Source organism: Dendrobium catenatum, unplaced genomic scaffold (genome assembly GCF_001605985.2).
Source record: "Dendrobium catenatum unplaced genomic scaffold, ASM160598v2 fragScaff_scaffold_243, whole genome shotgun sequence".
In the NCBI taxonomy this organism is placed as follows: Eukaryota; Viridiplantae; Streptophyta; class Magnoliopsida; order Asparagales; family Orchidaceae; genus Dendrobium; species Dendrobium catenatum.
In genome coordinates this window covers 1208985-1273171 of record NW_021318705.1, presented here as the reverse complement: position 1 = coordinate 1273171, position 64187 = coordinate 1208985, and the positions used below count along the sequence as shown (strand labels likewise).

The window sequence follows — 64187 nt, the reverse complement described above, 5'->3', positions numbered from 1 at the left end:
TATATATATATATATATATATATATATATAGTTTTATTTTCTCTGGTATTTATATTGATAAAAAAATTATATAACTCTTATTATTGTTTATTAAAATATAAAAGAATAATTATTTCAAAATTAGATTCTAGGGCATCATATTCTATCTAGAAAATATGCACGTCTAAATGTTCCCCTTAGAAGTGCTGAGGTGTTGTACTAGGAGCTTTACGATGCTCAACTATATATATTTTCTATTCTAAAAAAAAATGAGAATTATGGGGGTGACACTGTACACCATATTCTTTGTATTTTTAGTGACATTTAAGGGAGCGCAGCAGTACTGTGCGTCTAAGCGCTACGACACTATGAAATGAATTTTTATATAAATATCAAAATCTACTAAATATCCTTTTATCAAAATTATTTTCTCCCTGAGCTACAAGTTAAAGAGAGATGATGAGAGATTCCTAGAGGGAAAAAGTCTTTTTTTTTGGGCAACTTTAGGATAGTTTCAATTGTCAGGTTAGTTTGGGATATTAAATAGAATTGTAGTACAATAAAAATCTCAAAATATAGTTATGAATAATATGTGATAATTTGGTTATGAGCTATGATCAAAGCTATAAAAATGATCAAAGAAAAAACCCAATTATAAGAGCCCTATAAAGAATCTATAGTTTTAAATATTTTAAATGCAAGTTATAATTAATTTTTTATCTAAAAGCTTATAAGGTCAGCCATGAATTTGTTAGATAGGGATGAGGCATCAAAATAATGGGTAGTTGGAACTCCTCTTTAATGCTCACTAACCCCTCTTTACCTCACTTTTTTCCTTCATTTTTCTCTAAAAGTTAGTCTTATAATGCCTATATATGAGCTAATATGCATTATAATTTTTATTTTGTGGAATGAAATAATTTTGTGAAAAGGTTCTCTTCATTTACTTAGTATTTGGTGACTTCAAGTGTGGTCGTTTTTTGGAGAGATTAGACAATTATTTTTATTTCTTTTATGTTACTTATAAATCCTCTTAAACATATTCTCTAAATTATTAGCAACTCTTTCTCTACTTCATAAGCATCATCTAAGACCAATAAACCAGGAGCCAAAATCATAAAATCCTTCTAAACAATTTTATATATGCATCAACTTGAATAGGGAATACTTGGACCTAGTCTTACTTCATTCACTTCATCACCTTCTCAAACTCCACCAAACTCTACCATCAACTCCAAATCATAAGTTCACACCCTAAGTTCACACCCTGAACTATTACTAATATTATTATTTTATATAAGCATTATTCATTATGATGGGCTAAGTTATTATTGGTGATAGTAGATAATAAACTTGTTGGCATTCCATAACCATAAATATTGGTGTTGTGATGTGCATCAATAGAAGTTTACACTTTTTGTGATGATGGGTGATGACTTTATTAGCATTAAAATACACGTGCATTGGTGTCAATGAATTTTTTTGGCCTTGATAGTGATGAAAAGTATCAATATTATCGGTGAATGCAAATGAAAACCTTATTAATATTAATGGGCTTCAATGTAGATGGCCACTATGGGAATTAACATAGTAATCAACGTCGAGTGTTTGCGTTGGTGTCAACATCATACATTGGCGTTAGTGTCAATATTGAACATCTACATTGGTGATGACACCAGGTGTTGACATTGATGTTGATGTTGGGCATCAAGATTGGTGTGTTGATATCGAGACTCAATATTGGTGGAGAGTTATGTATGTGCAATGTTGTTGGTGTTAACATCAAGTGTTAGCCTTATTGGTAACATTGTGTAACAACTGAAAAATATAAAAAGAGAATTTATACATTAAAAGATTTAAATTCATGTTTTACATTCATTTGCATATATTTGAAAGTATTTTAAAGCTTGAAAATAGTTATGTTTATTATAGAATGAATCTCAAAGGCTGGATTAAATTTTGATAACATATGAAAATTTTTACTATTTGATCGCCTCGACGCTAATATAGTACCAATCGCCAAATATTAACATTGCAATGCTCCATTCTTTATATTTTGAAAAACATGAACTAGCGTCACAGGTCTAGGTGGCAGCACGACATCATTAGGCTATTATTTTCATTTTTATATATTTTAAAATTCACTATTTCAAGTCATTCAATCATAGAGCTAGTAGAAGTAGATATCATTTTTAGATAGAGAAAGTTCAATTTGAGTCACTTCAGGTCATTGTTAGCTGACGGGTTAGTTGGAAAAGTTATCCGTATTGAGCTAAATCAAATTATGCCTATTCTGTTTTAAAAATTTAAAGTTTGTGATATTTCTTCAATTAACTTTCTATTTCTGTTACCAAAAATATGGATAAATTTGTACCGGTAAAAACTTTCACTGCTTAACTTTTTATATTTATTAAGATTGAGATTATGAACATTTATAGTTTTTTTTAAAAAAAAAATCATCGAGTATGTTAAAATTTATGTAATTTCATTGAATAAAAAATAATTAGGGCTCTAAAAATAGTGGTTTAGTATGATTAAAGTCTTAAAATAATATTTTACACAATCATTAATAGTTTTATTATATTTTAAAATTATTTATTTTTACTCAGTAGGTATCTATTTAAGCATATTATTATACAAGGTTTGAGAATGAAAAATAAAAATGTGATTGGATAATAACTAGTCATTATTACTTTTATTGGAATGTGTGTGAAGGATAAGTAAAGACTAATTGATCTGTTGGTTGAAGATTGATTGACATGTATAGGATGGTGGGCCAACATATTTTTATTTAAATATTATAGTTTGGTGTTATCTGGTACAATGATTAATTTCAACGTAAAGATTAGGAGTTATTAATATGTCGACAGACAAAAGTAACAACTACATTTCCTAAGCTAATAGTTTATCGATACTGAAATGATACTAAAAAACATCATACTAGTAAGGACTTCTTGTTTGTTTAGTGTGAGTGTTGAAATGTATGATTCAGATTCATTATTATTGTATGTATTACTATTATATCATTGAGTTATTTTTACTGTCATTGGATTTATTGGTACCGATATAGACATTGATGTTGTTACTGAACTATTACTAATACTACTATTTATTCACTATTATTGTTATTGATTAACTATACTGATTACTGATACTAAGTATATGATATACTGGCTTAATACTAATATTAGCACATATGAGTTTTACTATTTATGTATATATTCATGATCATATGATTGCTACTTTTATGAATTGACTTACGACATGCATATTGCTTCTCTACCATGTTTTAAATTCAATGATAGTATTTTAGTGTGACTTGCTGAGTTGTTTAGCTCATTATATGTGATTTAAATGATTTCAAGTCATAATAAGGGAGCAACAATTAGAGATTAATCAGGTTCTTTTTTATTTTATTTTAGTTATTATTTTATACTAATAATTTGGATAGACATGATATGATTACATGATTCTTGAGTAGTGTATATAATTTTTAGAGTAATGAATATAGATGTATATTGATATTTTGAATAATAAAATTTATTTTCTTATTTATTACTATTATATAATATTAGATAGCTCTGATTGTTTTATAATAGAAAAATAAAAAAAGAAGTCTTCTAAATTAGTTTATAGGGCGTGATACATTGAGTGTCGATTTAAGTCTTAATATTTGGTGTTAAACTTATTAGAATCATTTAACATTGTCCTTTTTAGTGTTTGTGGTACTTTATTAGTGTTGATAAATATTGGGGTTGGTGTCAATTATATGTATTGACCATATTACAATAGATGACATTAACGATGTTGGCAATCACTTTATTAGTGTTAACCAGCATTGGTGTTTTTGTACCCAACATGCATTGATGTAGCATTGACAATATTTATTGTCTTTGGTAGTGATAATGATGTTGGAGATGGTAGGAATTAATAGCGTTGATGTTATTGGTGTTGGCAGGCATCAATGTTTCCAATGACATTTTGTAATGACTTTTATGTTGTCAGTATATGATGTACTTATTGGCATCGGGAGCATCAGAGTTGGTTTTTCCTAGATGTGCCAAAATTGGAGATAATGTTCATTAATAATATTGGTGTTGAAGGGCGATGCTATTATTGATGATGATGGGAGCTAACCTTGTTAGTGTTAACGAGCATTGAAATTTATGAGAAGATGTGTATTAGCTTTCTATTGTCAATGAGCATTGATGTTGTTGGTGATTATATATCTGTTATTGTTAGTGTTCATCTATATTATTTGTGATGCCCTGGGATCTAATGGGATGATTAGATCACTTAAACATATTATTAATTACCTCATCCCTCATTCAAAAATAATCAGAGCTACAAAAATCACAATTACAAAAGCAAATTTACATGATTTATTTCAAAACATAAACATATCAATCCAGTTGGTTTTTAATCATCTATACATCCAAAAAATTAAAATTAGATTACAAAATAATGCATTAGATACTTATACACAAAAGATCATGTTCCCACACTTTAGCTACTTTATTGGGCTTTTTACCATTGCTAAAAGGTTACAGAGAATATAATAAGAACGACTAGCCTAGTAGACTTTTTTTCGAGATCCCATATAGATATCAATATCCAAATTCAAATATTAAATAACAATTAATTAAAGAAAATACAAAGAATTGTAAAGAGTAATGAAAGTATAAACAAAATATGAATTATTAGGGTTTCATTACATACTTGATTTTAGGGTTATCAGTAATCACTACAGGAAAAATGGCGCCGGTAAAAAGCCGTCGGAATTGGTTTCCTACGCCGTTTTTACCGGCGGTTACCAAACCGCCGTTAGACCGCCGGTAACGTAAAAAACCGCCGGTAATTTTACACTAACTGCCGGAAAAAACAGCCGGTTTTCAGCGTTTTTCCTGTAGTGAATCACTTGTACTTATAAACTCGCTTTCATAGAAGCTTCCAGATACATTACAAAACATTTGTATTTCACTTGCCCTTAACTTGTTCATTTCATTGAAATTATACAGAGATTTAAAAATTTTTAATATTAAGTTCAAAACATTATTTATGCTTCATTCTTTAAAAATGCAACATCTGCAATGTAATGAAAATAATGCAAATATCCTGATGCTTGCTTATAACTCGCTTTAACTTATGCCTCCATTTAACCTCCCACACCTGCCTATAACTAAAATTAAAATAGGATCATGCCATATAACCTCCCACACCTCTCTTTTAGTAAGCGAGGGAAGAATCATACCCACATTCACAATAGGCAGATGGGGCAAGAATAGAAAATATATGGCCTTTATAACATATCAGAGAGCGCTCTTTTCACATATTAGAATATCTCCAATGCTATGTTATACAATCATGAATGCAATAGTAGCTAATTTATGATCTCAATGGAATAATTAAATAATATGTGAATATTTAAATAATATGTGAACTGCTAGAATTATCAGTAAAAGACACATTACAAGGACAATAATATATATTGAACTTTTTCTATTCAACTTCTAACTTCAGCTGAATATTCATATGAGCATTTCAATATTTTTATATAATTATTGCATTTACTAAAAAAAAGTTCAATTCAGTTATATACTAAAAAATATGCATAGGAAAAACTAGCAGTGAAACTTTGATTTTATATAGCCAAAATGCTCAGAATAAAGGATGCAACAACATATTAAAAATTACATGGTGAAAATTTCGTAAAAATAGAAAAATATAAATTTTCATTCATACATTTTTATAAACTCATTGGAAGTAAAATTAGAGATAGTGGTTTAAAAATCTATCTCGAGCTTTACAATATCTTGAATAGTCCCAATGGACGATTTCAGCTTCTTGGCCTTCAAATCTCTTCTATTTCCTTCTCTCTCCTCTTCCCCTCTTCCTTTTTCATCCATTCTTATCCGACAAGGCTGAGGGTTGAATGAGATTTATAAAAAATTTAGATATTTTAATATTTAAAAACCACTAATATGAACTAGCACCATGGCGCTCAACTTCCTAATGTTGTTGATGTCACACCACTCCACCAGGCCAAGAAGCATAGAGTGTGAGTTGAATAAATTTTATAAAATAATTCCAAATAAATGAAAATATAATATTTCAATAGTTTGTATCAACTAATAAATCATCAGTGCATCTAAACTCAAACAACATAAATGAAATTCTATTACACAATTAGATCAATTAAATAACTTAAACCTTAAGTACATTTCAAAGAATAAACCTGATGTAAGAACCTAGAAGTTCGTCCAAAAGCTATACAACTAGCAATATGAAACCACAAAGTAGTAGGTGTGAGGTTGCAAGAACAAACTCAGTAGGTAAAATCGTACTAAATAAAACATAAAGGGCAAGGCATGAGCTTAAATATGAGTAAAAAGAACATAAATATGAACAATATATATGATCTGAGATTTTTGAATATACATACTACATTTATGAAAGCTTCTTACATAGCATAACTCACACTGAATTATTTGCCAGCTAATAATCATTGCATTCAAATAAAAACTTATTCACTTACAAGCATGCAATATTTATACATTCCCTAATAACTCATTTGTTATTATCTCTCTCTCTCTCTCTCTCTCTCTCTCTCTCTCTATATATATATATATAGTCGATTTACTACAATCCCTGTCGGGAAAGGTAAGCACCAATCCCAAGGAAATCTAATAATTTCTTGTAGAATCTTTACTTTGAAGACTAGTCGCTCCTGCTAGCTAATATCCAATAGGATTAAATAATGACATTTTCAAGCATCATACACATAAACTTGTATTATATACATATTGTATCTCAATAATAGTGCTTAACAAATGTTATAACAAATTAAGCTCAATGATAAGTAATACAAAAATTATGATTTGTGTAGACAATAATTATTTAGAGCAATCAAGAAAAATTATGTGAACTATTCATAAAATTATGCAATAATCAACATGATAATGCTAACTATAAGATCATGCCAAAATGGTAACATGTAATGCTGTGAATGCATTATCACATTTTACCATACACATTATTCACATATAATGAGTAGCAAGGGTTAGACCTCTAATAGGGAAAGATATACTTATCCCTTACTTGGTAAAGAGTCACCTACCAGATTGAAGTCATAAGTAAACGAACATTTCGATCTTGACGCCAACCTTTCCCACTTCAACATGCAGTGCACCATAATCCTAGATTCAAAAGAATAAAAATCACTTATATATTTAATACATTACTCAATAATTTTTAGCAACCAAAATAATTAATTAGCTTATAATATTCAGTAAATTAATTATTTTCATAGAGTAGCTTTATCTAATTATCTTGAATGCTTTAGGGCTTTACCATTCTAGACATACCTCTAACCATAAGCCAATGCAAATCAAAGCTATAGGATATATATATATATATATATGAAATAATTAGCTCCTTAGAGAATTAATTATAGTGCTTAATGTTCATAAGTCCTTAATCTAAGTTTGAATTAATGTTTAAATAATAAAATGTACAATTTATCAAAATAATTCATCATATTGATACGCCTTGGGGTTAATTTCAGCAAATCACAGCAGTATTTAACAAGTTTGTTAATAGGGTTTACATAATAAAAATTGATGAAGAAGATGATGTACAAAGAGGAAGAAAATACTCTTGCTTCTTCCCCTTTTTCCTCTACTTGGCCTCCTCCCCTTATAGTGCTTGATGATGAGAGCAAACACAAGGGGTTGCAGCCACCGGAGGAGCTATCGATCTCGCCTCCTCCCCCTATTGCATATTAGGTAATCAAAATCATCTGATAAACCACATATCATCAAACTTTGAAGCCATCGAGCATCACCACTCGTCCCTCTTTCTAGCATGTGAAGTTGCATAGAAGGTTGTTATCGATCATCATCTTCTTGATTTTTCACTCATAAGTTGTGCCCAACTTCTCTCCAATCTAATTTTTTGCTACAACTCTCTCTCTCTCTCTCTCATGCAAAAAGTAAGCCCTAAATCCTGATTTTTTCTACTTAAAGGCATGTATTGCGAGATATGAGAACCAAGTTGGTTGGGCCGATTTGGTTCAACCTCCCATTTTGGGTTATTACAGCTGCTCTCCCAATTCTTTGAGAATTTCTCCACCTAAGACCTGGCACCTCAGTGGCAACACCTAGCGTCATAGTACATACTCTTTTTTCCCCCCAACCAGAGAGCAGGATGCATGCCTCGTCGCTACCAATCTTAACACCACAATGCTCTTAGTGAAGATTTTTTGAAACTTAAAAGTTCTTTTTCTAACTCACTTCTCGACTTTCTTAAGGTTCCATTATGCACTCTAGGACTCATAATAGCTACTAAAATTAAATTTGACAATCATTCACATTAATTACCTTAGTTTCCTGACAATAGATATTGAATTATTGGTAATATTTAACATCATTAGTGTTAATGATGTGTGGTGATCTTATCATAAATGATGGGTGCCTACCTTTATTGACAATAATAAGTATGACCTTATTGGTGTTGGTAAACACAACGTGGTGTCAAGGGCATGCATCATCAGGCTTGAAAAAAAGCATGATATATTCTTGCTTCTTTTCATTTTTTCCTCTAGTTAGCCTCCTCCTCTTACGGTGCTCGTTGTGAGAACAAACATAAGGGACGCAGCCACTAGAGGAGCTATCGATATCGTCGCCCCCACAATGCTCTTAGTGAAGATTTTTTGAAACTTAAAATTTCTTTTTCTAACTCACTTCTCGACTTCCTTAAGGTTCCATTGAGCACTCTAGGACTCATAATAGCTAATAAAATTAAATTTGATGATCATTCACATTAATTACCTTAGTTTCCTGATAATATATATTGAATTACTGTTGATATTTAACATCATTATTAGTGGCAATGATGTGTGGTGATCTTATCATAAATGATGGGTGCCTACTTTTATTGACAATAATAAGTATGACCTTATTGGTGTTGGTAAACACAACGTGGTGTCAAGGGCATGCATCATTAGTCTTAAAAAAAGGATGAGATACTCTTGCTTCTTTTCCCCTTTTTCCTCTAGTTAGCCTCCTCTCCTTACGGTGCTCGATGTGAGAACAAACATAAGGGACTGCAACCACTGGAGGAACTGTCGATATCGTCGCCCACATATGGCTTGTTAGGTAGCCAAAGTCATCTGATCAACCACATACCATCGAACTTCGAAGCCATTGATCATTGCCACTCTTCCCTCTTTTTATGATGTGGTGTTGCATAGGAGGTTGTCGTCGATTATCATCCCTCTCACACGCTACGCCTAACTTCTTTCTGATCTAATTTATTGCCATAACTCTCTCTCTCTCTCTCTCTCTATATATATATATATATATATATATCTCATGAACAAAGCATGCCCTAAATCCTGATTTATCTACTTAAAGGCTCGGTATTGCGAAAGATGAGAACAAGGTTGGTTGCACCGGTTCGGTTCAACCTCCCATTTTGGGTTATTATAGCTGCGCTCCCAAAGAATCTTCCAAAATTTTCAAGAATCTCTCTACCTGAAACCTATGCCTCGGTGGAATCACCTAACATCGTAACACATACTTATTTTTCCTCTCAACTAGAGAGCTGGATGTCTCGTCACTACCAATCCCAGCTCCATGACGCTCCTAGAGAAGAATATGGAAATTTAAAAATTCATTTTGTAACTCATTTCTCGACTTACTTAAGGTTCCATTGAGCACTCTATAACTCATAATAACTAATAAAATTAAATTTGACAATCATTAACAGTAATTACCTGAGTTTTCATGACGATGGATATTGCATCATTGGCACTGTTGACAACTTTTAGTTCAAATGTTTGCATCAAGACTCTAACATGGTTAGACAATTTTTTGGGTGATATATTAACAATTATAAATATTAGCATTTTTAAAATTTAATTTACTAATCTGGAAAAAAAATAAAAAAATTTTAGTATAATCATTCTTTCTCTTAATTTATCATTTTTGTTATTTAATCCTTGGATGCAAATTTTTAAACTTAAATTTCTCAAGCACAAGATAATATATCAAAGCCTTCTAAATAATCCAAAATAAATTAAATAACAAGAAATCATTCAAAATCTCATTTCCCAATAGAATGATTTACAAATAATGAAAATCAACTCAGCAGGCATAACCAAATCCCACCGCGAAATTGAATACACAAATTTTGAATTTTAAAATAAAAGTTCTAACTATCAAATTCAAATAAATAGAAAAATAATTGTATAGTTTTCCAAGAACATGTCAAGTTTACTTAAGAAGATTAGTAGTCGGCTTAGGGAGAAATTATTATGTGCGGAGGTTGAACGTAGCTCTACGTCCGAAGGTGAATCAGGTACAACAACGTCAGCGGTACCGAGTAGTACGGAGCCGTGGTACACAACGAAGGGATGACATGTCGCATACTGGTTGATCTCAGGACGACATTCGACGTCTTCATAGAATAATTTTCCTGTTCTTAGAGGTGTTTTACTCAGTATTTTCGATGCACAGTCATTAATTTTTTTATTTAAATTAAGATTAATGATCTTTATTTATTTTTTATATTTTAATTTTAAGAAAATGATAAAGTAAATTCCTTAGGGCAAATAGCTAAAGAAATATTCAGGTCAATTAGTTTGATTATAATTATTATGCTTTAATCAAATACATTTCTGAACACCTATCCAAATAATAATTGTTGCACTTAGAATGGTATTAATGTATTATAGTTAATTTTTTTTTGTTAATTTAATAATTAAAATACTTTTGGTGGATTGAATGGTATTTGAAGAAATATTTGAGCTCTATATAAGACGCTGGGAGAAATCTTTGCCGGTTTGACTGCGTGCAAGGTGCAAGGAGAAAGATCAAGATAAAGTACACTTGGTAAAAAAAAGGGTAAAAATATCTTCGAGCTCTGCTAGGGTTTGCGGGAACTTCTCCCGCCTCTTGCTTTCCCGCCGCCTCCCGGCCGGGGGTGCCTCCCCCCATGGCCGAGAACAACTTTCCCCCTCTCCCTTCCACCTCCACCTCCACTGCATCCCCTGCTTCCACTGTCCTCCCGCTTTGGAAAAACCTTTTAAACTCCACCCCCAAGTCTCTCCTGACTTCTCCCGCTCTCTAACTTTCGTCCCAACTCAAAACTTCACTGCTGAGTTCACCACCGACCAGTTCAACGCTGGAGCTCCGGAGTGGTCCCTTTCGCTGGTTGGCTACTCGATCGGGAAAAGACCCTACTACGAAACTCTTCTGTCCGTGATTAAGAAGGCATGGCCTCTTAAAGGGTCCATTTCTTTGCTTACTATGGATGAGGGATTTTTCTTGCTCAAATTTTCTGCGTAGAAGACTACGAGTATGCATGGATGGGTGGTCCGTGGTTTTTCTTCGGTAAGCCATTCATACTTCAAAAGTGGACTCCTGATTTTGTGCCTAAAAGGGAAGAATTTCCGGCTATCCCCTTATGGATCAAAATCCTGAACTTGCCGCTATCTTTGTGGACGCCGGAAGGTATCTCTAAACTAGCTAGCTGCATAGGGATTCCCATTGCTGTTGATGCTTTAACTGCTGCAAAAACTCGTTTGACATTTGCTAGAGTATGCGTACAAATAACTAGTTCCTCTCTTCTTCCTGAGGAAATTTTTATTATGTTGAAGGAAATTCGTATCCCCTTAGAGTCCAATATGACTGGAAACCTGAAAAATGTTCACAGTGTGGATCTATCATGCACCCACCGACCTTATGTCCAAAAGATCCAATCCTAAAAACCCAAAATGTTGAAAAACCTAGGGGAAGAAGTACCAGTAGAAGACCTAAACGCACGCCGCCACCAAAATTCTACATCCCTAAACCTCCACTGATCCAAAAGATCACTCAGTCGCAGGCCAATCATGACATACATCCTCAACTTCCTACTTCCAATGAAAACCAAAATCCTAATGCAGGAACCTTAATCCCGAACCTTAACTCTCCGTCTGGAGATGTCCAGGACATCACCGACTCTATAGTCCAGATAAAACAGCCTGTTACTATCACTACCAAAAACAAATTTGAAGCCTTAAATGACCATGACAACACTTAGGAGACTCTAGCTTCTTCTTTCCAACAAGCCAAAGCTGCTTTTCCCCCTAAAAATGACCCTACTAACACTACAAATCCCAACCTCAACAGTCCTTCCCAGACGTCACCTCGCTTACATCAACCTAACATCCCTTCCTCTACTATGGAACCTTCCACCTCTAGCTCTACTTCATCTAAAGCCCAACCACCCCCTAGCCAAAACCAAAAACATACTAGAGGCAAAGCCAAAAAGGCCTCTACCCCCAATCCAAAATCCCAATGACATTGCCCAATATTGCAGCGTGGAATTTGCGTGGGTTTAACAGCCTGACCAAAGTTTTTAGCTGCAAAAAACTTGCCCAAGCTAACCATATTGACCTCTTCTTTATTTTAGAAGCTAAAATTACTCAACCTAATTACAATGATCATTGGTTCCTCTCCAACCATAAAATCTTCATGTATGAAGCCACCTGTGACAATTTTGGGTATTCTAGTCCTGGACGAATTTGGGTTAAATGGAATGAGAAGACTGTTAATTTTGTGCCACTCAAAATGTCAAATCAATTTATTCATGGTCACATCTCTGTCAATGGCAACATCTCTTGTGCTATTACTGCGGTTTATGCAAGCAACTCTCAAACTGAAAGACAAGATCTTTGGAAAAGCATCCTTGATATTGGAAGCAATACTTCTCTCCCCTGGGCTATTGTAGGAGACTTCAATTGCTGTCGTAATCTGAATGAAAAAAAGTGGTGGCACCCCTCTCTCCTACAAGCTTGGAGAGTTCAATAGTATGGTTTTTAATGCTGGTTTGCACGACCTCTCTTATGTGGGCCATTTCTTTACCTGGCACAACCAACAAACCCACAACCCAATTCACATTAAGTTGGACCGTGTGCTTATTAATGATAACTGGCTGAACTCTTTTCCTAACTCTTACTACATTGTAGAAGACCCTGATTGCTCAGACCATTCCCCCTTGATCTTGGTGAACTCTCCTTCCGTCAACAAAGGGCATCGCTTCATGTTCAAAAATTACTGCTTGAAGAATCCTGATTTCTAGAACATTTTATTAGAGGTCTTTTCTCTTCCTAATGAGAGCAGCCCTTTAAGTTCCCTCAGCTACAAACTTAAGTCCCACAAGAATGCTCTGAAACAAAAATCCTGGTTCAATTCCAATAACATTCAATCCCAAATTGATGCTCTCAAAGATCAGCAACACACTATGATCACTTTGCTCCAGCATAATCCGTTAGATCCTGCACTTAACTGCTCGCTGAAGGATGTCAATGCTAAACTTGCTTATTACCAAGATACCCTCACTAGTTGGATGCTGCAAAGAGCTAAGGTTAAGTGGATTTCGAATGGAGAGGATGATCTTAAGTTCCTCTACTCTAAGATCAATATTACGCAAAATCACAATCGTATCAAAGTGATCTCCAATGACCTGGGTATTTTCACTAGCCACAAGGATATTGCCAATGTCTTTGTTGACCACTTCAGAAATCTCTTTAACACTCCGGGCCCTCCCCCTCACATCCTCAACTCTCATAAAATCCCTGTGGGCAATCGGATACCTACACACCTCCTCTCCAATCTTATAGCTCTGATTTCTATTGAGGAAATTAAACACATTGTTTTCTCGGCTAAGCCCAATGCTGCTCCAGGCCCAGATGGTTTCACCTTTAAATTCTATAAAGCTACATGGAATACCATCAAAACTCAACTTTGCAAAGCTGTGATTTCCTTCTTCAACACTGGTTACATGCCCAATCAAATTAAAGCCACTGCTTTAGCTCTTATTTGCAACCTCATGCTTGTAATGTCAAAGACTATAGACCTATTGCTCTTTGCAATGTCACTTACAAAATCATAGCTAAAATTATTGCTAATAGAATGAAGAATGTGATGCCTTTCATTATTCATCCTAGCCAAGGAGGTTTTATTCAAAAAAGGATCATCTCTAACAATATCCTTTTAGCTTCTGACATTCTGAGCAATTTCAACCTGAAAACAAAGCAGAAGTACTTTTGTGCCAAATTTGACATCACCAAAGCCTTTGACTTGGTGTCAAGAGACTTTCTCTATCAAAGACTTGAGGCAAAAGGATTCCCAGACATGTTCATATAGTGGATAAAAGCCTGCACTACTGATGTGCACTTTTCTGTTTGTATTAATGGCATGCTGGAAGGATATTTTAACTCCACATCTGATATCAGACAAGGCTGTCCGTTATCTCCTTATCTCTTCAGTATTATTATGGACGGCCTATCTTCCTCCTTTGACTTAGCCACTACTCATGATGATTTCAATGGTATTTCGATTGGCAACTGCACCATCTCACATTTACTGTTTGCTGATGACCTTATGGTATTTGGTTTGGCTTCCATTAAGAACGCTCAAGCCCTTAAAACTATTCTCAGCAACTTTGGTGATGTTTCTGGCCTCCATACAAATCCCATTAAAAGCACAATTCTCATCTCCAAGGACTCCAATACAGCAAACACTATTTGTGCTATCCTCAATATCCAGCAAACCTTTAACCCAATTTCTTATTTGGGCCTTCCGATTTTCTATAAAAAACTCAAGTCTGCTCATTTCCAGCCTCTGATTCAAAAAGTTGCTACTCTTTTAGACGGTTGGAAAGCAAAAACTCTGTCATTTGCTGGAAGGATACAATATATCAAATTTACTATATGTAACAATTTGGCTTACTGGATAAGAGGGTCTATTATACCAAAGAATTGCTGTAAGCAATTAAACAGGATGTGTGCTAGATTTACCTTTTTTGGAGATATCAATAAGAAAAAGCTTCACATAGTTTCTTGGAAACATACTTGTATTCCTAAGCAAAATGGTGGTTTGGGAATCCCTTCTCTGGATTCCCTATATCAAGACTATGGCTGTTCTGTTATTTGGCGATTCTTAAACAGCAACAATCTTCTTTTTGAATGGTGACGGGCTAAATATTATTCTCTTTGGAACAGCTTGGCAGTGAACTGCACCCATTTTTGGAAAAATCTTTGTAAGATAGCTGAAGGTATTAGAAACTGTATATCCTTTTCTATTACCCCTTCTAGCTGTCTTTCTCTTTTTTGGGACCCTTAGTGTGGGGTGTCTCAATTGCTGAATACTTGACCCACGGTAACTTGTTACCTGGGTTTAAGCCTTACATTGGCTGGAGGGTGAAGGACATTATCTGGGGGGGAAACTGGGCTGTTCCGAGCTTTTTTGATAACCAAATTTCTACTCTTATCAATACTGTTCCTATTGATGGCAATGATGATAGCCATCTTTGGCTTAGTAAACAAAATCCCAATTTTGCTGATTTCCGTAAGCACTATTTTAGTCACCTGGAGGTGGTGAATTGGAACAATTTTGTTTGGCACAAGAAAGCATCCCTTCGTTTTTCTGCATATGCCTGGCTTGCTTTTAAAGGGGGACTCAAAACATCGGATGCTTTAGCTAAAAGGGGAATTCAAAGACAATATACTTGCTGCTTCTGTCACTCGGCTCCGGAAACTCTATCCCATTTATTCTATGACTGCAGCTTCACCTTTAATGTTATTAAAGGTTTGCTGCCTTGGCTGGGATCTCTTTTGATGAGTCCAAATCTTTTTCAAGTCTACGATAGCATTTTTTAGCAAAATTTCAATAAACGTGAGAGAAATTTTTACCTGCTCACTGCTTCTGCGGCTATTTATCACCTTTGGAGAGCAAGAAACGATAGGTTGTTTGGAGGGATTATTGACAGCCAATTGACTGTCATTGCTAAAGTCAAAAAAGCTATCTTACTCAAAACCCATGGCTGGAATCACCAATAATTTTCTGGAAGCTTTTGCTGTTGATATTCAGGATCATTTCCCTCCGCTGGATCCTTTTTTCCTGATGCTTTATGTCCCTTGTGTGGAGCCTATTCAGTTTATCTCGCTTGCAGGTTGCTGGGTTTTGCAAAGGACTATGATGAATGCTGTTTCTACAGCTGCCCTTTGGACGGCCATTTCTTGGCAACCAGGGGTTTTTGCGCTCTGGCCGACCCTCTCGACAATCAATAGCCAGAACGATCTGAGTCCTTTAATCTTCTATTTAAGTTCTCTGTATTGTTTTTGCTTCCTTTAGAACTCCCAAATTTTGTTTTAGGGTTTTGGGAGTTATAGTTTTTGTCTTTTATTTTACTTGTAACCTCTTTTTAATATGAAGGGCTTTGCCCAAAAATTTCCCCCAAAAAAAAAAATCAAGATTAGCGCCTTTGACACCGGTTTCTAGGCAGAGGAACGAGTGATGGACTCTCAGACCGAGGCGACCGGCGGCGACGTAGATGACGTCGCCGTACTGAAGGAGATGCGCCTTCAACTGGTGGACGCCATTGACGCCCGCCGCGTCGTGCAGCAGGACCTGCTCTCTGCTATCCAAACACTCGTACCTGACATCGCATCTTCCCTCGACATTTCCCTTCGCGTCATCTCTGCCTTCACCGGCCGATCCTTCTCCCCTTTTCCTAAACCAAACCCTAACCCTAACCGCAGCGGCGCTTCCGTCTCGAATCCTAGCGCTAAAACCCCTTCCGAGTCCCGTCGCCGACTTCTCCCAGACTCTAAGCCCTTGCCCCGTACCCGCCGGAAGACCTCTCCCACCTCGGTACGTTCTTCCCGCGACCGTTTCTATGCTGAGCAGGACGAAGGAAGCAGCGGCGGAATCGCGGGAGATCGCCTTTCGGTCGTTCGCACTATGGTAGCTGTGTGCCTGCTTGAGTTAGTTCCCTTCACGGAAATTGATTCGGCCGCACTGCTTCGTCGGCTGGAGAGCGATCAGTCTTCGGCCACATCAGCTGAGAAGGCTGCCATGGTTGAGCTTGGCGGTGAATTTGGCGCGATATCTGCGGTTGAGACAGCTCTCCGTCGAATTGCTGAGGACAGCGGCGGTGTGCAGCTGGAGGACTTCACGGTTAATGGGAAGTCGATGTTAATGGTCTGGGGCATTGACAGGAGCAAGCTGCTTAAGGAACTACCGGAGAGTTCTCAACAGCAGCAGTTACAGCCACTTGATTTCGGTTCTGGTGATGTAAATAGTCAGATTCAGGCAGCAGTATTGCCTGCAGCTGAACGAGGTACCTCTATGATGCCTAGGCCACCCCATGATCTGTGGATGGGTCACCCTGATTCCCATTTATCTGGCATGTCACCAATGTATTCAGGGGCTGGTGCGCCTGGGTCAATCATTGGCCCAAGGGGAGGCCCTAGGATGATTGGTTTGATGGGAATTCCGAGAGTTATCGGTGTGCCACCTCTTCACCGTCCTCTAATTGGACCTGGTGCTGGAATGGGTGGACCAAATCCCCCACCGGCAAAGCCTAGAACAGAGGAGGATGACAGGAAGGACATTGAGGCATTGCTCAATAAGAAGACCTTCAGGGAGTTGCAAAAGTCCAAAACTGGAGAGGAGCTTTTAGATCTTATTCACCGGCCAACTGCTAAGGAAACTGCGGTTGCTGCAAAGGTTTGGAGACGCTACTTCTCATTGATTTAGTTATTAACGGGCTGTTTGGTTTGCTGTTATATTATATAGTTAATATTGTTATATAGTTAACTTTGTTATTTATATTATAATGTTATCTATTAAATGCAATGTATTTGATCTGATGATATCTCTCCTAAAGAACGCAATATTAATTTGCCCAATCAATGATGATTTTTACCTTGCTTGCCCTTTAAATTTTAGCATCAAGATAGAGGTAATCTAAATAACACCCAATTTTGCTGCCATTTTATTGCCTTTATCTTGGGTATTAACGTTATCTTGATTATCTCAAATTTGAACATATCAAACCATACAATCTCAATGTTTGGCATAATATATATATATTTTTTAATGTATTGCTATTTAAATTTTGATAAATGATGTTTGGTTTGATTATATCTCTTACATTGAGGTACTCTGAAGAATATTAGTAGTTAAGGTTAAAGGAATCTAAATAATGAAGAAATTGGATGCTATCCTGTTTACCTCAGTCTTAATGGTTTAAGAAAAAAGAAAAAAATCACCGAGTTATCCTAAATAATATTTCATTTTTTTAAGTGAAATGACATCAAACCAAACATACTACATTTGAAAGATCACATTGTTTTGTAGAAAATAATATTTTCTAAATAAGATTGAACCAAGCAGACCCCTCATTTTATCTAAATATATAGATAACATCAAACCAAATAACCTCTAACTGGTTTTATTTCTTTTCTTTCTAATTCATAGAAAGTCAACGAACTTGGGAGTGGAAAATAACATGATTATTATATTTTTGTTGGTTGTAGAAGTTGAGTTGCTGATTTCAGAGACTAGCTTAGGCACTTAGATAAAAGTTTCCAGGTTATATGACTAGTTTATGTAACGCTGAATCCGCGTTTCTTTTCGATTTCCTTAAAATGATTATTATGGCCCTTCTAGAACTTAATGCCCCTTCTGAAGTTGATATGTGTTGCTACACTAGAATTACCATCCAATTTTGTTTGCATTTGCTGTTGGGGTGGATGATGATAGTTGAGATGTTTGGGGAGTGCTTTTTATTCCATTGGTAACAAATTATCAAACGCTTAAGGCTTATATTTTTTGAATTGGAAAGTTGCCCTCTAGTTACAAATGTTTACTTTTTATGTACATGAAATTTATCCATGTTTGTAATAATTCCAGGACTGTTAATTCCATTAAAATATGATTTTAATAATTACATGTCAAAACCTTTAAAGTTATGTAAGAAAATATTGTTCATGAGTAAAAAAGATATGTATTGAGCATGTTGTATGGAGATATTGTTTACGGATTTATCAGTTGCTATAGGAATCATGTTAAAGAGAGGTATTTAAATGATTAAAGTTTTAGTTAAGTGCTTGTATACAAGAGGCCTCAAATTAAATTTATTTTGAACTGTTAAGAGCAATTGTTATTCTGTGTTCTGCATTAAATTTAGACTATGGCTATTGATTATGCAGCCTATCGAGGATGATTGAGGATTTCTGCAAATAGGCTATTGATTAGCTTTTATTGTTTGATCTGACTGGTATGATGATAGAGATGTTGACAACTTGTTGGCACATTGAGCATTCATAAAATTGAAATATTCTTGAACTTTTTTTTTAAAAATTTATGCCATTAGTTTATTTAGGGTATCTATTACTTTTTTTTGTTTAGTTCCTATCACATATTCTTTTCAGGGATGGTTGTATTCAGACACTTACACCTATGTTATCAAATTGCAAGAACAATAAGGAGTGAATAGAAAATAGTAGAATACATTACATCACTTTTTATTAAAAAAAACCCTAAAATAAGGGTTTCTCCACTCAAAATGAACCTGTTATTTTCAAAGTTTTGGATCTTCAATCAACACACTGTCAATCTTCTTCCTTTTGTCGGGTCGTCCAACTGTACAAGTGTTCAAGAACAAATCCTTTAGATGTAAAGTTTGAGAAATGAAATCTTCAATTTCCCTATTATTTTGGACATTGTTGTTGATCAAATTAACAACATAATACCTATGGATCTACAACAACAATTGTGGTTAGAGATGCTCGTAACAATCTTGAATACATGGAGATTTCTAGTGGTAGAAGTAGTATTGTGTTGTAAATGGGTCGAAGGACTGTTTGTATTTTATTCCTGAATTAATCACGAGCAAGAAAAGTGGAAGTCAATTAGAGAGAGAACTATTGGAATTGAATTCAGAATGCTGTCTCTACTAACATTCCATTCTATGTTATTTATAGAATCCATGCCCATGGCCACATAAAAGCTATACAATGTGAAACCAATAAACTAAATAACAAATTTTTAGCTGCCAAAAACTGAACTATGTTAGGTTAGTCACAAAAACAACAAGAAGCAAACACTGATAGTTAGATAAAAACTTGCTAACATTCTCCACCTTGATTAATACCAAACTTAATACATTTGACATCCCCAAATAATAGTGAATTTTCTTGTAGGAAATGCCTTTGTTTGCATGTTTGTAGGATTATGATCTTTTAAAATATTTAAGATTCACCAATTCTTTGATTTTTGCAACAATGATTAATTATAATTTTTACATCCTCATGCTTTATTAATTATTTTTGTTCTATGGGTGATAGGCATGAAATATTAAAGTTTTAGTGTTAGATATATAAATAACATGATATAAAGTGGTATGTATGTAAATCCCCCACTTAAAAAATACATCCGTTTTCTTGATTTCACATTAAATTTTAAAATCTTCCACAGTTCATTTATTTAAATTAAAAAATTTATATGCAATATAAAAATAAGCTCACCCTGCAGTTTGATGAACGAGCTCCTACTCTGAAAATGATTATTGTTTGGCTGCCTATTTGCCGTCCTCTTCTGCTATAAGCCTATTTGCTGATGACTCTTTTTCTTCTGTTGGAGCAAAGCGATATTTCAAACTTGGGGTAAAATCAGGATCGTTTCCCTATGATGACATTGACAACCTTAGGGAAAAAAGCATCCATTCACTTTTTTTATACATACATCAAGCTAGTTTAAACTTCTATGGTAGAGTCTTTGAGAAAACTTTACATTATTTGGGGACTTTTCTTCAGCATAATGGTTTCTTGTTTGATGCTGATGTATTTGCTTATATTCATGTGGAGTAATATTGTCATAGTTGGAACATTGATAAGTAGTTATCCTCATTGAATGCCTAGACATCACTTTTCGTTTGCTAAAATTTCTATTTTGTTTCATGGCATTTAACAATAGCATGATAAGTTCTTGGATTATTGATAAGAGCGGGAACTCTTTTTGTATATTTGAAGAATATAATATTGAATTCTTGGCATCACTCGGTATTAGAGCCCCCAAGAAAAGGATGAACCTTCTTAGAAGTTGTTTTTATCTTGTTTAGTTTCCGTAAAAGAAAAGTGGAAGAGTTTTCAACATATGGATAATTTCTGCCCTCACACTTTAAGTTAACTAATCAAGAGATTTACTTCAAGTGCCTTCAACATCTTGTATGTTCTCTAGGAGAGATTAATTTATCGTTTACCCTAAATTTTAAGATTTAATATTTTTAATATGAAAACTTACTTATTTTTTATTATTTACGGATGCAATTGAAATTCTTTTCCTGCTTTCTCAGTTTAAGACAAAGGGTGGTTCCCAATTGAAGGAATATTGTACTCACTTGACCAAAGAAGATTGCCGTCGTCAGTCCGGTTCCTTTATTGCCTGTGTGAAGGTATAATGTTGAATTGCTTATGTTGATTGGTCATCATGATACTAGAATGCTCGCTTATAAAATTCCTAGACATGCTGCAGCTTTTCTTTGTTTCATTTTTTTTTAATATTCTTCAAAACTAGGTGTTTTGTTGATGAGTTTACTTGCTTGTTAATTCCGCTGTCTTGTAAAATTCACAAACATTGGCTCCCATATTCCACTATTAAAGGACCAGCTCATAGGAAGAAAATTAATGATAAAATAGCATATTAATGCGATCAGTTACAGATTCATAATTTGTATGCACATTTTGTGAACTTGGAGAGTTAACAGCCAATATATTTTTTAAAATAAGATTTAGTACATTACATAACAAGGTTGTAACTTGGGTTGGTTAGTTTCTATGGAGTCTCCACCATCCAGTTTCCAACCTTGATGGTTCTAGCCTGAACTGATTTAACACACTGATAACACACTGATAAATTCATTGTAAGTCATATTTCTGGCATAGCGAAATATATCTGGAAAGTAAAATATCGAGGTTAATGGGGAGGAAGTGTGCTATTCAAGTCATGTTATGATTATGAGAGACTCCCTGAGTGAAGATATGTGGGAGGGATGGTATTAGGGAAATTGATTGGCTGAAGCCATGGAACAATGAAGCTAGCACTAGAATCAGAACATGATAGAAAGATCTGTATAGAATCAGTGAAGCATAACCATATCGAAGCTTTTTCTCTGCTCCGAACCATAATTCTACAGTGAATGATTGATCTTGTCTCTCTCCCTCTCTCTCTCTCAGTGATAGGGAAGAGGGTGGTTGGATTGAAACCATTGAGTCATCAAGATTTATTGAGGCATAGGAAGTAAGATTAAAGTTTTACAGAAAGTTCTCTAAGTGGTAGGGAAGAAGTTGTTGGATTTGGTCCAACCATGGAACGATCAAGATCTATTGTGGAGTATGAAGGAAGATTGAAGTTTTAAAAGAAAAGTCTTTGTTGGGAGAATTCTGAAATAATCAGTGTCAGACTTTTTTTTTGAGTTGAGAAGGAAAAAATTAACAATACCAAGCTTTTGGGGTTGATTGCAGTCAAAAATCATATTGGAAGCTGTTAAAATAACATCAAGGACGCCTGAAAAGTAAGGCAAGCAACCTCCACATAAATGAAATTCAACCAAGTATATTCCTGTGGGATATGAACACATGAGTATATTAAGAAGAAATTGTTAAGTGGTTGGAAGTAGTACTATTGCTTTTGCATGGGATTTTAACAAACAAATATCATAGATAGTAGCTTTTTTTTATTAGGAAAAGTTATTACCAATCGGTGTAAATATTATATGTAAAGTAAAGAAACAAGGTATATTTGAATATAATAATAGGGAAAGTGAGAAAGTGAGGAGTAGATTGCCAATCACATCAATCAAGCTTCTGTTAAATCTAGGATATCAAAATCATTAGGCAAATTATTGCTTCTACAAACTTGGGGGAGTGAAGATTATTATTATTATTATTATTATTTGCTTCCTCTTTGGAAAACACAGTTTGAAATATTCACAAGTCTTTTAAGGCTGATTAGAGCATGAATCACCACAACAACAACAACAAGCCTTTATCTCACTACGTGGGGTCGACAACATTAATCCTTTTTCTCCATTGTGTCATGTTAAAAATCAAATTCTCATTTCAATTTATTAAAGAAAGGTCATTTCTAATATTTTATAACCAAGTATTTTTAGGTCTACATCTACCTTTCTTAACATATGCCAAATCTAATATATCTACTCTCCTAACAGGGTCATTGGAAGACCATCGTTTTACCTGACCAAACCATCTTAGGCGACTCTCTCTAATCTTATATGTCATTGGAGCCACTCCAACCTTTTCATGGATATGCTCATTTCGTATCATGTCTCTAAGAGTAAATCCACTCATCCGCGTGAGCATCCTCATCTCAACAACACTTAACTTAATATTATGCCTCCCTTTTGATGGCCAACATTCTGTGCTATAAAGCATTGCAGGTCTCACCACTATCTTATAAAAATTTCTCTTAAGTTTGAGTGATACTTTTCTATCCCACAACAAACTCGAAGCATTCCTCCTAGGGATGCAAACGAACCGAACCGAGTTTAGTATGTGCGTGTTCATGTTTGAGTTCGTTTATTATCACCTTGTTCAAGTTTGGTTTGAGCTTGATTCAAGTTTTTTTTTTTTTTTTAATTTTTTTTTTGTTCAAGCTTGGTTCATTTAAATTAATGGGTGTTCATGTTTGGTTCATGTCGGTTCATGTTCGGTATGTTTCATGCATATCGAGCTTTGAACAAACGAGTCTTATCGAGCGCTACTTCTAGATGTTGATTAACTTAACAAACGAGCCTTATCGAGCCTTCTAACAAATGATTGCATCGAGTATGTTTGCGAACATATCTAGCAAAGTTTTTTAAACCATCAAACAAGCTCGTTCACAAACATATCTAACGGCTATTCTTAATTCTTAAGCTATCAAATGAGCCTGTTCATGAACATATCTAATTAGTATTTTCAAACTACCAAATGAACTTGTTCACGAACAAACGATCTATGATTCATCTTATATTTGTTCATGAACATTTCAAATAAACAATCTAGGAAAAATGAACAAATTTCTCTTGTTCATGAACAAATTCATTCTATTGAAGGTATAAATAAAATGAAAGCTTCTTATCAAGCTTAATATCGCTTGTTCATGAGCTTTAAATAATGTTGTTTGTGAACATAAATGAGTCGAACACATTATTGTTCAAGCTTGTTTATTTAAGGATCGAGTATTAAAAGTTTTCAAGTTTATTTGTTTAATTAATTAAATGATCGCGAACAAGCTTTAATCGAACTGAGCAATTAGTAGCTCATCAAACGGTTGCTTCGTTTGCAGCCCGAATTCCTCCACTTCAACCATCCAAGTTGAATTCTACTAATAATATACCCCTCTATTTCACTATCACTCTGAATAATAGATTCAAGATATCTAAAACGAGTACACTTATTAATTACTTGATCGCTCAAAGTCACAAACCTCCAACTAGATCTATTACTTCTAAAATTACACTCCATATATTCAGTTTTAGATATACTCAAACGAAAACCTTTAGACTCTAAGGTTGACCTCCATAATATGAGTTTACCTTGAACTCCCTCTCTAGCTTTATCAACAAGAAGAATACCATCAGCAAAAAACGTACACCAAGGTACATCCTCTTGCAAATGTCTAGTAAGAACATCCATGATTAAAGCAAAAAGGTAAGATTAAGCTTGATCCTTGATGTAATCCAACTGAAATAGGAAAATATTTGCTCAAACCATCTTGTGTTTGAACACAAGTAATAGCTCTTACATATATATCCCTAATGACTTGAATATAAGCATTATTAACCCCTTTCTCTTCTAGAATTTTCAATAGCACTTGTCTTGGAACTTTATCATATGCTTTCTCTAAATCAATAAATATCATATGTAGATCCTCCTTATTCTCTCTAAACTTCTCCATCAACCCTCTTAATAAATGAATAGCTTCCATATTAGATCTGCTCGACATGAATCCAAATTGATTTTGAGAAACATTAGTATCACGTTGTAACCTTTGGTCCAAAATTCTCTCCCAAAGTTTTAAAGTATGACACATCAACTTAATTCCTCTATAATTTGCAATCTTGTGCATCACCTTTATTCTTAAAAATAGGAATCAACGTACTCATTCCCCACTCATCTGGCATCTTTGTAGTCTTCAAGATAATATTAAAATGTTTAGTAAGCCAAGAAATTTCCTTTATCTCTTAAGCATTTTCACACCTCTATTAGAATATCATCAGTTTCACTAGTTTTTCAATACTTCATTTTTTTAAAGCCTATATAACTTCAGTTTTACTAATACGTCTATATAAATAAAAATCTCTATCTTCATTTATAGTGCTAATGTCATTAAATTCAATCATATTTTCACAATTTTCATTAAAAAGCTTAGCAAAATATCTCATTCACTTTTGTTGAATATTCTCTTCTAAAAAGCACTTTTTGATCTTTATCTTTAATACACTTCACTTAGAATAAAATCCTTACTACTACTATTTATTTATTTGGCTAACTTATACATATATCTTTCACCTTCTTTAGAATCTAATCTATTATATAAAACGTTAAAAGCTAAAATCTTTGCATTGCAGATTGCTTTCTTAGACATCTTACGAGTTTTTTTATATCTTTCCAAATTTTTAGAGTTTTTATATATAAACTAATTATTATAACAAAGCTTCTTATTTTTTATCTTTTCTTGCACGATTTGATTCCACAACCAACTATTTTTATTATTAGGAGATTTTTCTTTTGAAACTCCAAGCACATCATTTGCAAATTGCAACATTCTTAATATTACTAGTTAATCAAGTGTAGATCAGTACTTAGAGGAGAGGGACATTGTATTATCTGAGCTCAAGGGACATATGTTGAGAGCCCAACAGATCATGAAAAGGAAGGCTGATGAGCGCTGGAGAGAAGGACACTTCGAGCCAGGAGATATGATTTACTTAAAGCTGAGACTCTACAGGCAGAAGACACTAGCCAGGAGGAGGAATGAGTAATTATCCCTACTATGTTTTAGACTTTATGAGGTTTTGGAATGCATTGGAGTAGTGGCGTATCGATTGAGGTTACCATCTTCATTAGCATTCCACCCAGTCTTTCATATCTCATTGCTGGGGAAGGCAATATGAGATCACACACTATTTTCACTACCCTCGACTTTGACAGAAGACATGGAGGCCATTTTGGAACCCCTAGAAGTAGAAGTAGTGCGCCGGGGAGAGATAGGGGCACTAGAGGTGCTAATAAAGTGGAAGGATTTGCTGGAGCATGATGCTACATGGGAGCCATATGAGACAATTCCCATCCTTCTACTGGGGGGGGTGAGTATTTTTACGACCACGATCTCTATAGGCGGGAGCCATCTGCCTTGTTTAGAAGAACCAAACCCAACAGAGAAACTGAGCGGGAACATGGAGGGGGTTCCCCTTGTGGGGTCCAAGAAAATTGTAATTCAATATGTAAAGAGGAGAAATATAGGGAGAGATATTAAGGAAGGTTTTAATTAAAATTAGGAGATAATTAATTAGGGAAAGATATCCAAATTGAATTCAAATTGGAGAGGGAATTATTTAGGGAAAGTATGCTGATTTGGGAGGGAATTAGGTAAGCCTATTTAGGGCTAAATATGGGGTTATTTCAGATTTATGCACGCGTTGCTGCCGTAGTTTTCTTTGAGGTTTTCTTAGTGGCGTCTAAGGTTTTTGGGAGTGCTGATTTACCTCTCGAATAGTAGATCAATTGCATCTTGCATTGCTTTTGAAGAAGAATCCAAATTCAGCTCCTAAATCTGTTTTCCTGCACTTTATTCTTATCTCTTTTGTTGTTTTCTACCTCCAAAACACATCAGGGACATATTGGATGGGTTGGCGAGGCTAAGACTTTGTTACGTTCAAAGATTTAAAGCTGCTATTGTGTTTGCTTGGTAGAAATTGCAACTTATTGGGCATGGCAATGGAGAGGTGGTGGTGGTGGGAAGGGGCTTCTCTTGACCTTTTATGTGGTGGATGACAATGCTCTTTTGTACTTAAGGGATCTTGGCAATCTCATATAGATAAGCCTAACGGCATTCTAAGTGATGGTGGACCCTTTCTGCCATCAGGGGATGATATATAAAGAAAAGGCCACCAACTTTTGTTCCTAAAGTACTTCTTGGATGTCACTGATTGACTCTTAATAGGGAGGTAGCTGATGGCTTTGCTTTTGGACAAGAAGGCACTGTGAGAGAGAGCAATGGGTTTTGATCCAAGATTTACTAAATGCGAAACTTGAGTATTGCCAACCAACCCGGTCTTGAGGGGGAGCTAAAATGTGTCTTTTATTGCCCTAGGTTTGGTAGAAAAAGATGTTTGACATGGCCGACGATGGGCAGTGGTTTCCCCAAGGTATATTTCTTGGGCATAACGTGTATAGATAAATCTCTATTTGGCCCCTAAGTGCCTTGGTAAGGCTCTTATTAAGATATAAGTTCTTAAGCATTGACTTTAGGAAGGGATTTTAGGCAAGTTAAGCAGAAAGATATTGGCTAGATGTTGATATAAGATATGATACTAGGATAATAATGTCAGCGGCCAAGGTGGGGATGTCGCCGACAATTAGTGGTTAAATAGTTTTCCACTAGAATGGTATGACGCTAGACATGATGATGGGGTTACTGTTGGGGAGGAAGTCATTGATCCCACATAGTGATTGAAAGAGATGATGTCAGGAAGATGACAATGGGTAGCAAGGCGGGATGCTATTGGGTGTGAAGACATTGGCAAGTGCATATATTGTTCCATGAAGACATCATTGTACACCAAGGCGAGGATGCTAGGTAGGTGTAAAAGAGCTAAATAGGTTGTCTTGGGCAGCAGTCTTGAGGAATTGGTGCTAGGAAAACAATGCCAGGTTTCTTGAGAGGGGGTGCCGCCTAGGTAGAAAGGGCATTGAGTGACATTGAGTCATTGTCTACTAGGTCTAGAGGGTGTTGGGAACTACGGGTCGACACCGATTGAGCTTAGAAGGCACTAACATGCCAAGGATGTGGTGCCCAGAGGGGAGTAATGACCCTTACCTAATGTGTCTAGGCAGTGCAACTTGACGCCAAGAGACAGCTAGGAAGGGTACTGATTGACCAAGTAGGTGCCACCAACATGATATTTGTCGATTACTAATCGGTTGGAAATCGATCAACTAAGACGAGCCTAAAAAGCTCTTTAGATCCATATAACCCCCTAAGTGGGCTGAGCTATGTTTAGAAGGGGGAGCCAACTAAACTTAGGTGTTGGTGGACTAAGGGTATGCTCTAATGGTGATATTCTAAACTCTCCTAGAGGCTGACTAAGTGAAGATCCTAAAGACAAATATAGAGGATTATTTTGTTTAGCAAAAAGTCTGATTGATATATGTATCTGCTAGTTGTTATAAGATGGGAACCGAGTAATAATCTACTTTGATAGCATAGCTCGAATAAAGAGAATCAATCTCATTGTGTTTGGTTCTTTCATGGAATAGAAGATAATTGGTAATGTAGATAGCAACACAATTGTCACAGTTTAAGATCCTAGATTGTGCATTTGAAAACTCAAATTTCCGTTGGAGGGTCTTAAATTATGTCATTTTACATATAGAGTGTGTGGCGATTCTATATTATGTCTCAATTTTCTATTTGGCTACCATTGTTTGTTTCTTAATCTTTTATTAACATATTTACTTTCCACAAATATGCAATGCCAAACCGTGAATTCTCTATTATCAATTGATCCAACATGGCCGACTTCATAAAAAGCTTCCACATTAGGTTTAATCACTCTTAGTGTATGATAGTTTTTTCTTTATCGACTTCTTGACATACTTAAGGATATTTAGAATAGCTTCCCAATATTTCTATTTTTGGGGTTTGCACGTGTTGACTCACAACTAAAACAAAGCAGGAATCTGATCCTGTGATAGTAAGATCAATTTACCTACTAACTTGTGATAATGAAAAGCATTAAAAAAATCCTCTTATTAGCATCTATCTACATGTAAATGTTAATGTTGGCAGGTTTGCAACTTAAAATACTACTTATGCAAGAAAGTTGGTGACATTTTCTTTGAGACAATGAAACTGCTTTACCTTGTGAGGTGGAGGGTGAAGTGGTTAGCTTTAAGTTAAGTTGGCTCAATTACATATTGAGGGCTGAGGGCAAAGAGATTTTCTGTGTATTGTTAAGTAGGATGACTCCTGATTTATAATACGGAATTAAATACAATATCTTGATTGACAACAAAGTAAACAAAGTTTATTAACTAGAAAATTGAAAACATTTCTAAAATAATATGCTAATGCTAACAGGCTGTGTAATGAATTATTGTTTCTAGGATTCATTATTAAATTCTTCAGGTTTGATCAAAATTTTTGTGCTTCCGTGTTATCTACCTTGCTGATTTGGTGATGGTGGAACGGTGAAATATGGGGTCCATGACTTAAAAAATTGCATTCAACATTTAAACCAAAGTTTCTGTTGTGTTTGCTGTTGTTGTCATGGGATTTTGGTGCCATGTATTGTCTTTTGAAGGTGCTGTTGTTGGGTAATAGTATTTTAAGGTGCCTGTCGGTAATAGGATTTTTATGAGGTTGCCTTTTAATATATTTTGTTAACATGGTAGTCACTTTGCTTTGTCTTTTTGTATTTTCTTTAACAAATTCTGTTTAACTTCAAATGTTTGCATTGTTTTCTGGCTGTCATATTTGCTTGAGCATTTGGAGATCTAATTGGAGTATCTTTTCTTAAAATTGTCATAAAGAATTATGTTTTAATTTCTTTTTTTCCCTTCTGCAGGTTCACTTCCGGCGCATTATAGCTCCACATACTGATACAAATTTAGGGGATTGCTCTTTTCTTGACACATGCCGTCATACCAAGGTTTGCTTCATTGCATGTATGCAATGTATGTGCACGCTATTTTTTTTTGGTATAGCTCATGTTCAAGTTGTTCAACGCCATTTTACTTGGTTGAAGCTTGTATTATGCTTGTTTGGTGCAGACTTGTAAATATGTTCATTATGAACTTGACCAAACCCCGGATATGCCTCCAATGATGATGGGAAATTCTAATCTTCCTCCCCCAAGACCGATGAAGACTCAGCGAGCTGAATACTGTTCAGAAGTTGAGCTTGGTGAACCTCAATGGATTAATTGTGACATACGTAATTATAGAATGGACATTTTAGGGCAGTTTGGAGTCATCATGGCTGACCCACCATGGGATATTCACATGGAATTGCCATATGGAACCATGGCTGATGATGAAATGAGGAACTTAAATGTTCCTGCATTGCAGACGGATGGTCTTATTTTCCTTTGGGTCACAGGTCGTGCTATGGAGCTTGGGAGGGAGTGGTATAGACTCATCCTTACATGCTAAAACTTTGGAATATACTTTTTGACAAGCTAGATTTTTAATGCTGTTACAGTCAGTGAAAGTCATTCACTTTGTTTTCCGTATCATATGCTTGAGAGATTTTCACAAGGATTGATGAGCCTTTTGTGTGGTAGTCATATTGAATTGGAATTTCGAAATTTATGCCTTGTATCATTTGACTATCGGGGAACAATTGTCTGGAAATTGCCGGGTTAGGCAATGTTGTCACCGTATTGTTGTTCAACTTTTAGCTTATTCGAGTGACCAAGGTGCTTGGTCACTCGAAGTTAAATAAACATATTGTTAGAAAATTAAAAATGTAATGTAATGAAATATTGCATTTATGTAAACTCATTATAATTTGTCCTTTTGATGAAAAAGGACAATCCTTTAAAAACTTTGCAAACAAGGACAATATTTTACTCTGTTTTGTAAATAAGACTACTAAATATGACCTTTTGCCAGGATTTTTAGAAGTCCTAATAATAATACTAGACTTTTTATGACACCCTGTCATGCATTGTACTAGGTTTCTGGTATTCTCTAGTAATACTGCAGCGTTTTATAGCAAACTTTAGTAGTATTGTCGGGGTTCTTGAACCTTAAATAAAGCTATGATTAGTTCTTGTCTACAAATAAGGGAAGCTATTGTCTTTGCTTGTAAACTTTTTAAACTATTGTCCTTTATAAAGAGGGCAGATTTCGTGGAGTTCTATAGGAACAACCCAATAAAATGTTTAATTATAAGCACATGTTCGCCCATTTTTGTTTATTATGTATTTTGATTGCAAATTATAAGCACATGTTAACCTAATTTACTGCTTCTCTATGGATCTCATGTTAATCTTGCGTTGATAACAACATATGTGCTTTAATATTCAACATTTTTGTCAGATTACTTGAGTTTTGGCTATTTAGTATTGACTATTGTATGTTACATCCTTTGCCAGTTTGGAACTTTGGGGATACAAGCGTGTAGAAGAGATAATTTGGGTGAAAACCAATCAACTACAACGGATCATTAGGACAGGACGAACAGGACATTGGCTCAATCATAGTAAAGAGCATTGTCTTGTTGGAATAAAGGGGAACCCTGAGGTGAATCGCAACATTGATACAGATGTCATTGTTGCTGAAGTACGTGAAACAAGTAGAAAACCTGACGAGGTTGGTAGATGATCTGCTTTACTTTAAAACTTTTGCATCTGTAAAGAGTAATTTGATACTTGACTTTTTAATGTTATATTACAAGAGCTTCTCTACGGAGATTGTGAGTAGTTTGTCTGAATCTGCTTGTCTGGGAGGCAAATCCGTACTTTTGACTCATATATTCTCTATGTACAAATGTATATGTAACTGCCTAATTTAATGCTTCTGTTTGGATCTCATATTTATCTTTTTACAAATGAATTCTTTTATATCATGAAATAATCAACTAACTTTCTTTGGTTGGATATCTCTTTGTGAACAGATTGTCTAAATCTATGCCAATTGCTTGGCTCACAATTTTCAAACATAAGCTATATCTTACATTTACATGCAATTAATTTCTTCATTTTGTCATATTCAGTGATGCAGTTTTGATAGTCTTGTGGGTGCCGTTTTTCAACTTACCTTTGAACTTTTGACATGGAAGGAATCATTTCTAATACTGAAAAGGAGCATTAGATCAATACGCAACCTCTTTTAATCTTTTGGCATGTTTCAGGAAGATTAGTAAAGATAACAATGAATAGTTGGACAATTTCAATACTGGTGATAAAGAGTATCAGCACACAAATATTTATTATGAGAGTTAACCTAGTTAATTTTGCAATAACTCCTAAAAAACCACGGTAATACTCAATGTTTAGCAATAATTCTCCATAAAGTTTATTGTTTTCCCATATATGAAGTGCTTAATAGGAACACGATGAATGAATATCTATCTGATGATTCTAAGGTACTTCTTGTTTCTGATGTAAAGCTAGGATGTTCTCTCATGCTTTACTTTATGCCATAAATAAATCTAGTTATATTTGTTGGAGACTAGCTACTTCAATGCATGTAGTATGGATCTAAATCATTTGTTTCGTCTCTTATCTTAGATTTACTAGTCATCATATATCATGTTTCCCCATCATAAGTGATGCAGTGATTACCACCGATTCAAAATTACTGGCTCCTATATTCCTAGTCCTATTTTAGCCGTGCCTATCCTATTCAAAGAATGAATTATTCTATCTTGTGTTCGGAGATATGAGGCAGAAGTGGCTCTTTGCACGCTCTCTTTGCTGCAGCTCCTCGCTCTATGTATTTTTTACGACTGTTTTGGCTCTCTCGAAGCATAATATTAAGTTAAGTGTTGGAGAGATGAGGATGCTCAACTGGATGAGTGACTTATAGAGATATGATACGAAATGGGCATATACGTGAAAAGATTCGAGTAGCTCCTATGAAAGATAAGATTAGAGAGAGTTGCCTTAGATGGTTTGGTCACATAAAACGGCGGCCTTCTGATGTCCCGGTTAGGAAAGTAGATGTATTAGATTTGAATTATGTTAAGAAAAGTAGAGGCAGACCTATAAAGTCTTGGTTAGAAAATATTAGAAATGATGTTTCTTTATTAGATTTAGATGAGAATTTGACTCTTAATTGGACACAATGGAGAAAAAGGATTCAAGGTCTTGTTGTTGTTGTGACTCATGTATTTTCTTGCTCTATTTCGGTTCATGCAATTATTTATTCTTGTGGGCTTTTTTTTACTGTGGCTTTTTAATTTTATATTTCATTGGTTTCCTTCCTTTCAACTGTTTTCTTGGGACTAACATTCTTCATTTTTCCTCATGCGTTTGGCTTTCTTGTCCGTCATATTCTTTTACTATCATCCTGGTGGTCACTACTTTTCTTCTTAGCTTATTTGTCATTCCATGATGTTTATAAAGAGGTGTATTTGATGCATATAAAAATATTTGTGACTAATAAAAAATTTCTTTTGAAATGCAAATTCTTCTCATTATGAGACCCAATTTCTTGATCTAAGTGAAATACTTGAAATTTTAGGAGAAGCTATCTCCTCATACAGGCATGAATCTTGCTTTTTAACTCTCCCCATTTCTTCCTTTATCTACATCTTTCTTCTTAATCATTTTTCTTCGTCCTTGGTTGAGAACATGATGAATTTTGTTTAATTTGTTACAGTTGGATTTTCTATTATTTCTCCATCAGATTTCAATCGTGCATGGCTTCATAAACCTTAGTTTTCTTTATGTTAAAATGGAAGATCAAAACCCTTTGTGGATGGAACGGGTTTTATCATTTTTGGTTTTCATAGATAGTAAATAGTTTTTTTAATATTAATGACTTCTCATAAAAAGCGCGCTTTTGTTGAATTGATTGGCTTCCTCTATTGCATGTTAGAACTGCATTGGGAACACTAGACCTTAGACTAAGAGTTCTTGTTGACATTTGCAATTTACTTTTTATAATCTCATAAATAAAAATATTTAGTCTTGTGCTGCTCCATTATTTGTTTCTTCCTTTCATTTTTATACCTTTCCATCTTGATGTTTTTTAGTTCCCTTGTAGGATGAAATCCAAGCTAACTTTTTTCAGAACTCAACTTATTGTTCAAATTGTATATGCGTCATTATTTGTTTAGGAATTTATTTTCAATTTTGTTTCATTTTATATTATTGTTCTCTCAGCACCCTATTTTCTCATCAGCTTAAGTGATATATGAGTATGCTTGCGTTGTAGTATCATGAGCACATACAGATAAGTGCTCGCTTCACAGGGATTGTGGGCATTGAGGCACCATAAAGAGCAGTAAATGTGATACTTCCGTTCTGCTCTTCAACATGATTGCTTATATTAACCAAAATGTTCTAGGTTGATTATGCATTTCATAATTTGTTTCATAGACATGATAGCTCTCATCTGTCCATTGAATCTGTTTGTTTGTTTTGTCAGAGCAATATTTAATCACAGTAGAGTGCTCTGGACACTAACAAACATGGAACCTAAAGTCTCTTTAGTTAAAGAGTCAACAACAGCACAATGAATCACCAAGTGCTCTGCATTTGCATTTTGTTACTGTCTTTTTGAAGTTTTTATTTGTTCTGTAAACCAATTGGCATTCCATATGCATCAGTAAATGCAAAGTTTTCTTTATCCCCTGAATTGATAACAAGTTGACTGGATTTGCATGTGATCGTTCTTTTACATGCAGATGTATCCGATGCTGGAGAGAATCAGCCCAAGGACAAGAAAGCTGGAACTATTTGCTCGAATGCACAATACACATGCAGGGTACTCAAACGATCCTTTGTTTCCTTGTATATCTGCTTTCTGTGTTATATTATATTTTGCGTCAGACATGCAGCTGACTACTCTTTGTTGGATTGCCTTATTCCACTTCCAAGTCTGACTTGAATTTATTTACTAATGTAATCCGTACTTTAGGGGCGGGCTGCTTTGTTGCACTTCTAAGTCTGACCTGAATGAGCTGACTTATATGAAATCATCCTCTTTTTCTTAAATTGTGTTTATTTGTAAAATTGGTTCCGTTAACTTTTAGATAATATTGATGAACATTTAGATATTTTATACGAAGTTTATGAAAAGCCCTGTTAGCAACTTGCTCAAGAACTAGTTCATGGCGTTATGTTTAATAGTCAGTTGTTTATGCATCCTCGTTATGAAAGAAATATAGAAAAAAAAATGGACTTTGAAATTGCACATCTTTGTAACTATTGTTTAAACTTGAAATATTGTGGCTTAGGAATGCTTGTTTGAGCCAATCTAGCTGAATAAGACCTGTGGTTTAAACTAGGTGACTTGCGTGGGGATTTGGTCTTTGATTGTATGATTTGATTAATTGAACAAGTTCATCCATGAACATGGAATTATGATTATTAATAATATTTTAATTGAAATAATTAGTTTCTTAGAGAATTAATTATAACGTTTAATCTTTATATGACCTGAATCTAAGTTTGAATTGATGTTTAAATAATGAAATATACAATTTATCAAAATAATTCATCATGTTGAGACGCCTTGGGGTCAATTTCAGCAGATCGCAGCAGGAAATCCACGTAAAACAGTAAAAAACAGCAGAATTTGAAGGAAATAGTGGATGATTTCTATTAATAACTCAACAAGAAATAAAAAATACAAGTGATATGCAATAAGAGAGTTAATCATCTCTCCCAATCAACCTAGACACTGGTAGGAAGCCCTTACAAAATAAACTACAACAAAAAATCTACCTTGTCCTTAAAGTGGAAGGTTGGGAACTGTCTTCTAATTGTCTTATATGACTCACAAGTGGCATCATGCTCTGGTAGGTCCTTCCACTTGATTAGCACTTCCTGTGTCCCTATCTTCCCCTTTCGTACAAATACTTTTTTCATGGGTTCTAACATAACTTCCATATCCTCTGTCAAGGTTGGGGGTAGCGATGATGGTGTATGTTCTCCTATCACCTTCCTCAGCTGTGATACATAAAAGACTAGGTGCAAAGTTGAGGATGATGGTAGCTTTAGTCGATGGGCTACAACTTCGATGAGTTCCAAGATCTCATAAGGCTCAAAATATCGTGGGGATAGTTTTTCATTCCTTCTCTTGGCTAATGTTTTTTGCCTGCAGGGCCTCAACTTTAAGTAAACCATATTCTTTGGTTCATAATTTACCTCCCTCCTATGCTCCTCCGCCTTCCTCTTCATGATCTGTTGTGCTCTCAGTAAATGCCCTTTCAATTCATATGGTATCCTGTCTCTCTCTTCTAAGTACTGTTTTACACTAGACACTGGTGTAGTGTTGCCCTATAATGAATCAAGTGAGGTGGGTCTCTCCCATATAGAATCCGAAATGGAGTGGTCTTTGCTGCTGAATGGTACGAGGTGTTGTACCAATATTCCACACATGCAATCCACCTAGCCCAACTCTTCGGTTTGTCTGATACAAAGCATCTCAAGTAGGTGTCTACACTCTTGTTGACCACTTCTGTTTGACCATATGTCTGAGGGTGTTAGGCTGTACTTCGCTTCAACACCGTTCCTTATAAACAAAATAGCTCCTCTTAAAAATGGCTAAGGAACACATTATCTCTGTTTGACACAATGGCTTTTGGGAACCTATGCAAACATATCACTTCTTGAATGAAAATAATAGTTATTGTGAATGCGGTGTAAATGTGCTTTAGAGGAATGAAATGTGCATACTTGCTTAGATGGTCAACTAATACAAAGATCACTGGAAACTCTTTCGATAGTGGTAACACTTCAATGAAATCTATCGTCACTTCCTCCCATACCCTCTTCAGTAGTGCTATTGGTTGTAGTAATTCTGCTGGCGTCATGGCTAAGTAGTTATGCCTTTGGCTACCCATCTCTCAACATCGCGACGCATCCCTATCGAATATAACTCCGTTGATTGTTGATTATATGTCTTCTGAACTCTTGAGTGCCCTCCTATCACATTGCCATGGGACTCTTGCAGTAGTTTGGGAATATACCCTGAGGTCTGGGATAACACAAACTTCTCATGGTATAATAATTGTACTTTCAGAACATAGCTTAGGTGATTATCGAGATCCTTCAATAGCTCCTCCCTTATCTTCCTCAACTCTTCATCCTGCTTATTCTCATGTTTTAATGCCTCCCAATCTACCAGCAATGGTACTGACAAGACCGCCAACCGAGGTCCCTCGACTCTTCTGGATAAGGCGTTTGCTGCTTTATTTTATAGCCCTGACCGATATTAAATCTCAAAATCATTTCCCAGTAACTTGGATATCCATCTCTAATGCTCCTCCCTGACCATCCATTGTTCCAACAAAAATTTCAAGCTCCTCTGATCTGTCCTGACTATGAAGTGTCTCCCCATCTGATAGGACCGCCACTTATGAATAGCCAAGACGATCACCATCAACTCTTGCTCATACACAAACTTGAGCTTTTCCCTAATTGTAAGCACCTAGCTGAAGTATGCAACAGGTCTCTGATCTTGCATGAGTATTACTCCTAGTACATAACCAGATGCATTCGTCTCCAGCATAAATGGTCTCCTGAAATCTGGTAGCGCCAGCCCAAGTACACTGGTTATCGCGGTCTTTAACTCCTGGAAGGCTAGTGTTGCCTCCTCCCCCCACTTGAAATTATCCTTTTTTAATTGCTTTGTTAAAGGTCCTTGATATGGTACCATATCCATTCACAAACTTTCGATAGTAGCTGGTGAGCCCTAAGAATCCTTACAGCTCCCTCAAGTTCTTAGGAAGAGGTCAATCCACCATGGTCTGAATCTTGGACTGGTGTGCTAACACCCCCTTTATGGACACCACATACCCTAAATACTCCACTTGTGATTGCACAAATTTGCATTTCTTTCAGTTGGCAAACAACTGATGCTCCCTCAATGTTTTCATGACAGTCTTTAAGTGTTCCCGGTGTTCTTCCTCGGTCTTGCTGTATATGAAATTGTTATAAAAAACTACTAGGACAAACCTTCAGAGGTATAGTTGGAACACTCGATTTATAAGTGGTTGGAAGGTGGCAGGGGTGTTGGTGAGGCCGAAAGGCATCACCATGAACTCGTAGTACCTTTCATGTGTCTTAAAGGCCGTCTTGTGCACATTTGCTGTCTTCATCCTGATTTGTGGTATCCCGACTTCAAATCAATTTTGGAAAATATCACAGCTCCATATAACTCATCCAAAAGTTCATTTATCATGGGGATTGGAAACTTATCTAGCACTATTTTCTTGTTAGAGCCCTATAATCTACACAGAACCTCCAGCTGCCATCTTTTTTCTTCACCAACAGTAGCGGGCTAGAGAAAGAACTTACACTCGGTATGATGGTTCCTGAGTCCATCATCTACCTAAACAACCTCTCTATCTCATTCTTCTGGATCTGGGGGTAACGATATGGTCTAACACTGATGGGAGTAATCCCTTATTTCAAGTTGGTGGCATGCTCGGGCTGTCGAGATGGTGGTAACCCAACTGGTACCTGAAATACATTATGATATTGTTGCAGAACTTGCTGGTTCCTTACTGGAATATCCCTGGCCTCTTGTTCCTGGACCCTTTTATGCTTTGCAACTCTACCAAATATCCCAGGCCTGCATCTTGGATTGTCCCGAGCATGGTTTTTAAAGAGACCATGGTCTTGCATAGGCTGACATCCCCTTGAAGCACTACCTTTTTCCCCTCCACTTGTATCTCCATGGTCAGGGACTTCCAATTCACCTTCATATTACCCATAGTATGTAGCCAATTCATCCCTAGAATCACATTCGTACTTTTCAAGTCCAAGGGAAGGAAATATTCCACCACCTGAATACCTTGCAAGGCAATTACCACCCCTTTACATATCTCCCTTCTTCTCTTTATCTTGCATGTGCCCATCATCAACCCACATCCTTCCGTTCTTACTAACTTCAACCTCAATCGGTCCATCACCCAATTTGAGATGAAGTTATGTGTTGCTCCGCTATCCACCAGAATTGTCGCAGATTGCTCTTCAATTTGCCCCTTACTTTCATGGTGTGATTTGGAGTCAATCCCACCGCAGAGTTCAAGGACACCTCTGCCACATCCAATTGCAACTGCTCTGTCTCCTCTAATACCTCCAACTTTTCCCCATTCTCCTCTTCCCCCCTCACAGACCATTAAGACCTGAAGGGCTTGATTCTTGCAACTATGCCCGTGTGTAAATCTCTCATCACCCATGAAGCATAACCCTTTTGCCCGCCGATCCTACACTTTTGCTTATTTGAGGCATTTGAAATTGCCTTCAGGACGAACTCTAGTGCTCTTCTCCTTCGGTGCTTTCCTTTGAAGTGACATTGTCTGGGTTATCGGTACCAAGGTAGTAGAGGTGTTCCTGTAAGCCCCTCCCATGGGGTTGCTCCGGCTAGCCTTCTCCCTTTGATTTTTCTCCTCCACGCTTTGTGCTAGCTTCATTGTCTCTCTCAGTCTTTTAGGCCTCAGTACCTTGAGCTCTGCCCGTATATCCTTCCTAAACCCCTTTATGAAATTCCCCTCCAATCCTTCCTCGGTGATTCTCCTTAATCTCCCTGACAACAGCTCAAACTTTTCTCGGTACTTCATAACTGTCACCTCCTTAGTTAGGGCATAAAACTGCTCATGGAGGTTTCCTTCCCGAATGGCTCAAAAACGTTCCAACAAGCACTCCTTAAATTCTCCCAATGAGTAGATCGGATACCTCGCCTCCCCCCATTGGAACCAGGCTAGGACTTTCTCTTCCAAACATAGGCCTGCTACTATGAGTTTTTCCCCTTCCATCAGTGATAATAATAAAACCACTCGATATACCCAACCCTGAGCATCCTCTGCTTTGAAGACCGACATCTTTAGCTTCCTCGTTCTTGCATCCATACCCCAATGGTTTCTCCCACCATTGGTTCATCTCATGTTATGGTTATGTGATTCTCTCCCTTCTTCCTTTGGCAGATTTGGACCCCATGGTTCGGCCCAATCGTTGCCTTCTCCGGCCCACCATCCCTCCTTCCTGGGTGGTCTTCAAAAGATTTTGGACCTCTCTCTTTGCTGCCCCTTCTTCGAAATATCTTGATGCACCTCCCATCAGAGCCCTTGAGGCTGGTTCTTGAGGAAAAACAATCTCTACTTCATCATGTCTTCTTGAAGTCTCTTTCCTTTCAGATCAGCCTTAGGACTAGCTGGTGAAGCCTTCGACTGCATCTCGATTAATTTCCTTATCACGCCTTTCATGTTCTCGAATCGGTTTTCCATTCGCGTTTCCATGGACGACAACTTTCCTTCCATTTCGGAATGTTTTTCCTCCATCCCGGCCTTGAGTTGTACCATCTCTCATTCCAACGCCTCCATCTTCTTTGCTGCCATTCACGGATTTGGGTTCCAAATTGCAAAAAGCAGCGATGAATAGTCTTCAATCAGCAAAAGGCAGCAAAGGGAATGAATTCTGCAGCAGATTTCATCGAGAAGACAATGATTTTTGGTCCATGAGACAATGACACAACTCTGATACCAATTTGATATGCTTTGAGGTCAATTTCAGCAAATCGCTGCAGGAAATCCACATAAAACAGTAGAAAATAGCAGAATTTGGAGGAAATAGTGGATGATTTCTAGTAATAACTCAACAAGAAATAAAAGATACAAGCGATATGTAATTAGAGAGGCAGATTGTCTCTCCCAATCAACCTAGACGCCGCTAGGAAGCCCTCACAAATGAAACTACAACAAAAAAACTTAAACAAAACCTAATCCCAATACAAAATAACATCCCTATATATTCTCCCCTCTTCCCTCTAGATCAGCCCCTAAAATATCTCTCTTGCCTAATTAAATTCTCTTTCTAATTTGAATTCAAAATCGCTTCATTAATTCTTACCTTAATCCTCCTCCTCATATAAGGAATGATTGGCTTACTGAGACCTAAAGGGGGGCTGAATCCCATGCTGACCCGCCTCCTGCAGCCAGTCCGTTTTCTGGCTGCTGAGCTGGCTGGACCAACTATAACCCCTATTCACGAGGCAATTTGTGAACCTGAGTCTACACTCATCTTAATTGGCTAGGTCAATCTCACATTTTCAATTTTGCAATAGAGGGCCTGTGGTTATGTTAAATATTCTGCCTCCAGCATCAATTGTTGGCATTTGATATATGCTTTCGACGTTTGCCTATCATGCATTAGGCCTAATAGCAGATTATTCAATAAGCCCAATAGTGTATCATTTGCTAAATGCTGTGGTATATCATATATAATATACTTACTGCAACAACGCGTGTTACTCATTTGCATATATTATAAATACATTATACAAATAGCATATTATGGATGAGGAAAGATTGAATTTTTTTTATTCCTTCTCTACTTAGTTCCATCATTTCCTTTTTTTCTCTCTCATCACCTCTGTTTCTCCCCCTCTTATCTTCTTTCATTTCTCTTGCTCTATCTTCTTTTGTTCTCTCTCTCTCTCTCTATCCCTCTATTTTATATTCTTTCTTTCTTTTTCTCTATTTATCTCTTGTTCTTTTTTCTTTGGCGCTTTTTTGATGAGCATATATTTCATCTCAAAATAGAGGGCATTGGCATGGTTCAACACAAAATCAATGGTTTATGTTGAAAACTAAGGAATGGAGGCCAATTTTGGCTCTTCATAGAAATTGTGGCTCTAGATTTTAGATAAACTCTAAAAATATTTTTTTTAAAAAATTTCAAATCCTTCTGATCAAATTTATGTTACATTTTTTTTAAATGAACAGGTAACTTTATGTCCATTATTAGATGGTTAGAATTAGTGTGGGTAATTAAGTAAAGGAGTTTATAATGATTAGCATGGTTAGAATTGCAAAAGGATTTGTGCAAAATAGCTATGCTGCATTTAGCACTTGATGCAAATGAATAAACATGAAAGTTCAAAAAGTTGTTTCAATTAGTTGGGATCATGCTAATGATGATTGTGATGACGACGATGAAACATGATTGTAGTTTCATCTGATTCCTCGAAACTCATAAAGTTATGCAAAATAGCATATCAGACATTGTTTCTCTTTATTTGAATTATTCTCATGGGTATCTAATTTTCATATGAAACTAGTCATGGATCAGCTTTAAGCCTATATCTTTTCGCTTTAGTCATGGATGTTCTTATTAGATATTTTATAACACCCCACAATACCCCTTATCAGTATTATAAAATGTCACAACAATGAACATAACATTCAGTCATTCTCTTTTATCCTGCACTATACAATTACATACTTGAATAAAAACATCCAAACGAAAGCATCTAGTTAATTCAAATTTCGTAACATAAAGATTTACAGAGCCACTAAGAAACTCAAAAGAGTACAACACTGAACTGTCTACATACCTCAATTGTAGACTCACAAATAAAAATAAACACTAGCATTTAAAATGGAAGAACTTTCAACTTATTCTGCATCGACTTTTTCTTATAACTATAGCTAGTAAGAAGAGCACTGGTGAGTTATGAGGCTTAACAAGTTATGCAATTTAAACATCAGTTAACTTGCATGATTACAAGATTCGTAACATTGAAACATAAATGAAACAAGCTTGACATTATTTATGAAATATCATAACATCACAATTGACATTAACCTTTATTTCCTCTGAAATTTATGCTGGATATTAATTTTATTCTTTAAAAGATTTGACTACACTTTCATAAAAATATTCAATGTAGCCTAGATAAACTCGGCATTATCGTCATTGAATTATATAGAGTTACCTTTTGTCTTTTTATGGGTCCTTTTTATCCCATATGTTATGCAAGTATCATATTCTCAGGGGTCCCTTTTACCCCACTTAGGTACTTATAATGCATTTTCATACATGAGAACCCTTTTGCCCCACCTTTAACTGTAAGTTACACATTATTTTATAACCAAACTTTACTTTAATTGATATTCATTAAACTTCCCATACTCATAAGTCATACTTGTATTTAGTTGCATGCATTTATTATGATTTCTATTGTAATTTGTATACAAAGAATATGCATACAATATGTAAGGAATTTGAACTCTTACCAAAACATCATCAATTAGGAAAATATTTAGATGTACATACTAATTCTTATTTTGAACTCACATACTGAAATTATGTAGCAGTTATTCATACTTAAAACTTAGATAAGAACATCATTAAACAAAACAAATAACTTGTAATACATATTTTCCTTTAATTCAATCAATTAACAGTATACAAGTATAAATTAATAAGAATTACCTTTAAAAATCCTTTAAAAATTTAATTTACATTACTTTCTTTGAAGATTTATCTCCTCAATTCCTCCACCTTGCACCCTTTTTGCTTTTGTAACTAACCTATAAATTTTTTTTTTTTTTTTTTTTTTTTTTTTTTTTTTTTTTTTGTGGGGGGGGGGGGGGGGGCACTTATTTAGCTCAATAAATGATGGAATAAATTCACTTCCTAGCTCATTAATTCGAAAAGGCATGCTATTAATTCGTGAATTCAATTTGGAGTGGACTTGCCTCTTCTCCTCCTCTTTGTCTTCTCGTTTTCCTGTGCTGGGTGATTTTCCCATGCCTTGCCCCTTTGGTTCTTGTGGCTGGCTGCTCGGTTCCGCGGTTGGCTGCTTGGTTCCTGCGGCTGTCTGCTTGGTTCCCGTGGCTTTTCTGCTTGGTTCCCGTGGCCTCTCTTCTCTGTTTTGCTGTACCGTATGTGGGCTGCTGTTGGGTGGGGATTTCCATGAGTTTTTCCCTATTTTCTGTGCTGTTTTTCTGCTGCAGTTTTTGTGGGATGTTGTGCTGTTTTAGTGGCTGTTCGGCGGCTGTTTTAGGAGAGAATGCTGCCCCCTTTTGGTGGCTTTTCATGTGCTATTTTGGGATTAAATCTGGGCTGATTTCTAGACAGATTTTTGGAAATACTTTAATGGGATTTAATGAAGATAAAAGGGCTGTTTGGCTGTCCTCTTTGGTCCTATAAATAGGAGATGTTTGGGATGTTAAAAGGATGCTTATGATGATAATTTTTGGATAAAAATCTGAGAGGTTTTTTGGAAAAGCTTGAGAGCTTTGTCCACTTCTTGTTCTTCTCTATCTTGGGATAACTTGCGAGTTACTCCTATCCTTCATCTTGGCATCTTATCCACTTCTTCTCTCCATGGTTACCACTCGATTGTATCCTTCTTCTCAACGATTGGCAAGCTCCTTTAGGTTTGTTGTGTCCAAGTTTGTAAGGTGTTTGTGTCCAAATTTGTAAGGTATTTGTGTTAAAGAGTTTTAAGTGTCTTTATATGATATAAAAGGTGTCTTTTAGTATTTTGTATCTTTTTGTAGTATCTTATGTTATCTTCTATTTTATAGGAAGAGTAATTTTCTTTTGTTAGCAAAAATTTTGGGCCCTCTCCCAAATTTTTACTTGCATCACTTCTAATTTTCTATAACTTCCACAAATCATACTTATAATAATTTGCATAACACATCTTATCTCGAAACCAGATTCTGTCCTCCTCATATACCAGATAAATTCCCACATGATTGATTTACTTTTTCTTTTAATAACTTTTTCTAATAAAATTTACAAAACAAAGATAACATTGGCATAAAAGCAATTCACTTATTTTTTACTTCTTCTTTTCTCTACTCCTCTAGTATTCTCCTTTAATTGGAATTCTTAATGAAATTTCTGCTCTCAAAGTCTGCTGTAGAAATCAATTGATCTTGCTAATCTTATTAAAATAAATTACATGTTTACTTACCCAATTTGTACTAATCTCTGATCTTTTCTCACAACTACTGTTCTCACTCACAAATGCCAAACAGTCTCAGTTTTCCTTATGGACCCTTCCTACGCTGCCGATTTCCCATCAGTATGCTGTGCCAAATTTTCTTCCTACAGGGTCCGAAATTTTCCACTAACCCGTAGGTTTTTCCTCTACAACATTGTGTCGCTATTCTTCTCATTGCATCACCCGTGCTTCTCCCCAATGCCTTGTGTGTCTTGTTTCTCCACTACAGAAATGCTAAATTTCCTTTTCCTTCTCCATCACAGCAATGCTAAATCCTTTTTTTTTCCACCACAGCATTATCTGATTTCCTCTTCAGTCTTATAACTGCCTTTTTCCTATGCACTATTTGCACTGTTTGCTGCATGCGTGCCTTCCAAATCAGATAATGGAATAAGAGAGTGGGGACCACCATGATAACTGATTTACAAGCTTCCCATCCAATACAAGCACCTATTCGGAATTTGTAAATTATCTAATTGTGTTTATAACAATAATTTAACTATTATAATAAAAGATAATTCAAATAAAATTATTTTATTTTACCTAAATTTCACGATATTTCACATTTGTAGGAGGATGTACCCTAGTGTATGCTTTTTGTTGATGATATTCTTCTTGTTGATAAGACTAGAGAGGGATTGAAGGTAAATTTAAATCATGGAAGTCAACCTTAGAGTCTAAAGGTTTTCATTTGAGTAGATCCAAAACTGAATACAGGAAGTGTAATTTTAGTAGTAATAGATCTAATGGGGGAATTGTGACTTTGGGCTATCAAGTCATTAATAAGAGTACATGTTTTAGATTTCTCGGGTCCATTGTCTAGAGTGATGGTGAAATAGATGAGGATATTATTAGTAGAATTCAAGTTGAATGGTTGAAGTGGAGGAATGCATCATACCTATTGTGTGATAGAAAAGTACCCCTCAAACTTAAGGGAAAATTCTATAAGACGGTGGTGTGATCTGCAATGCTTTATGACATAGAGTGTTGGCCATTAAAAGAGAAACATACAATTAAGTTAAGTGTTGCAAAGATGAGGATGCTTAGGTGGATGAGTGGCTTCACTCTTAGAGATAGAATGCAAAACAAGCATATATGTGAAAAGGTTGGAGTAGCTCCAACGGCAGATAAGATTAGAGAGAGTCGCCTTAGATGGTTTGGTCACATAAAATGTCATTCTTCTGATCACCCAGTTAGGAGAGTAGATGTGTATTAGATTTGGCTTATGTTAAGAGAGGTAGAGGTAGATCTAAAAGAGTTGGTTAGAAAAGATCAGGAATTAACTTTTTTTTTTATTAGATTTAAATAAGAATTCAACTCTTAATAGGATACAATGAAGTAAAAGAATTCATGTAGCCGACCCCACGTTGTGGGATAAAGGCTTGATGTTGTTGTTGCTGGCATCTAATTTTCCTATTCTCATTAAGCTCATGCCTCTATAGGTTTTTTAGTCAACACAAAAAATATAAGAGGAGGATATTTGTAGATATTCATGCAAATAGATATTTATGTTCACTGTCGCCACCCCCTACGTGTTCTCGCATGAGAGCAACCCATGAAGAATCAATGGATTTTCACTAGTTCGCGGAGTGGACAACAAATATATGGGTCATTTTTGGGTTTTAGAAGGCATAATGCATGGGCTTCTTGGGTCCTAAGGCTTGGGGATTGTCTGATAGACTTAGGTTTTGCTATGTTTTGAGGGATATACCTCATCGGAGCAAGTCAGTGCTAGCCGATATCCTGTCTCCTTGAAAAGATAAGACAGAGGAAGGATGAAGTACGAGTTCGATGTTTGGATTGCTCCCGAACGTCTTTTTGCTATCACAACCTTGCCGGAGTTTATAAGCAGGAAGGAAGAAGCTCTTGAACTCTTTAGAAAGAAAGAAACTTTGAATTGGAGTTGTTTTGCTCGACTCTTGCTAAAGGGGAAGCACACAGAAGCAGGAAATCGCCGCTCCTCTTGTCCTCTCGGGCTCAGGTCAGACGCACGCAGAAGTAGAAGGAAGAAGCCTCTCGTCTCTCTCTGTTTTGACGCACGAAGGATGCACACCAAAAGGAAGACTCCTGTGCTCTCTCCAACTCTCTTTATGCATGAAGCAAGGCTTTGCGCTCATATCCGCTCCTAATCGAGGAGATCGTGAGATTCTATAAGACAACAGCCGTTAAGACTTGAAATTCCAAGGTAATTCAGGCCTTAGATTTAGATTTCTTGATTTGGGAAGTCAATTGAGTTCGAATTAGGTTCAAATCAGACTGATTTGAATCGATCTTGATCGATTTGATTTAATGTAATGAAATTGAGCTTGATTGGATTCAAATTGGGCCTGAATTGAGTCAAATTGGTTTAGACAGGACTCAGTTCGAGTTGATCGGGTTCAATTGAATCCGATCAGATCTGATTCGGCTCGATCGGAGTCGAGCCGACAAGAAAAAAATTGTCAACATTCTCATTGTATTTATTCCTGGACATTGCTTTTGTATAAATAAATAGTTGTTTCTTAACAAATTGAATTGAATTATCTTGTTTAAATATTGGTGTCAAATCCAACAAAGTTCTAGCTTTTGTATAGTTGGGCCATGTTTGCATTTGTTTGATTTTTATTTTCATTTAAAACATAAAATTATATTTGGAGGATTTACATATTCTCTATTTATAGAAAGAATAGAAACCCCATTTTGGCACCAAAAAAAAGAAAATATTATTAATATTATATAATTATCATAAATAACTATCTTTAATTCATAGTTAATCCATCTAATTATTTGTCATTGTAATTAAATCTTTGCTAAGCTTTATTTATTTATGTTATCATCATAATCATGAATTAATTTAATTAGTCAAACTAACATATGAATCAATGTTCTAATCGATTATATTTCTATATTTAATTAGTCAAACTGATCTTTCATTAATATTTTAGTTAACCCAACCATAAATATAACTTAATAATCAGTTCAAAATTTTAGGGGCATTGATTAAAATACTAATTAATTCCTAATTAACCATAATATATAGTTAATTGTTAATTCCGCATTCCTAAGAGGAATTGATTAATTATTCGATGCTTAATCATCATAACCAAATTCTATTAAAATCTTAATGATTCTAATGAAAACTATATTTAACCCATAATTGTGCTAATTATGATTAATTATGATTTTATTAATTATCTTTGGTTTGATTATCATCATAGAGAGAAAGAACAAGCTTCTTTGTGTGGGCTGAACGCCCTATTCACCAATAATTTTGTTCAGTTCTCTCGATGTCTTGTGTGGGCCACTTGTGCTTCTTTATCTTTACACCTTCTGCAACTGCACGCTTGATGGTCTTTCAATGAGCGTGTGTGGGGCTTGTATTGTGCTTGCTACTGCTACACTGTTGAACAATATATGTATGAATATGAATTAGCTTAGGTTTTCTTTGATATGAAATTATCCACTAGATACGCAAATATACGTGTCGATCAAGTAATAAAGTGAACGAGTGAGTGTCACTCTCACGAGGAAGTGTTCTGTTAGATTGCAATCAAATTAGTACTGTTTACTACGGATGCAAAATTTATACTACTGAACAAGAATGAATGGTTCTGAGTTTTTGTCACTTAAAGAGAATGCAAATAGATGATGTGATGTCAATATATAAAATACATTTTGGACTAATGCTTGTAAAACAATTATGTTTTCCTAATGAGATTCTTAAATGTTGATGTGGATTAAAGCATATGCACCCCTAGATCTCTGTTGAGCTTATAGGAGTGAAAAGGGAGATTCAAAATCTTCCTACAATTTTAATATCTCCATAGAGCATAGAAGGCTAAACATCATATGTTTATGTATGCCAATATTCCATTTTAATATTCCTTCATTGAGATAATATATCACACTAAATATTAACTACGTACATGGTCATTGTATGCATTAAATGAAGAACGATATATATTGAAAATATTCATAATTTCATTCAAGGCATGAGAGTCTACATTAATACTTACATTGTGCCTTCCATCATTAGCCCAAAATTAAAAAATTAGTCAGACATTGATAAATTAGAAAACAAACTCATTTTCATTTCGCTCATAAAAGAAAATATTCAGTAGAAACAATAAGGAAAATTTTCACCAGGATATTATAATTGATTTCTCCACACTCCTTTCTCCTCCAACGTTAGGATTGCTTACACAAGACAAACTAAGATCTCCAATGAAAGTATATTGCACTTCCTTAGCCTCTCTTAGATTTTATTTTAAGGGGTCACTAAAGAACTACACTGAATATTAGAGGACTCTGCCGAAAATGACATAACTCCTAAACAAAAGACCTAAAAAACTATTTATAGTAAGTGCATAAACGGCATCAGACGCCGCAACGCTCGAAATGGTGGCACTGCGACGTCATAAATTGAACTAGTGCCTCAACGCTGTTAGGCTTGCTCCGCTGCAGCGCTGCACTTACTCGACGTCTCTGTTGGCTGAACTGGTGTGCTGCTTTGTTGAATCCACGCGACGCTGAGGCGTTGTGAATTTTTTTGCCTTTTCTTTAGCATTTCCTACACACACATAACTAAAATAACATGATTTCACTGAATTTAAATACAATAAATAGTACACAATTTACACTTAACAACGCCTCTATGCGATGCCACTCTTACACACCTTCTAGCTTGATCTTGTGGTTTTTGCTTGGGCTATAGCCTGATGGCTCCTGTTGGGTTGCCTAAAGCTGCGCCCCTATATGCTCCTCTTGCACTAACAGCCCCTTTTTGCTCCAGGCAATTTTCTTCCCTAGGTCTAGATCATTGTTGCTCATTTATGCGTTGGTTTTGGATTTCACACACACACTCTCTCTCTCTCTCCATTGCAATTTCTTTTCTCCTTGGATGCTCTTAGGGCCACGGTAGTTGTTTCAATTCATCCGATGTCTCCATCTCCTACGCCGGTACGTCCTTCTGTTGCAAAGGCTCCTATGGTTGCTCTTATTTCATCAGAATCCATGCTTACATTTGCTCACAATTTTCATTCTATTTGCAGAAGTTGTAGGTGATTCATCATTCACGAAATTCAATTATTCTACTTCCAACCAGTTTCTTTCATTTTTGTCTAGACTTGGCTCCATCTAATTTATAAGCAATTATCATCATATCAAGGCAAGCTTGCATTTTTTTTTTTAAGGAAGAGAGATTTGAGCATGTTAGGCTACGTTCTTTTTCTATCGTTACAAAGTTTTATTTAGTCATCCAAATGTGGATGTCATTTACAAATTTCTATCAAACCTACACTTGGTTGGTGACTATTTGTTTGAATTATTGTTCCTCATCACATCATTATAAGTTATCCTTAGATGCAGAAATACTATCTCAGGTTGGTTGAATACTGAGTGCCAACTTGAGCAATTGTTATGGATAATATTATCTCATTCATGGGTTTTCTATGTTAAAAAACTGTATCGTCTAACAATTTGAACCCTTAAAAAAAGGATATAGATTCATATCAATTACTACTATATCTTTATTTACTAATCTAAAATCTTAAACTTTTTATTTGCTCACGTAGCATATAATTTTTTTTTAATGCCTTAAAATATACTTATAAATCTCGCTCTTTGCTGCTGCACATAAATCTCAGTTAACTCTTAAGCTGCTCTCCCCTACCTCATGACGCCAAATTTCCTCGGCAGGAGTGCAAGTCCACTCCTCACTTGCGAATAAAAAAATGCAGAAGATGCAAGAATTTGGGTGGTGTTGATTGGTAGGGTAGGATATATGTGGATTTAAATATTGGGAAAGTGATTAACTGGAAGTGGATTGGGGAATAAGCGGAAATAGGTTTGTTTTGGGTTGGTAGCACCAAATGATAAAGATTGGATGGAGATATAGGCTTCGGTTGGGACGGCTTTCATACTGCTTCTTAAAGCAACTTTTTAGTAAAAAAATAAAAAATTTATATTAAAAAGCTGCTTTAGGAAGCAACAAGAAAGCCGTCTTAAACGAAGCCATAGTTTTCTTTATGTTTTTTTTGTTGGGGGCTGTTGGTGTGCTAATATTAGCTTCTTTATGACAATCAACTGCTTTGTAAATAACTCAGGTGACCGTTGGGGTGGCTTTATGATGCTAATACTGGGGTTAAGACCATATAATCATAATTATTCTTTTTAATATTATTAAAATTAGTGGGATGCATATATATATATATATATATATATATTTACGCATCTCATTGATGGCACTGATGGAGGAATGATCCTGAGCAGGTGGCTTTCATTGGGAAACCAGCTAAATGGAGTAAGGTTAGTTGATGAAGGTCTGAGGGCAAGATTCAAGGCAGCTTATCCAGATGTGGAGGTCCAACCACCTTCTCCTCCAAGAAGGGCTCCTTCCATGGATCCCGAATCCAGTACCATGCAAGCAAGAAGTCCCTTTTTTGCCGCCGCAGACTCGAAGCAGTCTACTAACAGATTCATGGAAGTATCGACTCCCCCAGCTTATGCATTAGAAGTAAAGCCGGTGGCTATCGAAACTGAAACGGCTGCTTAAGCTAATCTCATATTTTGAAGCTTTAGGCCTCGTTTGGGACGGCTTTTTTACTGCTTCTCAAAACGACTTTTTATTATAAAAATTAAAATTTTTTTTACTAAAAAGCTATTTTAAGAAGAGCCAGAAAGCCGCCCAAAGAAAGCCTTAGTTTTGATTTCTGCCGGCGCTGGAAAGTGCAGAGGGTATAGAAACTGTACTTGAACTGTTGTTTGGTAAATAGAAGGCATTTGGTTCAAAAAGTTTTAAGCTATTTTGTTGTTTCTGTAAGATTGGTGCTGATGAAGTTGTCATTAGCGGTGGGAGCATATAAGCAGTAGCTTCTGTACAAATACAATGTTTTGTAAGTGCTTGACTAGTTTATTTAGTCTCGGAAATGAACTCTGTATACGTTATTATTGTATGAGAATGTAAAAGTTTTTTTTTTTACTGAAAAAGAGGAGCATCAGAATATAAGCAGTAGCTTCTGTATAAATATGTTGCTGGTCTAGCATATTTGGGACTGATGATAATTGTATTGATGCAAATATCTATTCTAATCTCTGTATGCCATTTCAGGTATACCCATTGCGAGAATAGCCATTACAAACCAGTTGCACGTCCAAAGATGAGTTCTTTTGTAACAATTGGGCTTCATTTGAGACGATTTTTTTACTGCTTCTTAAAGCAATTTTTTAGTACAAAAGTTTAATTTTTTTTTCTTCTAAAAAGCTGCTTTAAAAAGCAGTAAGAAAGTCATCACAAACTGCAAGTTTTTATTGTTGTGATCTTAAAAATGCAAGTTTTTATTCAATGAAGAGATATATGCGAGCTCTTCTACTCAAATTTTCTCTGACGATAAAAATTACAGCTATATGATCTTCTCATAAGAAATTATTCAATATGAGGACTGGATGGTCTCCACAGGCCCCGATGATTGATACACATGGTGATAATATTTTTATGTGTGCCCTTAATTTTGAGAGGTATTGGTTGGCTAGTCAGGTCAATGAAGTTACACTGATATATAGTACTTTGGGAGCAATTGGTTCAATATTGTAAAAAATTATTCTGTGCAGACCTAGAAGGTATCCTGCGATCAAGCAGAATGCGCCACGTCATTTTTTACTCAGTATCGGTGTTCAGCACCGTTGTGTACTAGGTGACGTGGTACTTTCTGGTTGGTCTTCGGACCGTCCGGTGTCTACACAGAATAATTTCTCCAATATTGTGCGGCTATCTTTATTTTGTCAAATTGTTGCAAGTTATCATTAGAATTTAAATTTGCTAGATAGCATTAATTGCATTTATTTTAACCTTTATGAATCAAAAGGGCGAGCATCCAATACATGATTGATTAAGCTGCAATAGCCTATAAAAAAACTATTGCTAAATCATTTTTTCACTGTAGTGATTATTATGATTCATGATTTATCAATAAAAATATATATTGAGCTCATCTAATTGAGACTTATTTTAATCAAATTTGGGTTAGAATATTCTAGCCCAATTGTCAACAATATATTTGTCTAAGAGAAATTATTTTAAATTTAGAAGGAATTAGAGCGACCTCAAATACATTGATTCAACCACAGATTTCTGATCAGCACTTTGTATTACGTTGAAATAAGAATATTTATGAAGATCGAATTTAATTGGTTATCCAATTGGTAAGGTTAGGGTACAATTAAGTGATCTTGGCTTTGTTCGGGACAACTTTCTTCTTACTTTATGAATCAATTTTCTAGAACAAAAAATTCTAATTAATTTTTTTTTTTATATTAAAGAGTTGTTTCACAAAGCAATAAGAAAGTTGTCTCAAACAATATCATAGAATCTGTTGTGAATAATGATTAGTGTACCTTTGCAACTGCACTATTGAACTTACCAACTTATTTAGAATTTATTTGTGAAGAAATTATAAGTAGACATGATTTTTATTTCCTTTTCTTAAAACTTATCAACGAAATGTAACAGTTCATAATGAGTAGACGAGGAGCTTTGTTTATGCTTATGTTTGATGGTGAAATAACTTTGGATGGCTAATATTACGTCAACTTATACTTGGGGTAGGAATCGTCTCTTTCAAGTGCCAATAAGCACAAACTTGGAGCAACTTAAATTAAGGGGGCTCAAAGCACTCAAGTACGTTGCATTCAAGTATATAGTAAACTTAGTTTGTCGTTTGCTGGTCTGGAATGATTTCATTATTTCTCATGATGAAGATGATGAGGTGTGCAAAGTTCTGTTATGCCATGCTACTGAAGAATTTTTTATCCTTTATGTGGAAGTTCAAGAGGTGAGCATGCCAATAAGTAATACTGAAAATCTGACCTCCTAAATACGTGAATCGTTCAGCCCGGAGGAAAGGGTAGAAGTGCATGATGGCATTTCAAAGCTTCTACCAGTTAAAGAACTATGTGTACAGTAAGTTGCCCATTAAACATATTGTCAGCAAGCTTAAGTTTTTTTAGCTCTTTTATTGGTTTTTAATAGTGATATACAAAACCAACTCTGGCTGGATGCTCTTGGCCCTTTGAATAGATCATCCTCCATTATTGATGAAGGTTATGAGTCAATGTGTAGTGGATCTAGCGACCATGGTGGTGAGAGTGCTGATGAATTACTACTTGATTTAAGTGAAGCTAATGTAGATGCTCATGATGAGATACATATTGTCATCCAAAATTATTGTTCTAGGACTGTTGGCATTGAAGAAGGAATAACTAGTAATTATAATTATGTTGAAAAATGTTGGACTACCCATCAATGGAACGAGGAAATTTCCTTTGACAATAACATATGTATCAAAAAAAGTAGAAGAAGATTTTTTTATTCCTACATAATTGATTGAAGGGATGTGTTTCACATGGAAATCAGACCTACAGTTTGCATTACAAGGCTAGTTTATCCTAAATAATATTCAATTTGTAATCATTACATCGAATAAGCAAAAATTTACAGTAATATATACACATCATGAAAGCTTGGCCAATCCTTTCTTATGGCGTTCCATGCTAGTTTAATCAAGCATTTAGGTGGCATATGACAATTCTTATATGTAAAGCATCATTATATGTATACAAGTCATATTGTTGTTGCTGGACACAGTAAGTGTAATTCTTAGTTTATAAGTTACTTCATATTGCCCACTATAAGAAAATAGATGGACCAAAAGCCTGAGAGATTATAGGCTGAATTGAAGTGAAAATTAATATCAAAGTTTGTCTTGGGATGCTAGATAGAAGGCTGTTAAGATTATGTTTGGGAACTGGGAGGAATCATATCAGATTGTTAATATGTGTGTGGATGCCATTGTATTAGCAATGCCATAAATAGTGTATATGATACAATCCTCGAACACATAGATTCCAAATAATGTTCTGGTCTTTCGACCCTTCTATTAGTGGGTGGAGATTTTATTCCCCTGTTCATAGCCTTGATGGGATATTCCTGCTTGGTAAATATTGAGGTACTTTACTGACAGCAGTGGGAATGGATGCAAAAAAAAAAAAATGCACTAGCATTTTGTTGAGTTAGAGTGAGTTGAATTTTGGATTTGGTTCCTATGACAAATGCACTAGCTACTGCCGATAGTTAAAATAAGGTCCAATATATGTATTATATCCAACAAAAATGCTGGTTTAGATCACGGATACCAGGAAATATTTCCTATTGCTACCCATTATTACTATTTATGACTGTTGTGTGAAAATTTTTAAAAAGGAAGTATGATAAATTGGTGTAGCTGATATGGAACTTTTATGACAAAAGATGTATACAATAGGTAATACTTATTCAAATGATGCATGTTAAGTCTCCTCAAGGTCAGACTTGTGATTCAACAATGTCTGATAGATTGAGATGTAATGTGCTAGGCTTTAACACATAATGTTTTCCTTCGATATTGAGTTATGAAAACAAACACATCAAAGTCCTTCAATAGAGTATTAAAAATAACACAAGGTTTGCCAATTAGGGCATTGATAATTTCCATACACTATAATAGTGTAGTAGCCATGTTCATCCGATGATTAGAGATGATTAATGTTGAAGAGCTTCAGAATAGTAGTATGTTCGCACCACATATTAGGCAATGGTTAGAAGAGTCAAACAGGAGGTAATTAGGAGATTGCCAGAATCGATTCATATTAATATGCATGAGTTCCAAGTTTTTTACATGTCATCATTATCATATAGGATATATTTAATTAGTGATATAATGCGCTTGTATAGTTATGGACCAGCTATGATCTACCATGCATCTTTCCCATACATTGTAAGCTCTGTCTCAATGTTAAGATGAAGCTAACTTGATTGTGTGTATGAGTACTACAACATCAACAACTACAAATTGACATATTCTGACGATTTTCATAATATTTCAGACAGGGATTTACCCTATTCACCCACCCAGATGAGGTACTTTTTTTTTTAATTTAGAATTTTCATGACCCTATACATGGGATTTACCCTATTCACCCACCCAACTACAGAAGGTGATCACGTAGTACCATATACAAGGTGATATGAAACATAATGGATGAATCTCAACCATGAAGCAGTAGAGTTCGTAGTGTGTGTCACATGGTAGGACACAATCGGACAACAGGTCATATCAGGTCAGTTCATAGGTTACTTGCTTCCTTTTATAATTAGATATAAAATTTAAATTCTTGCTCTAAACCTATCATCTTATAAGAACCATGGAAGACAACCTCCTACGCCACCCAAGCGTCGCCGTAGGCATCAATCTCTTGTGGAGGAACCCAACTATGGCTCATCATTGGTCGACATTCACCATAAGATCACATCCTCACTTCATGGGAGCCACAGAGCAGCTCATTCAGATGAGGTACTTTTTTTTTAATTTATACATCCCTTTTTAGTTATTATTGAACTGCCTCTATTTATGCTTTTAATTCCTGACAATGCCATTTATCTTCTATAGGGTACGATCCTAGAAGCAGCATCACACATACTTATGGTGCATGATTGGATCATGAATTATCTAAGGTTTATGGCTGCATTAAGGATGGTGGGTTTAGAAAATGTCAGTTGATAAGGTACATCAGGATGTATCTCCATTTGTTGAAATCTTTAGTGGATACATGGTCTTCTTATTCGAAAACGTTCCACTTCCTAGTTGGTGAGATGACCATTAGGTTGCAGGATGTGGTTATGATTTTAGCTGTTTAGATTGATAAGCCAGCTTTCATAGGGCACATAATTGCTGGACCAGGGAGGTGTTGGCTTAATTAATCTGATTGCTGCAATGTCTTATTGCCCTCAAGATTCGAATGTAGAATACCTCGACCCATTGAGAACCGTATTAGTTCTAAATTTTGGATGGGGCATGCATATGCAAAGACTTGCATGCCACTTAAATGATTATATTGGACGTTTTGGAATGACTCATATCTTAAGCTGACAAAGATAGACTTTCAGAGGCATCTGCAAGCATATACATTATTCATCATGGGTTATTACCTATTATCAGACACTTCAGGTTCTGAGATCCATTTGCATTACTTACCCTTATCGGAGGATATTGGGATATTTAACACATACTCGCTTGGAGGAGTAGTCATAAATCATATGTATAGAGAGCTGACTGAGGTTACAAGGCTCAAGAGGGCTAATATAATAACCCAAAAATTTAACTATCAAGATATTGTCTTCTTTGTCTTAAGAGTTTCATAGTTTTGTCATGTTAGTGTAACTTTCCAGGAGGTTACCCATCCTAGGATTTCTCCGGGGTGAGCATGCTTAATTGTGAAGTTTTTTTAAAATGAAAATTTGACCATTACACCAAAAGGTGCCTCGATATTTAAGAGTTTACATTCTTTTACTTAAGGGGCTTCATAATATTTTTCACTTAAATAACTAACATCATCATCAGTATCTTTATCCTAAAATTATTCACTAGAAAGATAGGATTTTAGTGGTGGCTCCTGCCATGTAGCACATTATACCATAGAGGGTTCAAGAGGTTACTCCAATAGAGTAACATTTTGTTTTATATGACACTTAGTTCCCATCTTCTGGATGATATGTTTCTCAGATACCCAAAATTTTAACTATCGAGATATTATCATCTTAGGCTTAAGGGCCTCACGATTTTGTCATGTTTGTATAACTTCCTAGGAGGTCACCCATTCCAAAATTTATATGGGACGAGCACACTTAACTATAATGTTTCTTAATGAAATTCCAACAATTACACCAAAGTATAGTAAATTGGATTTTATGCCATCATGTCCACATCGCTATGTGAGAGAACATGATAGCTTATATCGTTGTCAATATATACCATGGGGCTAACAATAAGAGTCTATTAAACCACTAGTTGCAATGGTTTAGGTATTGGGTTACACTATATATATTGAAAGCACCAATTGAGCCTCCCACTACTTACTACACTAGAGCCCCCTCTGAGCACCATTTTGTGAGTAAACTTGAAACAACATGTTAGCTTAATTTTAAGTACTACAAATTCATATTCAACTAAATTATTCATGTATTAATTGCAACACTACTTCTTTCTTGAGATGGAGAGGACTGTACAATCTTATTTATGCAGAACTAATGAAATAGACATGCAACGAGACTTAAATATAGTTGGAGAGCTTTGCTAAGGATTGTGTCGACAAATGCTTATTGTAGAAAATTGATATTTTGATGATGTAGTGGGTCTCTACACAACATTCAGCATGACATCGAGTGCTACAGATGCTTACAGTATGATTATTGGTCAATTCTCTTATGCTAATGAGGAGCCCTCCTAGGACTTCTTCAGTTATATGAAATAGTAGGATTTTCCTTCTTGGTTAAATTAAGAGCTTGTTTCATCCATTATACAGGAACCTGTCATTGCATATACTGGCATCACTACCAAGAAGCACCAGGAGTTACGTGGTAGACCACTTCGACCACCACAATATTACACACCCGGCACTGATGTTATACCATGCTTGCCAAGTATAGCTTTGGTTATTTTTTAATATGTTTTCATGTATGTTTATGATGATGTTTTTACTGTAATATAACATGTATTAGCTACTGATTATTATTCTAGTGCTACACTCTTCTTTACATCAAAAAGTGCTCTTTGAATTAAATCAAATTAAATGGTATATATAAAAGATAAAAAAAAACTCATTAGGCACATAAGGTAGTGCACTATAATAAAATGCATTAGCCTAAGTAAGAACATTCAACTCTTACTACCACCAATTAGTCTAGATAGCAACACATTGTACACTATATAAAGATGGCTACACTATTACTCCTTATTTAACAATTTGCATATACGCACTTAGAGTTGAGTTTGCATTGGACAACAAGCAAAGTATAACTCAAACTCGTACTGCAGATCTTTTCGATCCGAAAGATTAAATAACTTCCTCCTTTTACCACCAAGAAATAAATTTTTCATTAGTTTCTTATAGACGTTTAGAATAATAGCTCCCTTGCATAAATTCCCAAGGATGATAAAAAATAAGATGTTCAAGATCAACCGGTGGTCATTCACACAACAGGAAAATCACACATTAACGATGGATTTTTCTGGCGGCTTTCCGACGATCTATTTTTCATCGACTTTCCAGTGATTTTCTGGCGGCTTACGATGAAATATGCTGACATTTTTTTTTTTTGCAGATTTTTCAGCTATTATCCGACGGCTTTTTTTCCAGCAATGTTTCCGATGGCCTTTTCGATGGATTTTCCTTATTACTGTTTAAATAAAAAAATGTGACACTTTAAACACTTTTGCCCGGCCCTCTCAACAAATCGGTTGGGGCTTTGAAGCATACTCACTTCGAATCCCATAGCAGGTGGGCAACACGGGTGGGAGATCAGTGCGTGCGGGCAGCTAGGCTAGCGGGCATGGTAGTAGGCGCTCATCGATGGCAGGACAAGGGCGACCAAGCGAGCAGCACGGGAGGGCAACGGGCATCACGGGAGGCAACGGGCAGTGGTTAGTCAGGCGGGCAGTGCGGGAGGTAGCCGGGGCAGCTGGTAGCCGGGCGGGCAGCACTCGTGGGCAGGGTTGGTGGGCAGCTGGGCGATTCATTTTTTGAATAATTTTTTAAAAATTTTTGGAGGCTATGACCGCTGTAAATAAATCACCGGTTTTAGTTTCCTATTCGGTTTATACTAGCGAAAAAATAGCCAGAAAATCGTGAGAAAATCTTATTACCATAAAAAATTTGCCTAATTCTGCTAGAAAAAGCTGCATGTAATGACGAATTTTTATGTAGTGTCAACGACGACTGACATCGCACCTTTCATTTCATGTCGTACCTCATGATTACACATTTTTTTAGGGTTCATATGATTACACATTTGAAGAAAGTGCGTACTTACGAAGTGACGGTCTCGCTAAAGGAATTTATCTTCCATGTATTTCCATCCAAAGCATTTAAGAAATTTTATGTCCTATTAGACTATATCTTCATCACTTTAGAATGCAAATACTATAATATACGATCACTGTCTTTGGTCCAGATATGCATGCAACATCAAAATATTTTATTTTCACTAACCTTCTGCTCTAGCGGACCATCAGAACACCTAGCCATACAATCATGCAATCATTTGCTATCAATATTCAACAATTATTTTGTCAGAATACCACGAGGCTTCTCATTACTCAGCAAATGCATTACGAAGAAAGGAAGACAAGCTGAAAAACTCTTAAGTTTTTCAAAAAAATCAAATCTAACCGAGGGAACTACACTTAGTGTTCACCTCCAATGATAGAAAACCCACACAAACAGCTGAGCTTTGAGAACCCACACATTACTAGGACGTACAATATTAAATTTGATTATGCAAAATAGTTCAGGTATCACAATAAGAATTGATTCGACATTACAGAGCCACATATAGCATCTATTGAGAATCCAAAGCGACTTCTATTCAACAAGCTTCTTTAATACTAACTCAAATAGAGTGAATCCAACGTCTTTTTTTGGGACATTTAGGTCGATTAAGGCAGACTCAGACATCGCATACACAAGTCTTGAACCCAAGACATCTTAGTTGATAGTCTAAGCTCCCAACCTACAGATCAAGACGAGCTATGTGAATGAATCCAATGTCAATGCATTAACAAGATTCATTCCAATTTTATTTGATTTGACAATACAATTATGACACTCAACAACAACAACTTTAATTATATATGTCAGGAATCTAATACCCTTAATCATAATATAATTTAAATTGAAATATAAGAAAATAAATTTAAAAAATATAGCAGATGTTATCTCTACTTAATATATTAAAATAATGTCACTTGAATTACAGTAAAACAATAAGAAATTAAAAAAAAAAACACTAATTATAATTTGCATAACAATATAGTGCTCAGTGAAAAAAAATATGTGATGAAACTAATAAATATTAAAATATTTATATATAACGAAATAATAAACTAAATTAAAATAAACTTATCATATATTTATTAATACCCCTATACAATTCGATTTAATAACTTGATTTGCACAAGTTTAAGTTTCACTCCAAATTGTAAAATACTGCACTTTAATAAAATTAAGCATTTTATTTTATTTTTTAAAATTTTAATGCAAGTTGCCTGTTCAATGGTCAATTGGCACATGCCCAAAAGTCATCCGTTAAACATGCGACTAGCACTCCGACTCACCTAATTTGAGTCAGCGATCGGTAGTCAGTGCTTGTGCGGAGTGAGGACGGGGAGTACCGTCCGCACAAGCATTGGGTACCTAGCGGCACCCCACTCGGTACCGCTAGGTATCGCTGGTACCCAGTGCTTGTGCGGACGGTGCGCACTCCGCACCTAATAATATTTCCATTATATGGGCAACTTTGCCAAGTTATAAACTTGTTTTTCCGGCTGTTAATTGAGTAAATGCATCATGCGCTAAAAAGGGAAAATACGTCGTCCATTAACCAAGAGGTTGTCTACGTATCCCTCGGCACAAATGTTTCCTTCAATACCCTCCATCAAAAGGATCACAAAAATGAACGGTTCTCTGTGTCCGGACTCTGCACGTAATAATTTCTTCTTAATAGGACACAATGAAGAAAAATGATTAATATAACTGACCCCATATAGTGAGATAAAGACTTGATGGTTTTATTATGATGATTAGAAAATAAGTTAACTGTTGCATAGAGCAGCACAATCTACCATCAGCAGGATGGATAAGCAATATATCATGATTTATAGCTAAAATTTTCTAATATAATAAGAGTTGAGATGGTAAACTTTCAGGATAGATAAGCAGGCGATGAATACTAAGGATGCAGAAGAGTTTGGTTTGGCTTAGTCACATATTACTCGTGTTGCACTCAGTAGGCAGCAGCTCATCGTGAACTATATATTTTCTGTAAGAAATAAAAGATGATAATCCGGATCTTTAATTTTTTTTCTTCTTTATCGTCAATCCGGATCTTTAATCTTAGGCTTCGTTTGGGTGAGTTCTTAAACACTACCTTTCTGCTGTTTTTTTTTTTTTTCAATTGCACTAAAAACTTATCTTAGTACTGTTTTGTAAAACAATTTTTTAGTATAAAAATTTTTAGTTTAAGAAAATTTTGTATTACAAAAATATTTTAAAAAATAGTAAGAAAGTTATCCCAAACGAAGCCTTAAATACAATCAATTGTAAAATATTAATCAAATAAAATAATGTATGAAAAAAATGTTAATTGAATTCGAAGAATTTTCATATTGTGAAAGTGTTGCATAATTAATTTATTGCTGACCTATTAAACTTAATATACTAATTAGTATAAATAATCAACAATTATTTATTCAAAGATCATCATCTTAGACCTTGTTTTTTTTTTTTTTTTGAAATTCATCTTAGGCCTTGTTTGGGACGACTTTCTTACTGCTTCTTAAAGCAGCTTTTTAATACAAAAAAATAAAATTTTAATACTAAAAAATTGCTTTAAGATGCAGTAAGAAAGTCGTCCTAGGCTTTATTTGGGATAACTTTTTTGCTGCTTTCTAAATCGACTTTTTAGTACAAAAAATTTTTGAATTAGAAAATTTTGAACTAAAAAACTGTTTTAGAAAGCAGTAAAAAAGCTGTCCCAAATAAAGCCATAATCTCTGCATTACCAAAATGTACTTTAAAAAAAATAAAAAATAGATGGATAAATAACATTTCTACTTGTTCCAAAGAAATTTTCCTTAAGTATACTAGTTCTTTCAAATAAAAAATTATTATTTATCAGCATATCATTATCATCATTATCATCATTATTACTCTTTGCATAATTATTCATAGTATCATGCATGCCATAATCAATTAGAGGGGCAGAATTTCATCTTGGCAATGATAAGGCATTGCAAGGGTGCCTTTCACTTGGTTATTCTTAACATATTACTACATTGAAGTTCATATGTGGAAGACATCAAAGGTGTTGATAATGGATGACATTAGATGACAAATAATAATGATCTATTGAACCAAAAGTTATCTCTACTTGTTCTTTAGAAATTTTCTTTAAGTCTACTAATTCTTTCAAATAAAAAAAAATGATTATTTGTTAGCATATCATTATCATCATTATTACTCTTTGCATAATTATTAATAGTATCACACTAATTGTTCAATATAATTTTTTTAATATATCTCTTCTTGTGTATATCATCTTAACATTTTTTTAATGATCTTAACAAATTATTTAAGCACACACTATAAATTAGTGTGTGCTTAAATAATTTATAAGATGACAAACAAAAATATTTGTTTTGAAAATTTATATACCCAATATTGATTATTAGTTTTGGGCTTTAAGATCAAGGCCAAAAAGTAAAAAATAAAGTAAAATAATATTCTAGGATTAGATAAAAGCATTTAAATAATATTAAATTTTTTTTCTTTTGAGAGTAAGATTTTATATTTTAAAATTTTATCCGTGCATGAGAATGTGAATATTATGTGGAAAAAAGTGACCAGTGATATTAAGAATATTACAAAAGATGTGCTTGGAGTATCAAATGGAAAAAATTCTAATAGTAAAAATAGTTTGTGGTGAAATCTAAATGTGCAAGAAAATATACAAAATAAGAATATTAAAAATTGATTTAGATGTTAAAAATCTGAAAATTGAGAAATATATAAAAAGGTACATAAGTAATCTAAGAAAACAATATGCAAGTGAAGTGTATTAAAGATGACTATCAAAAAGTACTTTTCTTAGAAGATTAGATACTAAGAAGGGTGAAAGACATATCTATAAATTAGCCAAATAAATAGGTAGGAGTCGTAAGGATTTAATTCAAGTGAAGTGTATTAAAGATAAATATCAAAAAATACTTTTCTTAGAAGATGATGTTCAACAAAGGTGGATGAGATATTTTGCTAAACTTTTTAATGAAAAATGTGAAAATACGATTGACTTTAGTTTCCTTAGCATCCTAAATGAAAATAATTTTTTTTTGTTTTTATCAGCATATTAGTAAAATCAAAGCTAGAAAGGTTTTAAAGAAAATGAAGTGCATGTGTAACAGCTATTGAACCTGATGATATTTTAATAATAGAGGTGTGGGAATGCTTAGGAGATGAAGGAATTTCTCGGCTTACTAAAATTTTTTAATACTATTTTAAAGACTAAAAAAAGTCAGATGAGTGAAGAATGAGTGTATTAATTTATATTTTTAAGAATAAAGGTGCTGCACAAGATTGTGTGAATTATAGATGAATTAAGTTAATGTGTCATACTTTAAAACTATGGGAGTGAGTTATGGAGCGTAGGTTGCAGCGTGATACTAATGTTTCTCAAAATTAATTTGGATTCATGCCGGGTAGGTTTACTATGGAAGTCATACATTTAATGAGAGGTTTGATAGAGAAATATAAAGAGAATAAGGAGAATCTACATATATGACACTATAGGAAAATCACCCATTTCTGGTGGCTATTTCTGGCGGAATTTGAGCAGAGAAGTGCTATGGAGAGTTCTTGATGAAAGTTTGTGAGAGTTGTTAAACCATAAAGAATTAGCTCGAAGCTAACTAAGAAGGGGGGGGGGGTGAATTGATAGTTTTGAAAATTCTTAAACAAAAAAAATCTTTTTGATCTTTTTAAATATTTTAAAACAAAATAATAACTCTTGATGTAGAAGAAAAATAATTTTCATAATCGCAAT

The 64187-nt window shown here is 35.1% G+C and overlaps 1 protein-coding gene across 1 annotated transcript; it reads left to right on the top strand.

The window, feature by feature from the left end:
* Positions 1 to 16307: 16307 nt before the first annotated feature.
* LOC110094702 (probable N6-adenosine-methyltransferase MT-A70-like) lies at positions 16308 to 51490 on the top strand. The gene is made up of 7 exons (XM_028693235.1): positions 16308 to 17537; positions 21169 to 21267; positions 29668 to 29751; positions 29873 to 30228; positions 31201 to 31417; positions 34461 to 34540; positions 50774 to 51490. Exons 1-7 carry the CDS (start codon positions 16323 to 16325, stop codon positions 51054 to 51056), a joined length of 2334 nt encoding a protein of 777 aa, XP_028549068.1. The 5' UTR covers positions 16308 to 16322; the 3' UTR covers positions 51057 to 51490.
* Positions 51491 to 64187: the final 12697 nt, after the last annotated feature.

Coding starts and splice junctions, on each gene's coding strand:
- LOC110094702 (XM_028693235.1), top strand. CDS start 16,323: ATGGACTCTCAGACCGAGGCGACCGGCGGCGACGTAGATGACGTCGCC. Junction 21,268..29,667: donor CCTTTATTGCCTGTGTGAAG/GTATAATGTTGA, acceptor TCCCTTCTGCAG/GTTCACTTCCGGCGCATTAT. Junction 30,229..31,200: donor ATGGAGCTTGGGAGGGAGTG/GTATAGACTCAT, acceptor ATCCTTTGCCAG/TTTGGAACTTTGGGGATACA.